This window comes from Aphelocoma coerulescens, unplaced genomic scaffold, assembly GCF_041296385.1.
Source record: "Aphelocoma coerulescens isolate FSJ_1873_10779 unplaced genomic scaffold, UR_Acoe_1.0 HiC_scaffold_255, whole genome shotgun sequence".
In the NCBI taxonomy this organism is placed as follows: Eukaryota; Metazoa; Chordata; class Aves; order Passeriformes; family Corvidae; genus Aphelocoma; species Aphelocoma coerulescens.
In genome coordinates, this window is record NW_027183599.1 from 112,655 (window position 1) to 184,593 (window position 71,939).

At 47.5% G+C, this 71,939-nt stretch overlaps 2 long non-coding RNA genes and 1 pseudogene across 3 annotated transcripts; 1 reads left to right on the forward strand and 2 right to left on the reverse strand.

Moving 5' to 3' along the window:
* Positions 1 to 6,861: 6,861 nt before the first annotated feature.
* LOC138101367 (uncharacterized) lies at positions 6,862 to 22,054 on the reverse strand. Of its 2 annotated transcripts, XR_011147114.1 has the most exons (5): positions 21,987 to 22,054; positions 15,335 to 15,397; positions 13,570 to 13,689; positions 11,998 to 12,106; positions 6,862 to 9,191 (listed from the first exon to the last, which is right to left on the reverse strand). It is a non-coding gene; the product is annotated as an uncharacterized lncRNA (long non-coding RNA). The 2 variants fall into 2 exon arrangements; XR_011147115.1 differs by lacking the exons at positions 13,570 to 13,689; positions 15,335 to 15,397; positions 21,987 to 22,054 and adding an exon at positions 13,263 to 13,561.
* A 32,843-nt stretch (positions 22,055 to 54,897) lies between these two features.
* On the reverse strand, positions 54,898 to 56,679 carry LOC138101363 (uncharacterized). Its single transcript, XR_011147110.1, has 4 exons — positions 56,562 to 56,679; positions 56,397 to 56,438; positions 55,955 to 56,296; positions 54,898 to 55,874 (listed from the first exon to the last, which is right to left on the reverse strand). It is a non-coding gene; the product is annotated as an uncharacterized lncRNA (long non-coding RNA).
* Positions 56,680 to 60,280: 3,601 nt separating this feature from the next.
* Positions 60,281 to 65,737, forward strand: LOC138101370 (thyroid hormone receptor alpha-like; annotated as a pseudogene).
* The last annotated feature ends 6,202 nt before the right edge of the window (positions 65,738 to 71,939 follow it).

Sequence of the window (71,939 nt, forward strand, 5' to 3'; positions counted from 1 at the left end):
AGCTCCCATAGAATGTGACTGACTTACTGGGTTTGCAATTCCTGGCTTAAAAGTCAGGTGGTGGAATATCCTCTCCTGGGAATATCCAGAAGACCAGAAGGCTCCCTGGAAGCCACAGGTCAGGGACAGAGTCAGATGAACGATCCTGAACTGGTTTTCAGGGGATGCATCCCCAGCCTGTGGCTGCAAAAACTCCAGAGCTGTTCCTTCCCCTTGGGACAGCCAGGGAAAACATCCCCAGCATGGATTTCTGACAGGAAAAACCTCACTGCTCCAGGCTACTTGGCTCCTCCCAAATCCAGGCCAGCACTCCAACAGGCTCTAAGGACAAAACAACAGGAAAGACCATCTCAGGGCACACGCCACAAGCTGGGCATCACATTCCTCACTGGAACTGGGCTGTTCCCACATCCCTGTGACAGTTGGGAGCATCTCCCATTCCTCGCTCTTCCATTCAGGACAAAGAGACAACAGAGCTGTCAAACAGCCAGTGTGTAACCCCAACAATCCAGGGAAAACCACCTTGCTCTGGGGAGAAACATCATGCCCAGTTATGGAAAAAACCAAAGAGCGGTACTGGAAACACTCCCAGGCATGGAGGCTCCCAGCTCCGGAAATGCAGCTCACAGGCTTCTTCCCATGGGAACCCCAGTATTGCCCGGGATTGGGCTCAGGGAAAAAGTCCTGCCCATTCCACCACTCTGGCACAGACACCCCAGGAAGGTGTCCCTGACCATGGCAAGGGGCTGAACAGGATGGTCTGTAAGGTTCTTCCCAGCACAGACCACTCCAGGAGTTTAAGGTGGATTCGAGCAGCTCCTGAGGACATGAACACCACCCACACCTCCCACCTGGCTCAGCCCAGAGTCCATCCAGCACTCACAGAGAGCTGCTGGGAGCTGAAATTCTCCCTGCTCCCCCTGCCTGGGAAACCCTGCCTCCAGCTCCTGGGAAAGAGGAGCTGCATCCTGCTGGGTGCTCCCGGCTCTGGGCAGCTGCCGCCGCAGAGGGATGGCTCGGGCAGCTCCGGTGACTGTTCCACCTCGATGATTTTGTGTTTTCCTGCATTTCCCTGGGCTGGAGGGGAGCAGGGGGTGCGGTGGGAGTGCGGGAAGGCAGCGGCAGGGAGGGCAAGGAGTGCGGCCGGGCACCGCACAGCGCAGGGGGGCTTCTGCTGGGAGTGGAGGGGCGCGACCCGGACGGAGACGTCCCCGCCGCTGCCGGCCACTGCCCATGGGGCTCCTGCCTGCCCCCGGCGCCACTGACCCCACACCCCGTGTCCCCACACTGGGAACCACCATGGAAAATCATGCTGAAACCTCTAATCCTGAGCCTGAGCCTTGACCTTTTACTCCCCCTGACCTTTGACCCCTCGACCCATTCCTTGACAACCTGACCTTTGATCCCTGACCCCTGACCATCCACCTTTACACCTTGAGCTCTGCCCTTTGACCCCCCCAACCTGAGCCCTTTGACCCTTGCCTTTTGACCCATGACACCTGACCCCAGGACCTTTGACCCCCCTGAGCCCTGTGACCTTTGCCCCAACCTTCTACATGTGACCTCTGTGCTTTGACATTGACCACCTTGACCTTCGACCCCTGGACTTTCACCTTTGATTCCCTGACCCCCCAACCTATGCCCTGACTTTTGTCCCTTTATCCCCTAACCTTTAACCCCCTCTACTTTATACCCCTCACTGCTATTGCTGCCTGGAACCCCTCACTCCTGCTCTACACGCCCCAGCCCTCAACCCGTACCTGTCACTCTCCAGCCTGCAGCTGTCATCCCTAACTTTTTGGTGTGGGGCTTGTCCTCCTCTGAGGGTTCCAGGGTTATCCCAGCACCAGGGTTACTGAGCTCTGCTGCAGTGAGGGTTCCAGGGTTGCTGCACTGTGCTGCTGGTGGGGGGAAAATGGTGCTGTCAGGGGTGGTGTGAGGGCTGGTGCACCTTTTCCCTGTATTCCTAACCTCCACTGGGTACTCTCCACCCTGTTAGGGAGGCTGTTTGTTTGGCTGCACCCAAACCTTGGCGATGAACATCACCTCGCAGACAGGACGGGACCAAGGAAAAACAAAACCCAGATGGGGGAAAAAAAACCTCACAGCTGGCTGTTTTCTTATTATAAAGTTAAAAATCAGTTGAAAAAACTGAAAGGCAAAAATCCCACACACAAGGTTAGAACCAGTCACACACGCTCTCACAGACTGACACACGCAGACACAGACAGACACACACTCTCACAGACAGACACCCTTCTTCAGCTTACACACTGACTGCAGCCCTTACTCACAACACTCCACCAATGAAGACGCTTCAACACATCTTCCAACTGCTGCTCCCTGACGTGGAAGGGTAGATTCTGGGAAAAGCGGTAGCATCGGTGACTGCAGGGATCAGAATCGGCCTCGGGGACCTGCAAGACAACATGAGACAGTCTACAAGTAGCTGACAGCTCGGAGTTATCCCCATACACCAGGCCCATAAGTTTTCTACACAAAACCCCACAGCCAAGAGATGAACCACAAAGTTTTACAACTGTTCAACCCAGCCATGACTCTACGTGCCAGGGCAGGGCAGCTCCAAGTGTAAGCACACCAAATAGAAGCAAAGATGACACGAGGACTTGAGATAACTCTCCAGAAGATAAATTCTAGACCCGATATGCTTTGAGGCAATGGAACCTATGGAACTACCACAGTGAGGAGGGTCTAATACACTTCATAGAGAAGTCCATGGCCCATGAAAGAAAAGATACTACCAAAAGTGAGAAGGAAGATGGAGGAGAACATCTTGTGTACTTCTCCTGGTCTCCAAAAGCAAAACTGTAAAGATGCCGGAATGAGCCCGATCTGGGAAAGCACGCGAGCAGAGACCCCCGCTGCCGCTACGGCCCAGAGCGAGGCCCATAAAGCACCGAGATGTAACAAAGGCCTGTGACACAGGAGAGGATGGACACAAACTACAGAACACAGACACCCATGACATAGCACAGACACGAGCTGAAACTGCCCAGCAACGGGCACAAGATTGCTAGTGATGCCATGAGGATTTTTGCCTTTTCTTTTATACCCCTGTTGTACCTTTTTACAAATTCTGTATTCCTAGTGCTTTTTGCCTACATTCTTGGACTTGTTTGTCAAGCTGAGAGACTCAACATTTTAGAAGCTTCGTAGCTAGGGATCAGTGTGCCCCAGACCCCACGGTCCTCTCCAGAACACATTCTGTAAACCAAGATAGAACCATCCAGGGGAAGGTTCCTTGGGGAGGGGGGCTCACTTGAGCCTCTCATTGGGGAATCTTTGATAGATATGCTAATTAGTAACACCTATAATGTTACACCTAATGTTGGGGGAGAGGGGGGGACACAGAGACTCGGCGGGGTGCATCTCGATGCATATGACCTGGACGTGTGCACCTAAGGATCCTTAAAATAAATACCAAGGTAAAATCCCTTTTCCCCTTCGAACCGTGTATGACTCTTGATTTTAAGGCCAGGAAAAGGCATCATTTAATCACGTTTCCCTCATTAGAGGAGACAATTAAATGACCACTCAGGTGCACAACCACTCCTGCAGAGCACTTCACTAGACCCCGTTTTGCAATAACTCCCCCAGGCTGCAAAGCCCCGTTTGCCAGGGACCTGAGAGAAGAATTCGGTAGTTTTAAAGGAATGTCAGCAACTAGGAATACACCTGAGAGGAGTTCAGTAGCTGGGAGGGAGCCCAGGTGACAAATAAACACACAGGCCCCAGCAGAACCAGCTCATTCCAAAGAGTGGCACTGAGGAAGGGCCTGGGCAGTCCCACAGGGGCAGGTGGGTGCCTGGCTGCCAGCACTGGGAACGTGGGAATGCTTCAAAGCACCGGCACTCCTGAGAAAATGACCAAACAAGGCCGTCATAAGGCAAGAGATGAGCCGGGGGGACAGTGGGTCCCACACCTGCCCCTTTTCCCTTTCCACTGTACAGCATCTGCCCAGGCTGTGAGCGAGCTTTGGGCAGAAGCACTCAGTTCTCCCCCAGAATCCAGTGAACCACTTGCTCATCTCCAGAAGAGAATCACAGGCACAGCACTGAATGCACCGATACCCGGCTTACACCTCTCAACACTTTCTCGCTTTGGTTTGTTCATTGAAAAATGGCAAAAAAGGAAAAAAGTCAGCCCAGAGCCCAGGAACGTTAAGCGACTGCTCTTTTACAAAGTCCAACACAACCCCCCCCAAGGATGAGGCTTTACGTAAGAGCCACCCACTCAGTCCGGACGGGATTGTGTCCGGACCCGCGACTCTTCCCTCGCTGACCTTCGGCAGCAGCCGGCGGAAGCCAATTCCCCGAGCACGGCAGCCCCGCGGAGCCGCCCAGAGCCGCCGGCCGCCCCCAGAGCCCCGCAGCCCGTGCCGGTGCTGGCCCGCTCCATCCCGGAGCGGCTCCGGCCGCAAACCGGGAGAGCAAAGGGGAAGGAACAAAGCCCTGACAAAGCCAATGAGCGGAACACCATTCAACCCATCAGCGGGGAGGGCAGCGCAGCGGCCCCGCCGGCCCCGAGCCCGCCCCGAGTCCCCGTTCCAGGGAATGCCCCGGGTTGCGCTGCCCGGGGAGGGACCCCCGCCCTCCCGGGGTGTCCCCCACAGCGGGGCGCGAGCGCGGGGAAAGCCGCGGGTCCCGGCGGGAGCTGCGCCTGGAGCGGCCGATGCCGCCCTCGGGCCCGCCGGTGCCGCCCAGGGGGTGCCGGGATGTGCCGGGAGTGCCCGGGGCGGGGACGGCGCGGCCCCGGCGCTGCCCCGGTGCCGGCGGGAGGCCAGGCCCGGCCGCGCTCACCTGCGCTGGTCGCTCCGCTGGGCCCGCACCATCTCTTGGCTGCCGCCACCGGCGAACGACGGAGGAGCCGCGGAGCCGCCGGCGAGTCACGGAGCGCCGGGGGGGGCGCGGGGCGGGCCCGGCGGAGGGAGGGGGGGGGCGGCTGCCAAGCGGGCGGCCGATCCGGAAAGGTCCCGGCGGTCCATGGCGGGCTGGCGGCTCGCAGGGCTCGGGCAGGGCCGCGGCTGCGCTGGGCCCGATCCCGGCCCGGTCCCGCCTGGCGCTTCCCGGCGGCTCCCGCGCCGCCGCCCCGATCACGTGACGCGCGGGGAACCACGTGACCCCGGCGGAGCGCGCGCGCGCAGGGGGCGTGGCGTGGGTCAGGCCCCCCCTCCCCGCGGGGCGGTGGGAGAGTCACGTGGCGCAGCGCGCGCGGAGCGACACGGGGAACAGCGGGACAGACCGGGAAACACCGGGACACCCCGGGACAGACCGGGACGCACCGGGACACACAGGGACACACAGGGACACACCGGACACCCCGGGACAGGCCGGCAGAGGAGCAGCTTCGGGGTGACCCAGCGGGGGCCGCCCAGTGCCTGAAGGGGCCGCAGGAAAAGATAGAGAAAGGATTTCCAAGGGACGGAGGGACAGGACACAGGGAATGGCTTCCCAGTGCCAGAGGGCAGCGATGGATGGGAGATTGGGAATTGGGAATTCCTGGCTGGGAGGTGGGGGAGACCCCAGCAGAGTTCGCCCAGAGCAGCTGTGGCTGCCCCTGGATCCCTGGCAGTGCTCAGGGCCAGGCTGGACATTGGGGCTGGAGCAGCCTGGGACAGTGGGAAGTGTCCCTGCCCGTGGCAGCGGTGGCACTGGATGAGCTTTAAGGTCCTTCCAAGCCCAAATCGTTCTGTGAGTCTTAGAGCCCTGAAATTCTCATGACAGAGGTGGAACTGCAAGAGCTTAAGGTCGCTTCCCAAAAAAACCCCATTGCACGACTCTGCAGCTTCTGGAGCCCTCGGTCCATTGAAATGCAGTTTCAGAGGAGCTCCGAGGAAATGGTGCTTTGGGGAGAGCAGAGCGGCTGGAACAGAGGAACAGGAACAGTCTCCTGGAGCGAGCCCTTGTGTCTCAGAGAGCGGGATCGGCTCGTTCCTAACGCACCTGGTGACTCCCAGAGCGGAGGATGGAAACGCAGCCCTGGTCCGAAAGAAACCCTGCCCGGGAGCGCGGGCTGGGATTGGGAGCCGGCAGAGGGAGCTCGGTGTTAAAGAGGCTCTTTTGGCTGTAAAGGTGCGCCTTTGTCTCTCTGCGAAGCACCCGGCCGTAGCGGCGTTTTTGCTGCTGTCTCCTGATTTTATTAAACTTTTATTAAACTGTCCCTTTTCTTCAACTTTCCTTCAAATTCTACAAAGAGTGAAGCTCGTTTTTCACGGCCGCGCGGTTGGAGCGGCACCAGCGCTGATCCCTCCGCGGGCAGGACCGCATCACAAATAGTCCCTCCTGGCGGATCACTCCGCGTGGGGCTGCATCACCGGTGATCCCTCCGCGGGCAGGACCGCATCACAAATAGTCCCTCCTGGCGGATCACTCCGCGGGCGGGCGCCATCACCGCTAATACGAGTATTTATAAATTCAAAAGAACTCGTTAACGCAGAAGAAAGCAAGTACGCTTCATGCTGGGTGGGAAACACAGGGTCTAAGGGATAAGAATTTTAAAGCTGTCAGAGACCCAAGGAAAGGAGCAAAGGGGAAACAAGAAAGAGAAGGGCTGGGACCCCTGGAAGCATCGCCCCCTCCATTGCCGCCTGCCCCCCCCAAGCCCAGGCTCCTGTGGCGCCGCTCGCAGCTGCAGCGCCGCTCCTGAGCCCGAGGTCCCGCCTGTCCCGGCCCTCAGGCACCGCCCGCGGCTCCACCGCTTGTCCCAGCGGGGCGGCTCCGCCGGTAGCCCCGGTGTTCCCGCCGCCCCCTCCAGCCCCTGCGGGCCCAGCGGTAGCCCAGCCCCCCCTTACGTTGTCCCTGTGCCCGTCCCTAGCCCAGGGTTTTAAAAATCCTCAGGATATTAACTGTGAATTTACGTTTTGTATTAAGAAGACTAAACATCATGGAAACAGCTGAATTTAGGACAAACAATAGGCCAATAAATACAATACTAGTGCTTTAAAATAATTAAATAACCATTTGTTCTTGCATCTATGTTGCTTCCAAATACTGGCAGAATTCCTTCAAATAAACAAACTGCTAGTTTTTTTGTTTTGTTTTGAATTTTTAAAGATTGCATTTTGGCAGTCATTCAGGCAAATCTGGACATTTGTTCCATTCGTCTGAAGTGAAAAAAAGCGATACATCTATCACATTGCACTTTCTCTCTTAGGAAGCCAAAACTAGGGCCCTCCAGGGAACAAGAAGTTTAATTACAAACTATCACTGTACAACAAGACAGATTATTGGGCAACAGTGCGTTCTGAAAGGTATTTGTCATAATGAGGAATGGGCAGGGTAATTGGTGTTTGCCAACTGACAGGCACTCGGTGATCGATGCATCTGAAGGGCCAACAGAAATTCTCCATCCTTGCTTAGGCTCTGCTGACAAGGCACTTTCAGCACTTCTCTCAGTGTTTGGTATCTCTCATTCCAAGTTCCTGCTACGTCCTGAACAGTTTTGGTGAGTGGTAATTTGTAATAGAGGATGGATGATCAGCAGGTGATTCTTCAGTCAAAAGGACTAGTTTTTCCAATTTATCTGTGGGATTTACTTGAAGTGATATGTCATGTAGTACTCAGATGACCTATTTCTACAAAGAATGAAAATTACTCAGCTGCATTAACTTACATATATGAGTGAAAATACAGTTAGATATTACTTAGCTCATAAATGTATAACTGAATAAAAAGTGTTCTCTGAAGGATACAAGTAATCTTTACTGCCATTTGGCGGTAGACAGAGAGAAGTGACACACCAAGGTTACTCTGCTCATCAGTGGCAGAGATGGGAAATGATCTCACCTGAGCTCCAGGGCAGCATCTTATGCATGAACTGTACTGCTCTCCTCGTTCATTTGGGAATAAGGTTAGCATCCAAAGATAGAGCAGAAACACATTCTCTGGTCAGGCCTGTAACTCTTTACAGTGCTCCTTGTACATTATTGTGAAGCACTTGACACCAGGCACAATCAAAAAAGGGATACTAGAATACCCTGACCCTTAATTTTATCTAGAGCAAAAAATTGTTACGTAGCAAAGTTCATGTCTTAGGTAGCTAAAGGAGAGCAGCTTCTTCATTTCACAAGATTTAATAGAACAGTCAAAGCACTAGAATGCTACTGAAATTAGGAAATGCTGCAATAAATCACAGAGTTCTACTGCTTGCATTAAAAAAAAAAAAAAGTTAAAGTTTCTGGATTCCCATTTTAAAAATAGACTTCACAGTCATTAAAGAGTACTAGGGGTCTCTGAGAAGAATAAGCACAGGCTTTAATCTATTGTTTTTAATAAAGGAAGTCCTGCCCCATCTGTAGGGTCAGAATCACAAATCATCTATCTTATTATCTGAGAATAAAGACTGAACATTAGTCATATTCTTTTTATAACACAGAGTGACCGATACTTCAAAGCATTGTCATCACTGCTCTCTGGCTGTAAATGAAAACGTCATGGTGCTTCACTCTCATCTTGTATTCATATGCTTGACAGACAAGTTAAATGAGAATTGTCCAAAGCTATGAACCAAACCATGACAAAAGTAGCTCTTAGAGTGGTTTTAAATCACTCAAGCTGACATTCCTCGGCCCCAAATGTCAGACCACACAGCGCTGCGATGCACGCAGCAGGCAGAGCGCACTGTCCTGTTCCTCGGCTCCCAGCTTCAGAAGTGGCTACTCGAGTAAATAGAAACCTCAGAAACGTAGTTATGGAAATAGTGCATGTCAGCAGACTTCAAAGGGCAGAACATATTGATAATTGCAGAAAGAGGCCCAAAAGGGCTTCAATCACTCCCTGTCCCTGCAGGTTTTTTTGTTGTCCTCTTAAAGGAGCAATGACTGGGTGAGGATGAAACTGCCTTCCTGTCCAGCTGACAGAGGCTTTACAGGCATTCTAATGCTTCTGTTTGCACGGCTGCCCTTCCAGCTCTGTGCTGTCTGCAGCCTGAAGGCTTCCCCAGCTCTGAGAGCACAGACCAGCACTGGAAACACGACCAGCGCCAGAGGAGCTCCAGCGGTGACATCTGCTGAGCCCCCGGGCTCGCATCCTGAGCCATCGCAGGTCCGAGGGAAGCACCCGGCTCTGGTGGCTCCTTACCTGCCAGCACTGAAGCAAACGGCTGCTGGGGATCGAACGGCATTTCAACCTGCCAGACTCCAGGTTCTGGGTATCCAAACGGAATACCATTTCCTGAGAATAAACACAAATTCATTATCCTGGTGTGGCTACAGAGAAAAACTCACTTAGACAGCCTGTTCTGCTAATGTACAAAGTAAAGATGTGTTAGATCGTGCAGCTGTCATCACAGCATTGATGTTTACAGTCTGTGTCTGTTTTACATCTGTATATTTTCATTCAGTGTTTTACTGTATCCTGGTCACTCTATAGGGAAACACAAATCTTAAAAAAATACAATTATTTTCAAAAAAAAGGAGATGCATTGTTCATTTCTACTCCAGTGAAAAGCTGGATTGTACTTAAAAGGCATTGGCTTCTATTTGGGAAAGTGCTGATAGACTGTGTTGCAACAGGAGACCCTGAAGGGATTCTGGCTGACTCAGAAATTTCTCCAGGGACTGCTGAATAATGTTCACAGCAGACACAGTTCAGACTCTTTTAAAATGAAAGAGCATATGCTCTCTCTTATTATTTTTAACAAGGCTAACGATACAAGAGATATCAGAATAGATTTTTCCTTGTCGTTTCCAAATACCGTGTGATTAATTCCTGGGCCACAGAACAAGGGCATAGAGGAAGATAAAGAAAATAAATTATTTAAAAATTATTCCCTATGTTTTCAGTGGGTAATCAACAAGTCGATTCCTGTAAGCATCCATTTGAAGCTTTATTATAGTTCAGAATTGCCAACAAGGGCTCTTTTACTTGCCCCTTTCAGTGGTTTCCTGAAAGCACACTTAAGCTGAAATCCACTGTGAGTCCTGCTGAAGGCAAATTGATAGCTCAGAGGAGTAAAGTGAACTCTCTGCAGGTATAGAGACTTGATCTTCAGAATTGTCCTGCCATTAAGAGAAGGGAGATTGCCTAGAGAATGGCTTTTAACATATTTTCATTCACCATGCTTTCCTATCTACTGTGATACTTAAAATCCCTCTAGTACTCAAAAACCCATTCAATGTGGATTTAATGTCTATTGTAGAGAAAAAACTTTAGAAGCTAGTTTAAAAAAAAAATCAAAACACCTCCATGGTTTAAACGATTAAAAATATGTGAAGTGATTTTAATTATTTGTTTCCATACCTCTGACTTGCAAGACGCCTGGAGAGTACAAATGACAAGCAAGTATGTCCAAAGATGGCCACATAGGATTAGACTTCACAACACATTAATTCAATTCATCCTTAATGGACATCAGATTATAAATGACCAAACCTTTCTATGTTATTGAGGTGCCTCCTAAACTCTCTAGGCTCAGAAGACAAAAGCCCAGGATATTGAATAATTAAGCTCCTTAAGAGAAAAGAAAAATCAATTCCAATCCGTGAACATAAATTCAATTTCCTCCAGCCGTCCTAGCTCATACAAAGCAGAATTCAACCAGCAAAAAACTCGTTACCTTCCCAAACCTGTGGAATATCCAGCAAACCAAATTCTCAGGCTCCTACAGTGAGCAGAGCAAGGACAGAACTAAACTGATTTTTTTTTTTTTTTCTTACAATGCTACGCTGGTGTCCAATTGTCCTTAGTTCTAGGATGTGCAACCCTGAGCTGCTCAGGGAACCCTTGCCTTATCACATGCGAAGAGGCTGTCTGCAAGTCCAGCAATACTCAGGGGACCAAGGGAGTTACAGATCAACATCAAGTATTTCAGGCTTCACCCCGACAAACTAATGGACACTACCAAGCATTCACACAGAATTAACCTCCTGCTTTCACTTCGGGCAAAGCTTTCAAAGAAAAGAGCATCCCTTGGAGAGCTGTGGCTAACAGCACCAACCGGGCCAAGCCTCTTCTTCACCAGCCAAGAGAAGTTTTGGCAGCGACTCGAGCAATAACAAGACAAGGACTTTAATCCCCTTTAATTGTGTGATTCTGTTGGGGATTTGTGCTGCTTCAAAAGCAGTGTCTGCTGTGGTTTTGAGTCACCTGATCCACACTGTTTTCCTCTCTGTTTTCACAGCTCTGGCATTGGCCAGGAGAGCACTGTGCAGATCCACGAGCAGCTTTCAAAGGTCAGCAGAGCACTGCCTGGTTTCACAGCCTCCGTGAGGCTATCTCAGGGCCTGGCTCTCCCAAGCATCCCACAGCTTCCTGGAGAGGTTGCTAATTACCAGACATTCATTATCTGTTCTTATAACCCAGAGATTTAAATTGAAATAAAAAAACCAAATTAAAAAGGGGAGGGACGGAAGAATGAAAAAATACTAAGAGAATGGATCTGCACTAAAAGTGCTTTGACTTATCCTGTAGGACTCCTGGCTTCAGTTCCTACAAGGAGACATTTTCAACTGCCTGTCAAATTCACATCACTGGGCCTATCCTCAGCACCCTCCAGCCTTGTCACATTTATATGGAGAGGTGGTGGAAGGATGGTGGCTGAAGGGTGTTTGGGGCTCCAAGAAGGAAAGGGAAAATATGCCTGATGCCATTCAAGACTGATAACTCAGTAGGAGGCTGTAGAAGAGCTTCTCTGTCAGAAGAGGCAGGAGCAGTGCTGAACACTGCCCAACCTACCACTGCAGCTGAGCAAGCAGGAGGAATGTGGGAGAGGCAGGACTGGGAAACAGTGAGGGGATTAGGAAACACGATGCCAGGATTCTTCTTCCATTTCCTTTCTAAGGTAATTGGTCCTGTCTAACTGAGACAGACCCCTTGTCTAGACTGGCTGCCGGACTGAACAGTCAGACCAAATCCATAATTTCATAAGGTCTGGTGAAAACAACCTTCACAAATGAAGTAGTTGAAATGAAGTAGGGCAATGGTAGAGTGAATAAGGAATCTTGCTAATGAGCCAGAGGTAAACCAGAGCCTTACTTACACTCTTGCTGAGAGCTGTTCTGTTCCATTCAGCTGTGTATTTGATCATTCAGCTAAGAAACCAGCATGATACAAGGGATCTAAAATTTCAGTTGCTTCAACCGGAATATCTAAAGTAGCAAAGCAAAGAAGCCAACAAATTATTTCATTGTAAGCCAAATTATACAGGATATACCAGACAATACCAGGAGCATTAATGGTTTATTAGGGAAAGAACACCACCAAGTAGATCTCTCATAGCTTCAGTTTTCTGTTGCATAGGCAGCCCCTCTGGGTTGGTCATCCAACACACAGATTGTGGGGTACATAATTATGGGTCTCAGTCTGGGCAAGCTTAATCACTTTTTTTTCCATGAGGACCTTCCCTCGATTCCATGTGTCAGTGATAGAACAAGGGGGACTGGCTTTTAATGAAATATGGTAGGTTTAGATAAGATAGCAGGAAGAAAATTGTTTCCTTTGAAGGTGGTGAGGCCCCGGCACAGATTGCCCAAAGAAGCTGTGGATGCCCCATCCCTGGAAGCGTTCAAGGCCAGGCTAGATGGGGCTTTGAGTAACCTGGTCTAGTGGAAGGCATCCCTGTCCATGGTAGGGAGGTTGAAACGAGATAATTTTTAAGGGCCCTTTCAACCCAAACCATTCTATAATTCTATTATTCTGTTTCAGGTTATTGCATTTATTAACTTTAAACCTCATTTCCTATATTCCTATAGAATTTCACCAAGCCCTGAAGAAAAGAGAAAGCTATTTCTATAGCAGCATAGGAAGCCTGCACCACAGGCAAGCAGAGGGACAGGTCACACACATCTCAACATTGTCTGAGAACAGTATCAGTGGGATAAATACAGCCAAGGTGTGATACATATAGGAGTTAAAAAGAGACTTGTGTACTAAGTGGCTGCTTGACACAACACTAAAATTCTTCTGTTGTGGGGGTTAGGTCTCAAACATTTACCACTTAGGATAGTGATTTCTTTGTCACCAGTAAATGAAGACCAGTCAGCTGCTAACTTCAGCTCAGGAATATGCCACTAGTGATGGAGGACATCCAAGACCTGCTTGGTGACCAGACTGCAACACACTGCAAAGTCCTGAGATGCTGTCTCTGGACTCAGGCTTAGAGAACCTTTTCAAAGTGTTTATTACTCTCACGCACAAGGCACAGGAAACCCTCTGCGGTATATGTACATTAAAGACAGAACCACAAGTTTCATCTTGAACTCTGAATGTGTGTGCGCAAGGAAAGTATGTGCAGAAATGACTTACTAGAAAGGAAGACATCTGGGTCAGATGTTCTCTTCACTTAGTTAATCACATGGAAGTGTCATTCTGAAGAACTTTGTGTATTAAGCCTGAGGAAAAGTGCTTTGTTCAAAAGCGATATGCACATAGCAAATGTGAGAACAAGAGTTCCCGTCTGACCCACAGAATCCACCACTTACCCTGTTATTTATGCAAGCTGCTGTCAGGTCATTTTTTACACACTCACATAGTATTTTCCAATCTATGATGAATGCTACACAAGATGAGGGCTATTCCTTGACATGTCAGACTAGTGAGAAAGTTAAATTACCTCTTTGTGAGTTCCAAGCTCAATGTATCCACAGAGAGGGTGAAATGCTCCTGTGCCACAGACATAAACATGGGTCCAGTTGTACGGCTGAAGAACTCGGATAAAATTGGCACACTCTGTCTGTTGGGAAAAGAAAGATAAAGGTTACTTTTCATGTTTATTCTTCTCTTTCACATTATACATAGAATATAAGTTACAGCCATATAAGCTTATATAAGTTACAGCCATAGCATTGGTGTATTTAAACTCAGAACTACTGTAGCAGAAACTGTTTACAAGTAGTTCAAACCTGTTAGGACTATAACTTGACAGTGGCTATCTACCAGGCAGTTCATCAATCAGACTTGCAAACCTAATTCTGCTGTATGCTTACAGCCACGAGAAACTGTCTGCTCACACCACGGTTCGGAGGGAATCTGTTCAGCCAGTGTTGTAGCAAACACCACCCGTCAACAATTGGGCAGAGGTCGCAGAGCCACTGGGTTTGTCTGGCTACCAGTCTTCCTGCCTTTGCTCCCAGCTCAGGGTACTGCACATGCTTTAATACCAAAGATCACATGATTAAAGCGACTGCGGTGGGCTGAAAGGCTTCAACACACTTCCAAGGGCATGCTTTGTCTCTGCACCAACCACATCTTACTGGTGACTTTTATTTGGTCATTTCTGAGTCCAGTGGGACATCCTGGCTCTAGCTGGGCTTGCTCCATGTTGTTGTTGTTGGTAAGTAGCACAGGCATGCTTGCAAGGATGATACATGGGGCTGGGGGAAAAGCCTTGATTTAGCCTTGCCCAGAACGAAATGAACACAAAAACACATAACAGATACTTCAGAGGGAACACACAGGATTTGTTCATATGTTCAAGCCATCACCCTGCATCTAAGTGAGAGTCCGAAACAACTATTTCCCTCTCAGGACCTTCTCCTTTTTCTCTTAGTGTAGAAATAGACCAGCACAAATCTTCCACATGCACCAGTATCAGAATATTTCCAATGCTCAGCATTGTTTAGGTTCTGACTGCTGTAAAGGTAAGGGTAGTAACAAGTTAGAATAAAAAGCTAAACTCTTCAGGCAGAGAGCTGAGAGCATTTTGAGCTGGAAGATACCTTGGTAACCGACATGCTGGAGATTTTTTTTGGAGAGAAAAGGAAGAAATTTTATTTTACAGCCAGGAAATGTTTACATTTAGAGTGGGCTCTAGACACATGACGTAATCTGTGCTGCACAAAACATATAAAAGTTGTATTGTGTACACGTATGTACCTTAAATATACTTCCTAAAGAAGATTTGTGGTTTCTGGCAAAAGCCATTGAGTCTGAGATTTTTTTTTAAACCCCAACTGCAGCTGTCTGCAAATTAAGTTGATTTGTACACTGCTCTACTACTGTTTCTTTAATGAATTATAATGAAGTTAAATTCAGGATACACCCAAGAAAAAAGAAGCATTTTAATGTGAGAAAAGAGGATTCCAGGGAAATACTGCCTGGTATACATTTTTGAGGAAACGCCATTCATCTCTCAGCTGCATTTATTACACAAAAGAACAACATATCATGATTGATGCCTGCAAGATTGAATTTTTTTAAGTATTAATATTTAAAAACCAACAGAAATGTAACTTTGTTTTTCAATTAAGAAAAAACACTTAGGACATTAGTTCAGAAGAAGTGTAACAAGAGCTTACTAAAGCATTTTTTGCATTTAATAAAAAATACATAGATATGCATAATCCTCAGCCATAATAAAAAACATACATCATACTTACATGGGCATCTTTCCCAGCTAATTTGCATAATTCTACCTTTTCTTTTGCTGCAGGCCAGTAAATCTGTAATAGAGTTAAAACAAGACAAAGATGATGAAGATTATACACTGTCCTGTGACTGTAGATTATTCCAGGAATAAACAGTTAAAACAGATTTATGCATGTTGAAGGACCTTGCATGTAAATTGAAATGAACATGACTTCAAGTACAAGATCCCATTACAAAAAGTTAAGAGGCTTTAAATCAACCCCCCTGATTCTTGTTTATTTCTTCATTGGCTACATGTACTTTTAAAAAGCATTCAGTTAATCTGGCCGGGGCACCTTGTCACCATTATGTGTTTCTCTCAAAGTTATGATGAGCCAAATCATCTGGAAACTAAACTGATTGCAAAGCCAGGCAAATTACATTTGTAAGAATTTGGTCCAGTGGACTTGGCAGAACTGTTATAAAAAAAAACACTTAGCTCTTTCTGCCAATTTTCAAATGAAAATAATTAGGTTCAAAAAACTAAGGACAGCTGGAGGGAAATTTGTAGAACAAAAAGTACATTTGGCAGGAATCAACAGTGCATGGTTTAAAAACATCAACATTAACTGAGTTTACTGAGAAAATGACACAGAAGTTTAGAGAAGAACTGTGGACCTTAGATAATTGCCAGTATATATTGATACTGTTTCTCTTTCTTTTTTAATCTGCCCTGCAGAATTCTACAAAATAGGTTTTGATGTAGATAAATCCAGATGACAACATACTATCAGTTACTGTAATCCAAATTGTGATGGTGAAGAAATGTCAGTGAACAACAGTGCAGGTTCTGCCTCACTGATTTCAATTAAGCAGTCAAAACTGGATATGATTGAGTACATCTGATTCTATTAAATTTAAAATAGAAGCTAAATACAGATTCTTCTCGAATCACTGTGTTAAATATGGATATTTTGTACTTCTAATTTTGACAAGAAAAAGCAATTGTTATTTCTCATGACTAGTAATAAAAACACCACAAATCACACTACTTTTTAAGCAAATATTGATTAGTAAATTGCCTGAAGTCCCAGGCACCAGTCAGCAGGTCATTAGTAGTCACAAATGCTTTATAGTAGTCTCCAGTCATGCTTTACAAAATCTTAAATAGCAAATGTATAGGAATGAAGAATTATTATAATATGCACTAGAAATAAAAACAACATCAAGGAAGGACGCACAACTCAGTGGCATGCAAGAGGAGTTGACTGCTGTCATATTCCCCTTCACCCAGCTGTTGGCACCTTACTGGAAGTGGCTTGACATACCCAGGCTCAGTCCCACACAGGTAAGGAAAGCAAAAAGCAAGTGGCCTCCCTCAAGTACCTTTATCACTTTCCAAAACCTACAGTCACTGTTTCTCTCAATCTGGAAACAGTCTGGATTTTACTTCTTTCTCTTTCCTTCCCAGTGAAAATGGATGTATTGGATTTCTGCAAGGAAATTAATTTCCTCTCAAGTGAACTCCGTTACCTTCCTGATAAAAAACCTCTTAGCAGAGACAATGTAGTTTAAGTTACTTAAACCTTAACCCTCTGCAACAATATTTACATGGAGTCAGAGATAAGACAGTGTAACAGCATTGCAGCACTGGAGCACAAATTTGCTTTCCCAGAGCATTTTCTCGGAAAGATCTGGTCAAAGCACCCAGGTATGGAAATGCAATCAGCCATCCCAGGGATGTGTGGATGGCACAGAGCACAGTGCCAGGAAGCACAGAGGAAAGTACTGGAAACATCATGAAGGGCTGAAGGTAGGTCCAGTCTGGTCTCCACTGCAACACAGAGAAGTTTAAGAAGAAAAGCTGATGAAAAGCGACCCGTGAAGAAAAGCTGATGAAAAGGAACAGATAGAGGAACGTAAGATCATGGATCTCCAAATACATTTGGCCACGGAGATTTGTCTGAGATCTGATCCTCAGTTTTCTTGTACATAAACTTTATGCCCAAGATCCCTGAATCACTTACAGGAAAGCCTCGAGGTCTTCAAGGGGTTTGGGAGATTTTTGGCCAAAGTTTAGTTATCCAATGAGGTAGACAAGATGCCCCTTTGTAGGCTTTTGAAAATGCCCACCTGTCCTTGCCAACTACACAGAAGAACTGCAGGAGTTAAAAACAAGAGACATCTGCTTCAAGGCTTCAGAAGTGTTAATGGACTTGAGTTACCCTCAAATCTTCTACAGATTCGTTCATGGGAATCAGTGTTTGTCCTACAAGGCTGAAATACACACATCCCCCCTTCTATGATAATTGACCACAGACAATTATTATTTAAAAAATCAATTGTTTTACTCTCTAGTTACTCAACAGCCTCAGTATTTAGCATTATATAAGGCCACATTAGACAATGAAAAGTGAAGCTAAGTGATCTAACTTGAAAATCAATTTGCAATTATATATGGGGGAGTAAAAGTGATATTTATTAGCTTACCATATGAGAAATGAGAGATTCCCAGAAACTGTCAGTTCTAAATCGTAATAGATCAAGAAAATTGCATCATTTGATGAGTTGCATCATAAAAATTGCATAAAATAATGAGCTGATGTGCTGAGCAAAAAAGCATGAACTTCATTTTTTATTACAGGACATGCTGTGTAACAGTGCCACAAGCCTGGTTCCCTCAAACACTGGCACAAGCAACATTATACATGTGTACTGACTTTTCTGTAGGGGGTGAAATTAAATTGTACCATTATATTTTATTCCAATGTGTTACTTAGTTTCACAATATGCCAAAAAAGTAAGACTGGAGGCTCCTGTAGTTTCTTTCAGATTTAAAATCATTTAGCTTGTAAATGGTTTGAAGCTTTGAAGTTGGTCTTTTTTTTTTTTTTTTTTTTTTCTATTTATATGCTTTATTCACAATGGTAACATCTTATTAACAAATTCTCTTTTATTCCCAAATTTCTCAATAAGTAAAAACCTCAAGGAATGGAAAAAAACCCCCAGATAGCCAGGCCTTATATATTAAAGGTGACAACAACATTGACTTGTAAAGTTACAATAATTTTGTGTTACAATCAGTACAAATTATATACTTAATATACTTTATAGTTGTATGTATCTGAAATGTCTGGAGAAATCTTAGAATAGCTAAGTGGAGTTACTGAATTTAAGGCAAGAATGCAACTAGTTGGAATATGTGAACTGTATACTTAAACAGGATTCTTTTCTTTTCTTAATCTTCGGTTTATTTTCCTTTTAAAATAACCATATCAAAATTCCAAAGGTCAGCTACTGTCATGATTTCTAGATTTTATCTTCTATTGCCCAATTAAAAGAAAAAAAACAACCTCACCATTAATTTTAAATCATTCTTCAAATATTTTCTTAAATTTAGGAATGGGAAAGAAATTAAATTCTCCTAATAAATGGAAGTTAATAAACTCTTTTCTATCAGAGAGAAAGAAAACCTCCCAGGAGTACAAAATTAAGCAGTACATAAGTGTAGGACAGATAAGGTATCACTTTAAAGGGTAGCTGGAAATTGATTTCTGATTAAAACAAAACATTTAAAACCACAGAGGTCTTTTCCAGATCAGGAGCAGTGAATTTCTAAAAGTAACATTTTCCCTTCCTCCAAATATGCATTTTACTATAAGAAAGGAATGAAAAAGGAAGTAATTTTTTTTAATACATTATTTATATATAAATAAATTGGTATGTGAATGCTATATATATATATATATATATATATATGTATGTATGTATGTATATATAAAAATAATATCTGGATCCACCACTAAGAGCCAAATTTCAGCTGCCATCTGTCATGAATTAATAATACTGGTATTTTACTCATTTTCATGTATGCATCTTTCTCTATCAGATTTTGTTCCTAGCCTAACACTTAAGATTATAAATCTTCAGGAGAAGGGGTGCTCAAAGATAAAACAGTGAAATCTGATTACAAAAAAATGTGTGAAAGTACAGCTTTTTCAAGAATCACTTCTAATTAGGCTACTAAATCTAGGATGGTGCAGAACTTTACAAAATGAGTGGAAAATGCTATCTATTGTCACAATACAAAAGAGGAAGATCACAAGCTATCTAAACAATTTAGAAGCCCACTGGGTCTTTTTTCATCTGTTTTTAAGGTTTCAGAACAAGTTTTTAGTTAGGGAAGAAATAATACAAGTTTCCAATGAAAACGGAGTGTGGCAGAGAAGACAACAGAACTTGGTAAACAGCCACTATCCCACTCTAATATTGTACTTTTCTTAAATAACCTAGCTGAATTACATTAAGGTGGTAGAGCTGCTCTTCATCAGGGCTCCATTTAAGTATTCACTACATTGTCACACGGAAACTGATTAGCTCAGCTGCCAAAAACAGGCATTAGTACAAGAAAAAAAAATGGTCTGATAAGTAAAGAACTTGAGGTACAAAGTTACTCGTGCAGTTCCCCAAGAAACAGTGTCAGAGCTCATCCTATTTCATGCACCCTTCAGTAGCTTTGGTAAAAACCCAGAACTCTCCAACAACCCCTGCAGATGACACAAGGTTGGGAAGCATCACTAAAACAAAAGAAGTTAAATTATGCAGGAATAATCAAAGGGCTCTGAAGACCAGAATTATCAACAGCCAGAGGAAATGGGTATAAACTGCTAATAAATAAATATAAATAATAGATTGTAGATTTGAACAAAAATCAAATCTGAAACATCGGCGTAACAAGGATCTGTTCCACAGCAACAACATTCCTAAAGAAGTTGCATGAAGTATCCCAAAGGGCCGCTTACAACAGATGATGATTTGGGACCCTGAGCCAGTGCACGCTGGGACAGATGAAAACAACTTGTTCCAAAGCTGCTGCTGGGGATCTGACATGTTTATCTATTTGGCCCACATGGGGCTGTGTCTTCTAGCACCGACAGCTCCTGCAGGTTGGCAGCTTTTCAAAAGCTTGTCAGGCCTTGACAGCATTCCTATTCCTGCGGAGCTGGGCGGGTCGCGCTGCAGATCACACCGTGATGATCGCGCTGACGTGTAACCCCGCGGGCACTGTTAGCACAGCCACAGAAAGGGGCACCATTGCTTTGCAGCTATTTACCCACTGTTTACCCAGCTGACAACATTTTGTATTTCGTATTTATTTAGCGCAAGGAGTAAAATAGAAAAGGCTTTTGCAAACTCACAAGAAACTTCGATGTACTGACGTCATGTTTCCAGCAGGATCCCAGAGGTTGGTGCTCCTATAGAATTTCTTTGCCAGCTTTCCAGCCTCTCATGCTATTAAACATCTCTCCGTTTTACACTGCACTTCTGGTGGTAATGGCACAGAGGCCTTCAGTAGAACTACTTTCCTTTGCTGACCATCTTTATTTTACTCACAGGAAGAAATCACAATTTTTCCAGTTTGCAAATAGCTTGCAGAATTTGTCAGGGACACTTCATAATGCCATTCCTGCAACAGGAGCTAATGGCTTCTGTACAGGAAAACTTCAGAGAAAATACATCCCTGTTACAGAAAGAAGATTATCCATTGCTATATTTTATATATTTATTGACTATAATCACTTTCGCTTTCTGCATTCATCTGTCATTCTGGAGGACTTGCTCATTACACTGTGGTACTTGCTGTTGTTTTATAATGAGGTTTACAAGCACTGGAAACCAGACAGATTTTTTTTCAAGCTGCCAGCTAAGGAAATTTTCAACCTATTACACAATACATTTCATAAAAACTACAATGATTTAAGAAATTCTGACTCCAGCAGAACTACTGATTTATTTCATCAGGAAAAATACACCAGGAAATAAAGCTATAACTTAATATATGGAAGTCAAATTAACTCATTTAGGTAAATTAATAGGTTTTAAAAAGGAAGTTATTAAATTATATATATGTATACATTAGAGAAGGGAGCAGGATACAATGCTTTGGATCCTTCTTTGCCAGAAATGTCTTAATATAGAGCATTAGACTCTAAAATATAATCTTGCCAAGTAATTATATCTACACATGAGAATAAATTGTTGGGGATCCTGACTTAGCTTTTGGAGGTATCAGTAGCTCCTAACAAAACAAATATCTGAAATTGAGAGCTTTATCAAAGTAAGAAGTTCATGTTCAGCTTTGTTTTAAAGAACGGAAACCCCAAACTATGCACAATCTTGCACTGCAGTCTCAAAGCTGTTATGCCTCTCTCGCCCCATCAGCGTGCTTTTAACACTCCTTCCACAAAGTCCACAAATGAACACATCATTTATCGGCAGAAACTTAATATTCTAATCAATTTCTACTCGTTTTAGTAGCTGTATGTAAGCAGATCATTTTTTCCAGATGACTCGTACTCCAGAGGAGTACAAAGGACACACTTCAGACCCTTGTAGTCCCAACATGTGTGGTTTCCCCACACTGGGAAGGCCTGGAAGTGAGCCGCCTGGCTCAGTGCCAACCCAGACCACGCTCAGTCTAAACACAGCACCGGCAAGTGCTACTTTCTGACACTTCACTGCTACTGTAGAGTATCCTTTAGCTTCCTCCTCAGGGGCTGAGATTTTATACACAGCTCCTCACGCAACTTCCTTCATCTCATCCCTTCCCTCCACTGCAAGATTCAACCAGCCAAGCACAGTGGAATTAAAGAGAAACACTCATGTGACATTGCCTTGTGTTACCTGGGCATTTAAGCAAGAAGATACATTTATAAAGTTGTTGAATGCCCATGGAGACCTGGGAAATCAGCACACCAGGACGTTCTGCAAGGCTTCTCACTCAGTTCTACCCATTTAAATATATTTTGCCTCAGTGCTTTTTTGTGAAAAGTTAAATATTATCTGAATAGTTAAACTATTATTTTACTACTAAAAGAAGTATTTGAACCTGCACACATATTTAGTCCAGATACGCAAGTGGTTAGGAATTTTATTCCCTCCTTTCTGGTTACCACAGATACGTAAGCATGCATTCTCTATTCATCTTAGGAAATCCAAATTTTCTTTCCAATACAAAGTAAGTCTTTTCTCTACCACATCTATACCAAATGGCACTGTCTGACTGCACATTAGTGCTCCTGGCTCCATCTGTGTTCTGCTCTTCTTGGAAAGCACAAGGTCCGTAATGAACAGCGCTGGTTTGGCCAAAGGGAAAATGTCACCAGCTTGGACTGAGGGGTGGCTCGCACAGAGTGCTGCCACCTCCAGAAAGGTCTGGGCTCAGAAAGCCCCACTGAACATAATGGGAGGTGACAGCACTCAGCATCTCTCAGGAGGCAAGCAGAAGCCCACAGAAACAGAAGTCTGCTTTTCACACAAACAAAATCTGTCTTCTACAGAAAGCCTACACCAAAAATCAATTTGTGGTCTGAAAATTTGCAGTTGTGAGTAGTGCTGTTATTAATGCAATATCCTGGGAGGGGTAGTGGATTTTGAATCAATTACTGAGATGACAGAAGCAAGGTAAGTGCTTGATAAAGCATGCCAGGAAGAAATTTCCTGAAATACCCAGAATCTGAGTTTTACAGAAACTGCCATGTGCAGCATTGCTGAAGTCCAGATAAGGAACAAGATATTCAGACTGGTACTGTATCTCTTCTATACAATGACAGCAAGCGTTGCTCTCAAACGTGAGGGCAAAATAGTCTCTTGTTCCACCTGTTCAGCTCCTGCCTGCAATCACATTAATTCAGGGTCAGTTACCTCTTCAGAGCTGGCAGCAGTACGTAGTAATTTAAAACCACCCTCTGGTGCCTAAAGAAAATACCAAACACAGCTGAGAATTCAGATTTTCTTCCTATCTGGGACAAGCAGGAAACCAGTTTTCATGTGTTCCTGTTGCAAGCATCTGGTTTCCACTCATAGCAGTCAACTGTGCTTACAAAAGCTCCAGTTCACCATGTCTGCTAGAAATATCGAAGGCTAAATTGTCATCTTATTATCTCAAGTTAACACACTGTCACCGGGCACAGGCAAGGGACTACAGCAGATCCCAGTGGAAGCTTTTCCTAAAACTAGTCATTCTAGATATTAACCAAAATGTTAAAATTGCCACTTATATTTTACTATGATTTAAACCATCCAAATTGCCTCTGCTCTGTTCAGTATTAGAGTAAAGTAATCCCAGGGATGCCAGGAAGCAATGAAAGAGCTGTCTTCAGTTATTTCCTTCCAAATGCTTTGAAATGAGGAGGGTAACCATGACCAGAGGAATTGAGAAGTGAACACTCTGAGCTGCATTTTTCCTGTCTGCTGATATTTTGATGCTATTTTCATGCACTGCAGGGCTCTTCCACACAGCTGATCTCTTGCAGGTCATCAGTCACAAAGGACATCAATCAGCACAAGAAACTCAATTGATTAAAGATAATCTGTATAACTACGGCAGGTGAGATGATCAAATCTTGGTAAATTTCATTGCACAACGAATCTGCAGTTACCCAGAGAAGAAAGAAAGAAAGAAAAACACAAAACCAACCAAACAAAAAGAATTTAACAAAATTTAACTTAGGAGATAAACTCCGTGGAAAAGGCACTGACCTTTTTTACATTTTTGTTTACATCAACCAAGTTGAGCAGGAAGATGTGGTCCTTTGCCCCGACTAGTAGCCGGCCCCTCTCCTCATCCGGCAGCAAGGTTCGAAAATCAAGCCCCTCTGCTGAGCCCAGGAATGGGATGCAGCTGTTTGAAAGCAGCAAGTCTGTGGGAAAACGAAGAAAATCTTTATAATCAAAATGTTTATATATGACTCATCAGTGTCTTTTATAAATACATGCAACCAGCATGGAGTGTACCAGGGAAATGAGTGCAGTCTTGGAGCATGTCTTTCCAGAGTCATAATACAATTCCTGTTAACTTCGGGTTCTCTGGGGTTTTTCTTACTTCCAAATTGGGCAATATTTACTTGCACAAAATATTTTTCTACATAAAATTTTCTTAACAAATTATCTGTAAGGCATAAAGGAATGAGAAATTCAACAGAAATTAGAAACCAAGAAAGACATATCTTTGCAAGATGTGTGCTATATCTTTCCTTCATCCCAAGAAAACGAATTCTGTTTATATCACCATACTCATGGATACACATGATCAAGGATCAATACCTCACCGTATTTGGTGCTCCAGATATAAAGCAGCGAAGAAGGTCAATGCCAGCCAAGAATAATTAGGAGCAGGAAACAGTGGGTAGGAACATTTGAAGATCATCCAGTTCAACTCCCTCACTATGAGGAGGAACATCTTTCACTGGACCAGCTCGCTCAAAGTCCCACCTAACACAGCCTTGAACGCTTCCAGGGATGGGGCATCTGCAACTTCTCCGGGCAACCTGTACCAGTTTCTCACCATTCTCATCATAAAAAATGTCTTTCTTCTATCCAGTTTCTATCCACTCTCTTTTAGTTCAAAACTATTGCCCCTTGTCCTGTCCCTAAAGGCTTTGGTTAAAAAGTCCTTTTTTCCTTTTTTACATCTTTTTCACAAGCCCCTTTTATATATTGAAAAGTTGCAATAAGGTCTCCTCAGAGCTTTCTTTTCTCCAGGCTGAACAACCCCAAACCTCTCAGCCTGTCTTCATACGGAAGGTGTTACAGCCCTCTGATCATTTTCAGGGCTCTTCCTTCCAAGGTCCATGTCTTTCTTGAACTGGGTGCCCCAGAACTGCATGTAGGACTGTAGGTAATTAAGAAAAAAAAAAAATGCTCTATGAAACTAATGAAAGAACCTATACTGTTGCAAAAAAGCTAAAAAAGCTGTAAAATAAAAATTCTGTAGCATTTTGCCTAATGAATACTCTGCGGACGTAATTCTGGACGAGGACACAAACAACATATAGAAAAGAGCACAAGAATATTTAAGTCTTGTTGGGTAGTCATTACTTTGGGGAAAAGAAAATAAACATGTGAATCAGTTCTTCCACAAGCAAACTCTCCAAGCTAAACTATTTGGAAATCTTCAGACAGAAAGGCAAATCCTGTATTTAACGGGAAGATAAAATTAAGGGTATTTCCACCTTCCTGGCACTGGATGGACAATGTAACATTCCTGCTAGAAAACCCAGACTTACCGCACAAGTTATTGGCATATCCTGATCATGATGAAAATTTGGGCCAGTGTTTTGGAGAAAAAAGTCCTGAATTAAATAAAGGGAAAAAAACCCCACCCAAACATTTTTCTCCAAGGTCTTACACAAACCAAGTGACAGGCAAGAAAAGATTAAGTTCTAGTCCTGGCTAATGAACAGAACCATGGGAGAAAAATATTTTATCATTATTAATCTGACTACCTGGTATATAATTATGACAATTATTTTTTGGCTCAGTCACTTCTACTTAAGTTTGTGTACTTTTGTCTGGCTCAGTGCAGGATGTTGTTATGGTACAATCTGAAAACAAATTGTCATGCATTGCAGCTCCTATTCCCCTAGGTGAGATTTATTTGGCAGTACTTTGGGAAAAAATCTTGCTTCACACTGAAAAATTTTATCTGATGCTGAGCATTACATTACTATACACCAGCACTGTCCTTTCCCACATACCTTTCGTGAAGGCAAAGATGTCAGGATTTGTTTTCTAAACCAGTAACACTTTAAAAGATGTTTATTAATTGCCAGCAAGACCACTTTGGAAGCAGCTTATGGTTAACATGGTACTATAAAAACCTCAGTCCTCACCTGCAGAACACAAGTAACTAGCATACAGAATATGAGGAAAAATTCCTTCTCATCTGCAGTCACAGGAATTTGATCTAAGGATAAATTACATGCTTGTGCAAATGCTCTAAAGCACTTTCAGCACTTAAAGCCATGCAAAGCATGGGCCTCTGCAAGAGTGTCAATTGCAAAAATATGTGGATTTGATTCTTCTCCACATACATGAAGGACGATGACTGAGACTGCTGTCTACTTCCAGTTTCCTTATTTGAAAGGAATGATCTCTGAAGAGACCATCCCAAATGGACATTTGTCATCTGTTAATTAACAGTTCTAGAATTTCTCAGTAAAAAAAAACCCACCTAGAACAGCTACAACAGTGAGGGAAAATGCTGCCTCATGACTGAAATGCCCAAGTGGGAATGAACCCTGCCTGATGCCTTGTACAATCATTTATTTCACTGCATCGTAAGGAAAACATCTGTAGAATATTCCAGATTGAAATGACAACACTGCACACTCCTTTCTTACTGGTGCAAATGACAACACAAGCTGCAAAGTGGTGAAGAATCAGGTTTGGTACCTACTATTGAAAACAGCTTGGAAATAAGACTCTGAGCATGGCCACTGATAAGATTATAACTGTAATATGATCTAATAAAACTTTACCAGTAAATATTAACAGAGGGTTGATTAAATTTCAGCTAGATTAATAATTGTTCTCAGTCTATAAAACAACGCATTTTATTCTTACGCATTGAAATTTCCCTTCACAGCGAGACATATTTACTATCACCAAGGATATTGCACTGGAAAAATTTACTGTGAAAAGCACATTTCCCAATGATTCTCAAGCTTAGAGCAAGCTGTTGATTTGAATCACTGCATCTCTGCAGCCTGGCTAACACAGAACCAGCATTCTCACAAGGTACAGTAACAAAGTTACAGGGATGGTCTTTCATGAGTACGCGTTCAGCACTCAGTTTATGGTCTCTATTTGCTGTTTTCCTCAAAATTAAATACTTTTTTCCAGCCCGGTGATTAACTAAGTATCCAGCTAACTCCCCTTCTGGGTTAATATTTCACTGCTGACTGATAGAAGCTGGAATAGTGACTGGGTTTTATTCATTTCACACAGTATCTCGGTGGACTTGGCTCAAAACAGCATGATCATTGCTTACTTATAAAATCTCCAGCAGCAGAGCCACAGCAAAGAGACTTCAAAAGTAAAAATCTCATTCTGTTCTGATCATATGTATTTGCATTTATAAAACATATTTACACTTGTTAGCATCAAGTCACATGTGTGGTGACCATGTTGCCATTCCTCAACTCCAGCATGCTGTCACAATGCAGCAATGTAGAACCACTTGGTTCAGAATCAGAATGCCCTTTGTGACTAGGTACAGATTTTTTTTAGTGACAAGCCATGCCTAAATTAGCAGAAAGGGAACATCTCAGCCACTTTCAAAACAGTTACAGACAACTTTGAAGGACTCTGAAACTAAAGGCTGTATAACTTTCATATACAGGAAAGAACAAAGGTTGCATCACTTGCCTTTAGGGAGGAGCAAGTCCTTTCTCATGTTGGAGAGTACATGTGAAGGTTTACATGGGCATTGTAGAAACTCAAGCAAATTTCTGGGATAAAGAAAAGTATTTCTAGCATGACTGCAGCAATTTATCCAATTCCTAAGGTATGCTGAGTTTAAAGTTGACCAGTTGACCCCAGATGTATTGGTAGGAAGGCAAAGAGAATAAATACTTCCGGACTACTACCAATCTCTACAATGTAGTGCAAGAAGTAAATTACATTTTGTTTAGCTGCATGTCACCATGGACAAAGCTGTGCATGTGAAGTGGCTCTCATTGATATACAATACTATTAGGCCTGGTGAAAAACGTAATATTCATAGAACAGTAGGGCCTCTCCAAAAGGATACAGACAACTGGGAATAGAGAAAACATGACTTTCTGTGTTCACAGTTTTGTGTTAAAACCTTGGTTATGAGAAGCCCAAAAAAGAGCTGTGTACTAAACCACATGTTTTGCAGTTAGGGACTTCTCTGTTCATCTTTCAGGACGGAATTGTTCCCCAGGAGGGTATTACAGTCATAAAAGTGACTGTGAAAAGAACACTTTTCCAAAGATTCCTAAAAAATTCAGGAGTACTCTGCTGTAGAATTTCAGGCATTTCAGGGCATTTTCACATCAACCTTCAAGCATCTCTATGGGTTTGCTCAAGAGAGAGCACACGCAACATATCCAACATCTCTGTTTGCAAAATGGCATTATTTCAGGCAGGTATATAGGAACGATGTTCTCTAAGATACAGAGGCTTAAACATAAAGAATGTCACGTTTCAGGCAATTTGAGACACTTCTCTCCTTTTATTAATTTTCCAAACATAGCTATCCAGATATTACTGAAAAGGAGACAATCTACTATAGTAGGGTAGCTCAATTTCCTAAACTAAGACCAACTTTGCAAAATAGTTGTACACTGATAATAATAAAGGACCTCTGGAAGCAATGCTAATAAAGAATTCCTATTAGAAAAATTTGGACTACCTATTCTCCTATGGTAAAGTGAGCTACAGGTCACTGAACAACTACATCAAGTCCCTAACAAGCCAGTTTCATGTCTTTGAGGTGTGCCAAGCAACCTCTCTCAGTCCGTAGTCTTCTGTAAGGATGTGCAGGTGGAGCCAGTTTCTGCCTCGTAGACGTAGGAACATCACAACAGCACCGTGGTAAACTGGAAGGTGAAGGGCAGGGCAATGCAGAGATGTGTGTCTGCACAGTGAATCCGTGTGCCGCAGCATCTTCCATCCACGGGAGCAGGAAAGCAGCTTCAGGATTGCCAGTGAAAAAAGGAAGAATTATGCAGTGCTCACGTGGCTGCCATCGGGTGTGAGCCCCCCCAGCACAGCTCTGTGCAGGGAATTCCTCTCAGTGGCCGGAGAGCAGCATCCAGAGGCGAAATCGCAGCTGACCGTAAGCTCGCATCGCCTCTGCGTGGGCGGCCGGATCTTGGGCCAGGTGCTCAAAGAGGTTGAGCGGCTCGACCGCTCGCATTGCCGGCGGCAAGCTGATCTCTGCAGGAAGCCTCTGGTTGCCTAGGACAAAGTGCTCCAGGCGTTTCAACTGCAGGCAGCGGCGCAGGTATGCCATGATGTCCCACAGCCGCCGTGCAAATTCCCTCCTGCGCCACTGGGACAGCGGTACGGTGGTCAGCACGTGCATGACCACAGTCTTCCAGGTCGAGCTGGAAAAACCTGTGCCCCTCAGGATGCAGGTGAAGAGCTGCAGGCATTTCAGGTGCAAGCTCTCACACGGCACCTGCCTGGCGACGTGCTGGAAGAATTTTGCCTCTGCCACAGCGTATGTCTCAGGCCACGCTGTGCTTGCGATGGAGTCGGCCTCGGCGGGCTGGCTGCTCACAAAGATGCTGGAGCCGCCTGTCTGGGCCTCTGTGGGCTGGCTGACCGCAAAGATGTCGGAGTCCCCGTGGCGCACCCCAAACAACATCTCCACCACCAGGCTCTTCTTGCCTTTGCTCAGCCAGAATTGGCAGGACCGGCTGCGGGGCTGAAACACCAAGTGCCATGAGTACGACTGAGGCAAATGCAGCCACGAGCATCTCACCAGCTGGTAGAACCAGTGGGAGGTTTTCTCCACGTCCAGGTAGGAGCCGGTGCAGAGTGTCTCTAGGAGGCTGGGCTTCTGCTTCCACCGCAGCTCCTCCTGCGAGTGGTGCAGGAAGCACAACAGCTTCTCGCCCAGCTGCTCCCTCTCGCACGTGCACACCAGCTCCACACGGACGCAGAAGGTCCTTGCTGCCATCTGCCCTGCACTGTTCAGCTCCAGGTGGAAGGCGTGTCCCGGTGGGGGATTCAGTGGGACCAGCACGCGGTACACCCCATCCTGCTCACGGGGACTCCAACCCTCAAAGGCACTGCCCACCCCGATGGCTTCTTGAGGCACCGGATAGAAACTATTGCTCACGCTGTCAATAAAGACACGCGTGAAGCTCTCCATCAGCTCAGCTGCCACTGAGCGACCTTTCTCCACGTCCTCGACGGGACACTGTATGCGATCCACTAATAGGATCCCTCGCTTATTCCCAGCGTCACGGGCGTCTTCTTCAATTCCACCACGGCTGCCTTTGCCCTTGCCAGCATAGCCTTCTTTTTCACTGGTAGCCACATGACCTTGTTCTCCTTCTTTTGCATCTTCATTCTTCTCTCCATTCGCATTTGCATCACCCTGTTTCTCATCTCTGTTTGCAACACTGGTCTCTTCATTTCCAAGGTGAGTGGTTTTTTCCTCAGTTGCAGCAAACCCACTGTGGTCTATTGCCTTCCCACCATCACTGGTGTCTTCCTGCCCAATCCAATCACTGCTTTGTTGTTCACTGGCATCACTGCTTTCCTGCACCTTCACATCTGCTTTTTCTTCCTTTCCATCTACCTCGTATACTCCTTTATTTACATCATCACTGTTGCCTGCCTTCATATACGCATCATCGGTTTTTTCTTCATTTCCATCTCCGTCTTCCTTTCCAGCATCCTTGTCTGGCTCCACCTTCACATCCTTGTTTTCTCCTTCATTTACTTCATCTAGGTCTTCCACACCTCCAGTAACATTGCCAGGTTCTTGTTCATTTCCTTCGGCAGTATCGTATCCTGGCATATTCCCATCACTCCAGCCTTCATCTTTCTTTGCATCATGGCCATCGTCACTTTTAACATCACTGTCTTTCTTCAACTTCACATCTTCATCTCGTTCATTGGCATCATCATCGTCTCCTTCATTTGCAGCCACAGGACTGCCTTCTCCTTCATTTCCACTGCCGCTGTCATCTGCCTCCACAGTCACATCTATGGTTTCTCCATCTCCCTTGGAATCCAAACTGTCTTCTTCCTTTTCTTTTTCCTTCTCCTCTCCCAAGGTCTTGCAGGAGCTCTGGTCCTTGCCGCTGCTGTTGGTTTCGCTGGCTTCAGGACTCCTCCTGCAGCTAAACCACAGGCCCAAGAGGAGCAGGAGTCCAGCAAGAGCCCAGAATGGCCACTGCTGCAGGGCACCAAAGAGCAGGGCTCCCCAGCCCTCGTCCTGCTGCTCCAGGGGCCCTTGCTCCAGCTCCTGCAGCAGCCGAGCCATCTCGCGGTCAAGCAGCTCCTCACGCTCCTGCATTCGCCGGTGCGTGGCCTCATCCAGCCCATCCCCAGCTGGCTGGGGGTACTGGATCAGGCTTTGCACGAGCACGAAGAGCAATGACAATAAAGCCATGGTCTGCAAGAGGACACACAGAAGGGGTTCAGTAGGGCCAGCATGGAGGCAGCCAGTGGGGGGCAGGAGCCACAGGGACGTGGCAGCAGGAAGGAGAGGGCCCCCGGCAGCTGGCAGGAGGCAAGGCCTGCACCGCTGCCCCAGCAAGCACCGAGCCTGAGCAAGGCACTCCCAACCAGGGGCTGGGCCCTGGATGCAGGGACAGAACACACGCCCCGGGTGCCGGCGCTTCTGCCCCAGCCCTCCCCCAGCCCTGCCTCCCCACCGCCTGTGTGCACTCACCGCTTGCCCAGGCTCTACTGGGGCAGCGGCAACCCATGGGGCCTTTAATAGCTGCCCCCATTGTGACACGGCCCCTGTGCTGTCACAGGCCCCAGAGCGCATCACAGGCCAGCCCCACCCGCCATCCCCAGCCTGGGAACTCATCATGGCCCTGGGCACCCAAAGCCTCAAGAGACACAAAGTGCAGACCCATCAGTCGTGAACCTGGGAACCCCAGAGCTTCCCTGTACAAAGCAGGCACAAGTGCCCTCCCACACAAACCCTTGTCAAATATAAATATGGGTGACATGATCCATGGATGCTCTTGGTATATAGGTGTAAGCTTTTATTTAATCTTGGAGGGGGACATTTTTTATTAATAATATTTATATTGATTACTTTTGGGGCAGTATGTCATATAGGCTAATGTTTTGTTACAGATTTAGTGAGAAATCTTTCTGAAAGAAATCCAGGCTGCTTGAATGATGCACAGGAAGATCTAACACCCTCCTTTAAGAGGCTCAGTAAGTTAATTACAAAATTTTGGTGTCTTCAGCAACCTCTCAGCTCTTAAAACTCTATGGTTCAACACAGTGCAAAATTCTGGGATAGCCAGGATTTTGTTCAGAAAGTAGAATGTCTCCTTTTTCAAATTTGTAGCAAAGATGTACATCTGTCACTCCCACCATCTTCAAAATTGTCTGCCTTAAACAGAGTTAACCAATCTCTCTGACTTGTTTGATGTTGCGCTGGTTAAATAAAGGAAATTCTGACTCTTTCTGCTATCTCTGTGTATTTATCTCCAAAGGACTGTGAGTACGGAAGAGTCATCCCCTATATTCCTCAGCTCTTCTTTGGGGAACTCACCTAGAAATGGAACTGCAGAAATGGGGAGGGAGGAAAAAGAAACAGGATGTGAATCGAGCACCTGCATAGTGACCACAGATGTCCACTGCTAGACAGACACTGACGTCAGGCAGATCGTGCCCTCCAAATAGTGCTCAGAAAGAGAACAAGTTTGGGATTTCTGAAACTGCTCTGAATTGGATTTGCTTAAACAGATGTCATTAGTAAAAGTAATCAAAGAAAGAGTTTTGATCCCTCTTCCAAGCTGATGCCACTTATCATGTCTCTTCCCTGCATTCTTCTAGGGAAGCTGTTTTTGATGTTGTCCCGTCCTTCTTTTTATAAGAGAGCAAAAATCCTTTGTTAAGTATTACTCTTTCAGTTTTGTTTCCTCTCATCTTCTGAGATACAGTAAAGTGAACATTCAGCAGAATAGTTTTGTATTTTTTGAATACAATTCTTCTTTTATCCAATTGAGGCCCTTCTGTGATCATGAAAAAACAGCCTCCAGTCAGTGACATCAACAGTTTACACTCATAAGAGCTTGACATGGGTCAGTTCTCCAAGGTTATTCTTAGTTCAACTGCTATGTAAGCTGTTGATGTCACTGACTGGAGGCTGCTCTTCAGGACATGATATATATGATAATTATATGACAGAAAATGCAACATAGAGTTGAATCTGACCTTCAAGTTCACTAGCTTAAAAAAGGAAAAAAAATGTCTGCAAGAAATTTGCTGCTTTTCCCATTACTAAGATGTAATAAATGCCTTCAAGTTTATACTCAGTCGACGGCATATACACATGGACAGCAGCACCCATCCATCTTCAAGCTAGGGTACATTTTAAGTCTCAATGATCACTGCCTCCAGAAAGCATTTTTGAGACAAAACAGGCAAAGTCTTTTGCATATCTAGACAATCATCCAATACTAGGATCTTCACTCTCACATAAACACTTCATGTTTTTCCATAGAGGAATCTGAGATAGATTTTTCTGACAAATAACAGACCACCAAAAATTAATTAAACGACAAACAAGGGAAAAGCACCACTTCCTCACTCAGCACATTTTCCTTGATTTTCATTAAGCATTCAGATTTACAGACGCTGATATTGCCACAAGAGCAGTTTTTTTCTGGTTTTACTTCCTCTTCTAGTAGAGCAAGCACAGCTGCAAAATGCAAGCTCATTTCTAGGCTCTCTTACACATCACCAGTTTACCACATTCCAACCAGTCATAGCTGTGCAACACCCCGTCAGGGTACTGGGATTACTGCAGTGTCACAGACAGCTTAAGTGAGCTGTACAGTTTTAACTACGTTTTATATGTATAATTAAATGATGCATGACATGGAAATAAGCCAGCTGTACTGAAACTGAACAAACTAACTGCTGTGATGCAACAGTTAAGCATCTCATCAGTTATAAAATGAAACAGGTTTAAAGCAAAAGCAATATAGAGAACAGAATGCTTGACACTGTTAAATAGCATGTTCAAAGGATAATTTTTGAACATTAAGGAAATGTACTCACCCAGTCAAATTTTCAAAAGAATTCCTGGCACCAAAATGTTCTCTGTTTGCTTTTTCACCATGTTTTAAGAATGGATCACTCTTAGGGGGAAGAAAATCCTGTGTGCAAAACACTGCGGGAAACTAAACAATCCTTAAACATGGCTAATTGCCACGTGGAGCTGATGGTTTAGCACGGTCATCCTTCAGCAGAGGAGAAAGAACTGCCTGTCTTTAGTTTACTTAGGTAAGATGAAAAAAGTGAGGAGTGTGAATTTGATCTCGCTTCAATTTACTTCAGTGGAAAAACTCTTGCCATGACTTCAGTGAGAGTGAGACTGCACCTTAATTCATTCTATATGGAGAAAAACAAACCAGCTGAGAATAATGCTTTTGTTTATTAGATTTAAATTACTACCATAGTCGTTTTGAACAGTGCTAAGTAAATCCTGCTTTAAAAGCCAAACCTTGCCTTCAGTCGTGCTTATTCCTCTGTACTGTGTCACAGTGCAGGATTCCTGGTCCTCTGACCAAGTCACGGCTGTCAAAGTAAGCATGGTTTGCTCTGGGGAATGGCCACATTCCCACACGGGAATGATACATGTTTGTGGATATCACTGGTGACAATGCCCAAATCTGGCCTGGTGCATGCCCCCCAGCCAAGAAACTAGGGTGCACGCTTTGGTAATATAAATGCATTCACTGAGAACACAGACTACACTTACTGAAATGTCCATGAAAAGCAGCCAAGTAAATCAAATCAATAGGGTTAAATTTGCAATTTCTCTCTTTCTGCAGGAAAATTTTAGGATAGCCACAAATTGAGAAAAATTTGATTTTTTTTCTTCTTTTTCTCAGAAGGCAATCAACATTCTGGGTCTGGCTATTCTTTACTTCTCCCTATGAAGTAAAATCTAAAAAGACACACACGATATTTATGGAAGGACCTCCCAATGAATTAGGAAAAATTATTACTCAGAAGATAAAACAGAAACAAGACTGTCTACACTGTATGAATTAAACATACGAGAATTAGGACACAGAGCCTTCCATTCTTTAGTAACAGAACTGATGCTGTCCTGAAAATGACATGAATGAATTAGACTGGTGTATGAAAACCTTCTGCATCTGCTCTAGAGGTTGGAATGAGGATGTTAAATGAGGCAGCAGACAACAAGGATGTGCTGCTTAGGGAAGCTGTGGTTGTGGAGTTCTGCAGTTTGGATGAAGGTCACAGGTTATCTCCATCTACATGAAAATGAGTGATAAATACACACTGTCGGTCTTAAGACTGAAAGAGTACTAGGCAAAGAGAGTTAAAATATGGAATATTACTCAAAATCATCCCCTGGTTTTCTAAAGATCCTAATCTTCTATTAGAAGACAGTTTGTTACCTTCTCCTAATATTAAAACTACAGTAATAAAAGCACCTCAATCTTGTAGAAGTATCTAAGATACACAGATTAAGTAAGGTATATGCACTGAGAGCACCCTAAAAACATCACAAGAGGAGTGACAATTTCTGGGATAGTAATGACATGAACAAGTATCTAACTTAAGTCTGAGTGAATAAGAGTATTTTTCAACTAATGGATATGGGAAAATGTGAAAAGATGAGATACGTGATTAAAGATCATAGTGGATTTGATTAACACAGGTGGAGAATATATGACTTTGACTCTGTACTACAACGTATTTTAATTGATTTGTGTGTAGTTTTAGTTTTATACATGCACAGTTTTTTAGAACACATCTTTAGACTGGGACAAACAATAAAGGAAATCCATTGTACGACTTTACATTGATCCCGACATCACTCACTGGAATATCTTAACATTTCCTGCACAGATTCCCATTCGTTAAGATGACGACCTTGAGAAGAAGGAAACCTATAGCTGCCATTCAGAGAAGGTCTAAAATTTTAATTGCTGTTTGAACACAAAGGAGCTTTGACATGCTGTGGTTTATTGAAGCACTCCTGCAGTTATAGACACATCTTTAACCACCCTACCCTCTCCCTCTTCCTCCATCCACCACTGATTGATGCAACTGGAAAATTCAGTAACTGCAAAGTCCTGCTTACTTCCAGCTCTCCTGCCCCAGCAAATGCTCAGCTCTTCTGGGAAGATGGAGCTATGCCATAAACTCATTGCACATGAAAGGAGACGAAACCTTCCCTTCAAAGACACGTGTGACCAGGTTTTTGGAACTGCCTGACGTGGCCAGTTCTCATCTGTTTTCCATAAAGAAGGAGAAGAGCCCTGTATTCTCCTCTTCATGATAGTTCAAGTATTAATTCCAAAGAACAGAGATGCCAGGACTTGTCAGTGACATGACTAACAATTTTATGACAACTGGCAAAACAGTTCATTTCTCCTACATCTTATTCTCAGAAACCTTGGAATTGTTTTGTCTGAAAGATTTGGGGGGAGGAAGGTAGACTTAATTCTCACAACTATATTAAATACTCAGTATATGTGATATCCTGTTGTCAACACACAAATATATAGTTTGATTATGATAAGCCATACTGGAATCATTTACAGTACATAAGTGTGAAAAAACAGCATTAAATTGTTTCTTGTTCCATGTGGAAAAATATACACCTTCCAACCCCCCAAGAAAGTAAGACAAAGCACAATAAATTCTGGTAATTCTCTTTCTTCCGACTTTTCAGTTCCATCACAGCTCTCAAAATTAAGATTTATGTGCTATTTTGCATCTGCATCTGTTGTTGATTTTCCCCCCCTACGGGGATATAGGTGAATAAGTTTGGACAGGAAACGGTATCCCTCAAGCCAAACTGAAAGGTTTATAAAGTTGCTAATAAAAGTTTGGGTCAGGGCCTAAATATCAATCATCTGCTCATCATCTTTTTAAACGAGCTCAGGCATTTCCCCAACTGTTCCCAGCAGGTCTCTGCCACTATTTTAAACTAAGATTTCAGCCATTTTTTTTCCCCTGTGTTGACCTCAATAATTTTTCTTTCTCCCCCTCTTTACCTGCCAAAGGCATCCATCAGGATTTTGCCAAAGGCTATCTGCTTTTGAAGTTGAGAGGAATTCACTAATCGTGAGTGTCAAATCCACAATAAATGCCGTCGCCATGTGGTACATGCTGCTTTTGGGAATTATCTCAAAAGGCCTGGCTGTGAGAAGGCCGGCTGTATGTTAGGAGGGTTTTACTGCTAACTTTCGTAACTCACGTCAGGTCTTTCAGTTTCTCTATTCATTGGCTTCAGTGAGTGCAACTGTTTCCCAAAGTAATAAAAATGTTGTCAAGATCCCTTGATCTTGCTTCCTCTGTCTCTCTCACACAAACACATCCAAACACATTTATATACACAGTGGAATAGCATGCCCAGTGGCACGCAAATCTAGCAAAAGAGAAGCTTGTAAATAAATAGCAAGTCATTCTGCTTACTCAATAAATTTCTCTGGGTGTTAAACTCATGATAAACATATCATAAGCCCCAATGAAGGCTTTACAGCCTGTCCCATCACACCATCCTGAGTGTAACTCTGCAATGCATAGGAAGACATAAGTTTGAAAAACAGAGCAGAAATAGCTCCCATAAGGGCAAGGTGCTGACACAGCTGAAACATAACTAATGGGAGAGCATTTGTTTTCACTAAAGAAGAAAGTATCAGTGACACACCTCTGTGCCTGTGCAGGTGTGCTGTACATTCAAAGCAAAAAGAAATCTACCTTCTTTAAAAACTTGTCCATTAATACATAAATATGTCTGTGTTGAAATCCCTCGGTACCATTCTTAACAAGAACTACACACAAGACTAAGAAATTCTGCAGAGAAACACGCTTTTGTGATCCAAAGAGGCAAGGAGAAAGAAAACCACCTATGAAGAGTTTAACATACCCACTTAGTGATAGAAAAAGAATTATTACAAAAATAAATGTCAGTCCCCTTGAAACACTTGAGTCAGCTCTCTCAACTTCCTCTGATGCTGTAGGAAGGTGTGAACGTCCTCCATGTCTCACATCATCCCCACCAGCCACATAGGAATGTCTCCAATGCACCTCAGAGTGTTTCAAGTACCACTCCCCTCTAATTTATGTAGAGTCTGTTAACATCCTCTTGGAGCAAACAGAAATAATACTTTTAAAAGACAGTTATACTTCAGAAACATGTGCCCCGACACAACAAAAAGCCCAGATTTTAATACTGCCCCGAGGCAGAATTCATCCATCTTTAAGGCTTCTATTATGTATTTCCTGGTTAGTAATACAAAAGAACTGCTGGCAGTATCACATCAAAACGAAAGTGGCAGAATCAGAAAAACTTCTGAAAAGTTTACCTTTATAGGAAAGCTTCAGTCTTGGGATATTTTGTTTTGACATTCCAGTGACTGGAAGGAACAGCATCACTAAAGACAGCAGGCTGCAGGCACGTGGCACTTGCAAAGCTCTCATTCTGCTCTCCTCTTCTGTATCTTCTTTTGTACTATGGTGAAGTATCTCCCCACTTTTCAAACAATCCAAGTTTTATCTGGAAGAAAAAAAGAAAACATCTGCAGATCTGCTTTACTGCATAAGTAACAATTCTGTAAGCAAGCCAGACCTATCTTTAAGGAGCACCTCAGTTAATTTCTTTGCTACAAAAGTATTTTTCCTCTAGTACAAGTAAATATGTTTTGTTTCCTTAATACTAAACTTACACATTTTGACATTGGAAAAATATGTAAACTTTTCAGACACCAGTGTCTAGCCTAGCTAAAGTTTAAGCACAAATTAAATTAATGCAGTATCCATAAAAAGAACATCTGACATTCAAAAGTGACCATGCAACTTGATAGTTAATACCAGTCCATTGGATATCTTATATGTTTTATAGCTCTTTTTGTCTCAGTACAACAGCTATTGTGTGTTTATGCTATGACTAGAATGAACTGTAATGTCTCAGATGCCATGGGGGTACAAGCTGAGTTAACAGTGAGTACATATCCATATCCATCAAAAACTTTTCATAAATAAACTAAGAAAACTGGACAGAGCAAGCAGTTGTGTTTAGTTTTAATAGAGAAAAAAGTCAAAGCGGATGATGGATTTAAAAGTGCTTTCAGTATGATATTTCCAGCAGAATAACTGCCTCAACTCATCCACCAAAATGTCCTATAAACTTTAATGAGTGTTTCAGGCTGGGGTCAATAGGCTGATATGGGATTTTGTTAGCACAGTGTGCAACTAAGCCAGCTTTGCAACACTTTTCACTTAGTAAGAATCATTCGTAGTCCATAAATCTTAAAGTGTTTTACAAACGAAAGCAATTATCACTGCCCTTATTTTCCCTATGCAAAAACGGAACCATAAAGCTGCAATGAACCTATTTCCTCAAGGTCACACAGCCAGCACAGGAGTTGAAAAGAAAACAGCAACAGCAGTCCTGCTGTCCTTTGTACCCAGCTATCAAGGATCCCTTTTGCCCAATAACTCGACTTTTGCACGTGAAATTATTTGAAACGGCATCTTGAGTTCTGAAGGCAAAACTTCACGGTTAATAAATCACAGAGATCAGAGTATGAAAATATTTGTGAGACCAGATCCTTCCCCCTGCAAGTGCCTGATGCTAGAGGTCAAGGGAGATGGCTGGTGAAATGACAAATGTCAGTGTTTGAGTAATGCTGGAAAACCAAGGAGTAAGGAAATGTTATGGTTAGTCGAGAGATTAATGGCTCATGATGTGCCATGAAAATTCTTTTCTGAAAGGTACTGGAGCTGCCTGATTAAAAGAGCAATCCTAGTGCCCACAGCAGCCAGCACTTGCACAGACACCAAAGGAGAGGTTCCTCGCAAGTCCATGAGAGATGCAGCACAGCTTGTGGCCCCTGAGCCTTTCCACTGGTCTGTTATTTGAACTCCTGCAGCACTAGGTCTTGCAATTCTGTGAGCTACAGCAGCACCCAGAACCAATTCAGCACCTCCTGATACAGGCAGTTCATCCTTCCTGGCATGAAAGGATGGAAACAGAATCCCTTCAGTTCTCTCTGACACAGGAAATCTTGCTCAGATGGGCTTTCTGAGCCTCCAGACTTTCGCTCAGTAGCAAAAGACAAGGAAGTGTGCAAGAAAAGCATGATGGTGAAAAAGAGGGAAACAATCCGTAAAATCCCCAAAGCATAATTCCTATTGCAGAACACTAAGCTTCTTTCTTCTCAGTCCCCTCTTCAACACTCATATTCAGTGTCTGAATGCACTACTCTTGGCCAAGCGTGAGTACACGTTCATGAAATGACATGGAGAGAAAACAGACAAACATGAAATGCCTGTTTCATCTTTCTCTTCCCTTTATTACAGTATCAGATCCTAAGAGAACACCCTTAACTTCTTCTGTGCCAACACATCTATTTGAGGGTGGACCACGAAGGACGGAAGTGGATTAGACCATCCCAGGGTTAAATCGCCTTTAAGAAATTTATTTAGAGGTGAAAAAGGGGAAAAGAAGGAGAGGGGAGGAGGGGGAAGAATATGTGAAAATGAGACACCAGCCCTGTTCATCTTCAGCAGGATGATAGTGACAAACCATACTTCAAAAAGAAGCAATTAAGAGGGAGCCAGTCTCACTGCAAGTATGTTGAGAAGTCATGGCCTGAAGGTCTGGGCCTCAGCCAACAGGGAACTCACCAAAGGATATGGGGCTCATTTTCTTGAGGCAAATTACTGTGAAGAATCAGGACTAAATTTGACTAAAAAACCAGTTGTGTCAATGCACTGTCATTTGCTGAATTGATTGAGAATCAGCACCAAACTCGGGCCTTCGGCCATAGCTCACAACCTCACTTTTTCATGTAGGCTTTTTTTGCTAATGGGAACCTTCCTTTGTTTTGGTTGGGTTTTTTTTTCCTTTTCCCCTTTTATTTGAATAAAGTCTGTGAAAAACCATTTGCTTTCACAAGGCAGTTAGTTTACACTCGAGGCAGCTGCTCTGTGAGCTCGAGCCAACCCTGTCCTGTCTTTAGATTCATTGCAATCTGGCCAGATTGTCACATATATTTTTAGTTTATGATGATCCTCTAATACAATTCCACACAGAGTCCTTCCAACAGTCTAGCTCAGGTTAATGAACTTCAGGCCAACTAACTTGCCATTAATCGTCAGGAAATGCCCTTCCTCTCTGTAACACATGCAATGTCAATCAGTGTCCTGTGCTGAAAAGACCCACGGTCACGCAGCTCAGTAGCAAACAGTTCCACGGGCAGAAATAAAACATAAAACCTAAACGCAAATTTGACTCCCCCATTCCTTCCTCCCCTCAAAAGTAAGAAGAATTTGGTCAGAGAAGGAAAAATTACTGGTTTGTTCAGTTCTTCGATACTTCAGCTAAGGACCAACACATTGTAAAACCTCCTCACCATGAACAGATCCAAAATAACTGAGGAAAAAGAGTCTGAAATGAAAAATGCTGAGGCTAAAGCTGGTTTCCCACCTTGGCTTCAGCTAGGAAATAGCACCGCACTGTGTTCATTATCACCTGCAAGACCGACCAGGGAAGGAAGCCAGGCATACACCTCGCTGAAACAGGGGCATTTCCAATGGAATAAAGAAGCTTTTATTTGCCCCATGTAGGGGTGGGAGGCACAAGGCTGAGGAGGGGCTGAGCAGCCTGGCTCCATCCTGCTAGGACCTCCCTGCGGGGCCCATAAATTGGGAACAGGCCGTAGGTTAAATGCCAAAAGACAGAAAGCTGAACTGCTGGTGCCCGGCCATCCTGACAGAGAGAGGGGCTGGACCTGACTGGCACATGTGGGATGCCACATCTCTGAAATGAGGTGTCACCTCCCTGCAATTGGTCAGATTTAGTGGAGCCTATAAAACAGATTGCTCTGAAGCTACTGTCTGAAACAAGAAAACCTGGGGCCAATTTACTAAACATAATTTATTCCAGGCCCTTTGTGGCAATAAACAGAGCTCTTCAGCCTTCTCAAACACACAGACAGTAAGGAGTTCTGTGCTTATGGGAGCTTTTTCAGATCGTTCAGCTCAAACCTATCTAAATGCAAAGTCTTGCATTCACAAATACTGTGTAGTTTCCGACTTCTCCTGGCATCATGAAGTCCAGAGCTGAAAGGACTGTGACCCATCTGCAAACACACGCTTTATAAACTGTATTCGTGTAACTCTTGGTTAGTTCTGTAAAATAAAAACCTTTATGGAATTGGAGGATAATTTAAAACCTGTTTCCAACACTAGGTTTCCGAGGTCATTTTGAAATTCAGAATTTTACATTCAAATAAAGAGTTACGGCTCAGTTTTAGTGAACCTAACAGCAATGCTGCAAATTGTGACAGCTGAAAATCTAGAGCAACCCAGTCATCATAAGCTTATAAATTCATTATAAACTTAATGAGTAAGTTGCCTAGGCCACGTAGCCTCAATATCTAATTTACTATCACTGATGCTAGAGTTTTTCTTTCTTTTCCTCATCTATCCTTGTTTGAGATGATCTCGAGGTTTTATTTTGTCTATGGAGTCAGAAGCCAGCAAAAGATGTCCCTTCTAGACATCAATAAAATAGCATGAGTGGCCTGTCAGACAAACATACTGCTTTAAAAGATTTAAAACTAATCACCTACAAGAAGAAACAAAAATTACCCCGCCTACAATTCAAATTGATTGAAAGGTACCTTATCTCTTTATGATCTCTTCCTTAAGTATATGTACTTTATATACATGCACACAAATTTAAAGCATGTTACTTTAACTGCAAATATACAAATACGTGTCCAATGCATTATGTAGATGTCTCACCTTGAAATTATCACACATATTCCAAAAGAAAAATTACTATTGAGTGGTTCAAAACTATACTATAATCATGAACTGGATATTGAATTGTCTTTGTTAATAAGAGAGAAAACTATAAGCATACATGACTCAGATTAGTAACTTATAAAATCAAATAGACTAAAAATAAAATTGCATCATTAGACTTAATATTCTTAACTTAGTTCTGCAATAACAAAGATGACATTCATCCAGAGCACAATGAAACTATGTTCTTGTACCACTTAGATAGATGGTCTGTTGATATATTATTTGGCAGAAGATGCTTTTCACTTTACCGTGTTCTATTTTATTTCATTGGCACCTCGCGCGTTGCGCCGGGCGGCTCATTCGGGGACATGCGCCGGCTCCCACAGCGCCCCGCCCGCCGCCGCTCCCCGCTGCTCTCGGGAGATCGCACACCGCAGGCGGCCCAAGCCCCGTCTCGCCGACGGCCCTCGCCACCCGCCGCCCGCCGCCGCGTTCTCCCGCTCCCTACCGGCACGAAGCGGCGCCGGAATCCCTCCTGTCCTGGAAAAGGTGCGCTAAAGAAAAAAGAAATGAACTCCGAACTTTCCACAAACGTCCCAAAAAACGAAGCCGCTGTGAGGGGCTTCGAGCTGGGCCTGGTCCCTCAGGGAACGGCGCTTTCCATTGGCTGCCGGAGTAGCCAGGGCTCCTATTGGCTGCCGCACGCTGCGACGCTTCCGATTGGCTGCTGCCCGACCCGCCGCCCCCGGGCCGCTGCTGCTGGGGGTCTCGCCAGGCGGGCTGCAGCCAGAGCAGGACACAGCGCAGCGCCAGCAGGCGTCCGGCGGTGCTCCGTGTCTGTCGGCGTCTGCACTTCAGACAGACAAATTGCATCCAAATTGCCGGCGATTTCCACCACCTGCTATTTCTCCTCTCTTTTCCTGGATGGATTTGACAGCGCTTTCTTTCCCCCCACAGAGTGGGAAAGCAAAATGCTCAGCTGCCCCTTGGCCATCTCCGCTTCCTTCCCAGCTCCAGCCTTGTCCCTCTTTCTCTCCCCTTTCCTTTGCACTAGGTTCTCCCTCCTCCTTTCCCAGGCAGCTCGCAGCAGAGACATTTCACCCACCGGCAGCACCTGCTTCCTCTCACTCCGTCCCAATTTGCCCACTTTGAACTACTGGAGCCGCCTGCCCGCGGAGCCGGACCCGCCGCGCGCCTGGGTAATGGTGGCGTGAATGATCGCAGGGATTATTGGGGTGGGCTGGGCCTGGCCAGGTGCCTGGTGCCAGCAAAACCGCTCTGTCCCTCTCCTCCTCACCCTGGGCAGGGAACAGAATACATCAGGAAAGGCCCGAGGATCGGGAGAAGGGCACAGAGAGATCACTCACCGGTCACTGGAATAAGAGACACGACTGGGGGGAATAAATTGAATTTATTGTCAAACAAATCAGAGCAAGAGAATGAGAGGTAAACCTGCAGGGCTTTAAGCCTAGGAACGAGGACTTTTTCCTCAGCAGCTCGCAGCTGCACGAGGGGGATAAAGGATCCCCCGAGCAGCGGCTCTGCCCCCCCCTCAATGGGGATGTGTCCAGACCCGCCGGTCCATGCCGGGCTTCTTTTTCAATTTCTTAATGAATTAAGGGAAAACTCCCTTTAGTCACCATTTCAAAGCCTTGAATCAAGGGGAAAACGGAGCTTCCCTCTCAATTTAGACCCGTAATTGATGCATAAGGAGGGTCTCCCCTAAATATAAACCCAAAGAAAAAGTGAATCAAGGGGGACTTTTGCTCAAATTAGCCTCCTAAAATGAGGGAAAATGCAGCGTCCTCTTCACTTTCCCTCAAGAAACACCATTTTGGGGGCTTTTGGACACGTTTTTCCTCTATGAAGGTCCCTTCAAATGAGGGTCCCCCTCGATGGAACTCTTATAATGGCACATAAAGGGCTTCCCTTTAAAACCAGGGACGGTGGTGTTTTGCCCTCAGTTTTAACCTTAAGATTATGAAAATGGGGCGGTTTCCCTCAATTCAAATCCATCAAACAGCACCATAAAGGCTTTCTTCTTCCAATTAGACAGGAAAATTAATGCAAAACAGTGATTCCCAGCCAACTGAGATACAAAATCATGAAAATGTTGTGTCAATTGAGACCCTCCAAACAGTAGATGAAGTGGGATCCTCCTAAGTTCAAGCACAATTAAAGAAATGGAGTGTTTTCCCCTCAATTAAAATCCTTTTTCTTCTCGTAACCCCCCCCGCCCCCCTTTTTTTTGGGGGGGGGGGGGCGAGGCACTGGGAGCACTTCCTCCTCCTCACTGGTCGCACTTGGGGCTGCTGCACGTTGGAGAGTGGTGGGAAGTTTCCTCCCAGTTCCCTCCCAGCGTTCCCAGTATCTCTTCCAGTGCTCCCACTGGCAAAACACTGGGGGGCACTGCATGGTCTGATGATGGAGGGGTGCATTGTCGAGGATCACAGAGGGGCCCGGGGGGTCCCAGGCATCCCTGGGGGGGTTCCAGATTCAGCAGTAGGATTTTTCAGACTATGAGTGAGCTATGTGGCCTTTGGAGGTGTCCCTTCCTCTCCTGCTCACAAGAGAGCAGCTCAGAGGTGATTTGGCTCCTGAGCGTTTCAATTTAGGCCCCCAAAGAGAGGAGGAGCTGCTGCCCACATTACACCTTACAGCTCTGCCAAGGGGCATCTAACCCCATGTGTGCTCAGGAGGTGGGGATGTAAACCCCAAATCCCATCTCTGCCTCCCGCTGCAGTCCTTCAAGGGGTTCCTCTAGTCTGGAAAACCAGTTCCATAGCTATAGTAAACCCAGAGTCTCCTGAGTGAGAAACCACGTACTTGTAATTCCTCTGCAATAGCCTCATCCCACCTCCAGCAGCCCCTGGGAAGTTGCAGGCAAGAACACCTAACCTGGTAAGCAACTCCAATTCTTGGCAGATTTCCAGGACAATGCAAAAACATTTCAAAGTATTTTTTCAAAACATCTGCTTATTGTCCTTTAATGCAAAATAGTGATTCCATACCAGTCCTAAGAAGAGCAGGCCCAGAGAAGACCTTGCTCTCTACAACTCCCTGACAGGAGGGTGTAGCCAGGTGAGGACTGGCTGCTTCTCCCAGGCAACCAGTAACAGGACAAGAGGAAAGGGCCTCAAGCCGCACCAGGGTTGGGCATCAAGAGGACTTTCTTCCTGGAAAGGGTGGTCAGGCCTTGGCAGGGGCTGCCCAGGGAGGTTTGGAGTCCCCCCGTTCCTGAAGGTGTCCGAGGAACACCTGGACATGGCACTCAGTGCTCTGGGCTGGGTGACAAGGTAGGGATTGGGCACATGTTGGACTCGATGACCTTAGAGGGCTTTTCCAACCTCAGTGGTTCTGTGATTCTCATGATTCCAAATTCATTTGCAAAAGTTCTCACACCTCTAGTCACACCTTAGCAGGTGTGTAGGCCCAAGCTCATACATTTGAGAGATTTACTGCCTCCAGTGGGATCTACACCGCAATTTCAGGAAGAGGCAGGACTTGAGCCGTTACGAGAGAAAACTTTGCAAAAGCATTCCCTGGAGAGACATCCTGAAGGAAGGTGTCTCCCCCTCTTCTGACCATAGAGGGAGCTGAGTCTCCAGCGTTAATTCTAAAACTTTCGAGCTCCAAGTCTGACTCCCAGAAATTTTATTGGCCCCGCTTCCCAGCACAATACTCAGGCCTCACATGTCGAGGAAAAAAGCAGTGCAGATTAAACAATTAATGCTTCTGGGTACTGTTCTCCCTCTAAACTACACACAATCCCAAAGGAACAAAACCCTTAAAGAAGATGGATTGCTCTCACTAGCACAAGAAGGAGAAATCTGACAGGGATCTACTTCATCATTCTGCCAAGGCTTTGTCAAACACCTCAGCTCCTGCACTTCAGGGAATAAGAAGTGGCTTATAAGAAGTGACTTTTATGTCAGTGAGCATGTTATTATGGATTAATCTCGCACTGGAGAACAGTCTTCATACCCTACTGCATCACCCAAAGAGTCTGGAGGCTGCTGCCTAGTGAGCTCCTGAGTTGTATCTTCCTTGTCAATCTTATCAGCCCCTTGTTTGATTGTAAAAACGTAAACAAAATGCAGCAAGCATTGGCCCAACGGCTCAGGACTTGCATATCTCTTCCAAAGAGAGGGAGAAAAAAGAGTGTTTCTCCCAAATCACAGAGTTTAAAAGTTCATGTTATCTACATATATTTTTAAAAGAAAAAGAGGAACAGTAAAATATCAGGTAATATGCCAGTGGTGCTCCACTCTATTTCTGTTCTCTTCTTCCACTTGTAGCATCTCTAAGAATACTTTAAAACCAGCCAACCAACCAAAACAACAAAAAAACGACGTTGAAATGAAGCTGAACAAGAAGCAACCGGGCTGCTGGCTTGTGGGCACTCCACTGCCTGAGTTCCAGTAAGGGAGTTTATCCTCTCCGAAGTTTTGAGCCAGATCCCAAAGTACTGAGCATCAGCTTCTAGCTTTTTTAAGAATTTAACTGTAAGAAAAGCTGCTGGGGAGGGCCATGCTCCAGGCATATTCATGGGATTTCACCCGTGCAGCTCTCTAAGCTGAACTTGTGTCTGTCTTTTCCTCTACCTTGCTGGGCTTGGCTCATGCGTTTCTTGAGGGGAAGGCCCTGCACTGATCAAAGCATGTACTGACCTCAGATAAACAGCTTCTGTCAGTGTAGATCTATCCTAAATGGACCATTTCCCAAAGTAATTCAAGTACCTGAATTTCACTTACTCAAAACTGCTTTTAAAGAAACCTGGTTTAACACATTCCGTTTCTAAGCAACTACTGGGCAGCGCTCCTTCACTCCCTGTCAGTGTTATTCTCTGACCCTTGGAGAAAGGCTTTAAAGCAACAAAGGGCTTCTTAAGCACCAATAACTTACTCAGTCAAGAATTCAAATCAATAGCAAGGGCAGAGCCTGACTTCAAAACCTATTTTAAAACAGAATTTAAAAGCAGTTGCATTGCCAATTGACAAGATTAGAAAGGTTTCCTTAGCAGTTGTGATTACAAAGGAATGAACTGTGCAGGGAGAGGACCGAGCATGGAGCAGGTGGGGGGTAGGGGGGAAGAAGGGGGAAACCTTCCTTTGCACTGTGGGTTTTTAACCATCATGGTCATATCTCAACCAGTCTAATCTCAAAAAAGGAAAAGCTTCCTGGACATTTTTCATTTCAGCAAGAGCCTAAGGAAGCCCTCAGCAGCAGGAGATTGGAATAACTGCAATCCCTTGAGCAAAGGGAGCAGGGCGTGCTCCTCAAAGCCAGACCTTCATCCACAGCACCCAGAAGGTAGCAAAACAAGGCTACAACAAAGCCTTAAGTGGGGAATGGGTTATCAAGGGTTTTATAAGGAAAGGTCTGAAAAACAGGACCTGGACGGTGAGAGAGGAAAGAAATAGCAAGATAGCTGAGGCCTCTTGGAAAAAAAAAAGGGGGGAAAGGTCGGGATTAAATTCTAACTCAGCTGGAGCTGATCTTAAATGTAATAGGGGGAAATTGCAGCAAGAGGAGACTTCTTTATAGCAGCCAAGTACTGGGATAAATTCACTATAGAAACAGAGAAATCTACATCAGCAGCAGCTCTCTGCAAAGAGGTCAGGCATCCATTCCTCATGGCAAAGCAGGGCATAGGGAATTGTGCCAGACAACCTCCTCCCCAGGTTGATCCCAGCCCTAATTTCAAAAAATTGCACAAAAATGCAATTGTGCATTAACACAGCAAAGTCTTCTTTCCAGCTTATCAGGCTTTGAGATGCCTTAGATTGAGATGCAAACCCAGCTCCTACCACTGTGCTGTGCTCGGACTCTCCCCCCCTTTCCCCAACCCCATCTCCTGAGCAACCAACAGCTCGCAAGGAGCCGGCACTCCTGGAATTTCACACTCGGCATCTCTTCCAAGCTCAACAGGTGAACAAACAGGTACTCCAACACCTCCTTCCTTTGTACTTCGGGCAGCACAGACCCACTGGGAGAAACTGGAATCCAAGGGCAGATGTAAACATGGGACTCCTGCTTGCCACTGTCTCCACCCGTTCTCCAGCTCAGCCCTGGGCTGGGAAACAAAAGACAAGAAACATTTAAAAAACATCCTTGAGGTGTCTTGAGAATGCCCAGGCCTGGAAGAAAGACCTTCCCATCCCTCTCTTGGCCTTTTCCCACTCTGAGGAACTGTGCAAATGCACAGCCACACCCAAGCTGAACAGCCTGGGATGTTTTCTGCACACCAAACGCCACGTCCCAAGCACCAGGAGCCTGAAGATGCCCTGGATTGCAATTCACAGCATCAGTGAACCCTGCACAGGACAGCCAAGTCTGACAGGAAAAACCTCACTGCTCCAGGCTACTTGGCTCCTCCCAAATCCAGGCCAGCACTCCAACAGGCTCTAAGAACAAAACAAGAAAGAAGGGAAATGATGCTTTTTGTTTCAGTTGAGCTGCACATTTATCTTTTCCCTTTTTGCATTTCCAGGATGCAGGAAGTGAGAAGGAACTTGAGGAGATGTGCTCGGTCCGAGAAAAATAATTTTGAAAAAACTGTGCCTGCCTGGGCAGCTGCAGTTATTGCACAGGCATTCAGGGCTGACAGTTCCCTGCGGGGAGAGCTCAGCACATGTCCACAGAGGCAATCCCAGCATCTGAAAGAAAGAAAGAAGCAGCAAAAGGTGATTGCTTCTCTTTCCAAGTTATTTCAAGTGCTCACACCCAAACCAACCTTTGCTCTTGATGTGAATTATGCTTTCTGGGGGAAATCAGCTGATTTCCAAAGTTCCCTTCCTGCCCCGTGCCTGATGTGCACAGGAGAAAACCCCTTCCCTGAAGGGACTGTGCTCCCTCTAATCCCATTTGCCCAGTCTGTTCCATGGGGATATTGCCAGCCTGGGGCAGCAGAGGCACCCGCAGCTCTCAGCACTCTCTGCTCCAAGCACAGCTCTGGGCTCCTTTGCAGACTGCCTCTGCCATGGGGTTTTCTCCAGGAGAAGCCAAGGAATTGCTCATGGAAGGGTGGAGATTAAGTTAGCCCAAAGGGAAGTAGAGAATAAATATCTCATTTTTCCATCAAAATGCTCATGCTCTGCCCTACAGATTATTTCAAGTTTTTCCCACAAGCTTTGCCCTACCCATCACCTCATTTTTACCCCAAAAAGTAATTTTCTATATCCTCAAGAATGTCTCAGTGTCTATCCCCAAAATTTTCACTGTGTCTCTGCAAATGACTGCCTCAGTTTACCTCATTATGTTCATTCTCTTCCCTGGGGATTGCTTCAGATTTTCCTTCCGAGCTGTCCCTGTCTGTCCACTTCTGATTTCTTCTTTTTTACAAGAAAGTATTCATTCACTACCTCTGGAGATTATCTCCAGTTTTACCCCCCAAACTTTCCCTAACATTCACTCTTCATTGCCTGATTTTTACCTCAGTATGTTCATTCTCTCCCCTAGAGATAACCTCCGATTTTACCCCCAGTATTTTCCCTACCTGCCCGCTAACTATTTACTCTTTTTGACCTATAAATATTCTCTTTCTGCCCTGGAGATTTCATCAAGTTTTACTATGAAATATTTCACTATCTTTCCAGTACTGTCTCACTTTACCTCACGATGGACACTCTCCCTGCCACACATCCCCCCAGATTTCACCTCCAAAATTATTGCTACTTGTCCACTACTTATTACCTGATTTTCACCTCCGTATGTCTATTCTCTGCCCAACAGGTCATTTTAATTTCTACGCCCAAAACTTTTCCAACCTGTCACCTAGTGACTGCCTCAGTTTAGCTCAAAAATGTTGTCTCCCCTAGACATTAACCTCAGACTTTACCCCCAAATTTTTTCCCTGTCTACAAGTTACTACCTCCCTTTAACTTCAGTATGTTCATTCTCTGCACTACAGACTCAAATTTACTCTCAAAATCTCCCTGCCTCTCCAACACTGATGACTTCCTTTTTACCTCAAAACACTTATTTATTTTCTACCATGGAGGTTACATCAAGTTTCACCCCCAGAATTTACTAATACTCCCACAACTGATTCACTCAGTTTACCTCAAAAAGTGTTCATTCCCTCACCTAGAGATGACCTTGTATTTTACCCCCAGAAGTTTCCCTACCTGTGCACAACTGATTGCTATAGTTTACTTCAAAATCTTCATGCTCTCCACTACAGGTCACCTCAAGTTTACTTCAAACATTTTCCATACCTATCCATTACTGATTATCTCAATTTTTACCTCAAATAAGTCATTCTCTACCTACAGACACTGGATAGTAAATCATACAAAGATCTAAAAGTCTGCACAAGAAACAGCAGAAGGTTTTCCATGAATAACACAAGTTCCTTTTTTCCTCTCCTCCACCTAGGACTGCTACCAAGAGACAAGAGAGTTGTTATCAACACTCGAACCTCCCAAGCGTTGTTACTGCTCAGAGAGCTGCGCCGGCACTGAGCTACTCCCATGCGCCTGCAGGGCTTTGGGGAGGGGCAAGACCGTCCCACTCCTGCCTGGAGAAATTTCAACGCCCTAAAAAGTCATTTCCCTTCTCTCGCTCTGACCCAGGGCCAAAGCAGCTGTGTAGAACAACATGGACTATTCATGGAAAGGATGAGTCAGTTGTGGGAAAAACACTAGAGAAAGACTATCACCCCAAATTTCAGGGTGAAAACACACTGCTTGTTAACAGGAGCACACAAACTCATTTAAACCAGAGAGGAAACTGCACACCAGGAAAAGAGCTGAAAGATATGCTCTGCCTTGGTTGATAATTCCAAAGGAAATTCCCCACCGATCATAGGCAATTACCTATAATTTTACCTCCATTATCACTGGATTTCTGACTTGGGTTTCTGTGGAAGTGTTTCACAGATGCCTTGAGGGGTCAGGGGCTTGGTTGGATTCTTTGTGGTTAGTCCTGACAGGTCCAAGCCAAACCCACCCACCTACATCAACGCTCCACCCCAAATTTGCATGAAATACTGGTAACAATTTATAAATACTCCCCTTCCCTGTCCTTCCTTACACATCCATAGAGCAAATGTATTCTATCCATTGTTCCCAAGAGCACCTCTCCAGCCCAAATCCCAGTTTTCACAAACACAAACCAAATAGACCTAAGACAATTATTCCATCAGTGCCTGCAATTCTGAGCTCCCTGTTCCCTGCCACTCACACAGCAATCTCACCTCAGCCCAGAGACTCCCTGTCCCCAAAGGGAAACACAACCTGACGGGGCACAGCTCTGGCACCACATTTCCCCTTGTTCCTAGAAAGCCCCAGGTAAATCCAGTCCCTCAGACCTTGCATCCCTGAACACCAGGAGAGCTGGAGTTTTACCCAGATCCCAGTGCCCTGCACAGCTGCACTGACACGAGCACAGGCTGATCTCTCCACCCAGCACCATCCCTCATTTTCCTCCCATTGCTCCCCAAGCGTCCCCAAACCACCCCGTGTCTGTGCCGGGGCCAGTGCCTGCCCCGAGCCCAACCAGAGGCTGTCACCCAGCCCTGCACCAGCTCCCACCCCTGGGAGAGCTGGGAATGCACTGAGAGCTCAGCTCCCTGGGCTCCCCAACACCCAAACCAGTCCTCAGACACACAAATAATGCCCAACCTGCCCCTCCGGGCACAGCCAAACACCACAACTCCATCATCCCCAAGGAACTCTGGCAGTTACCTCTTCACCTCTGCCCTTTTCCAAAAGACACAAGTAGGACTGGGCTGTCAGAAATGGTATTCCCTAGGCAGTTCATCCCAGCAGAGAGGAGAAGAGGAACCCTGTGTCCCTCTGACTAACCCCACAGCATGGGCAGGACCGGCTGGGCTTTTTGTATTCAAAATTTTAAAATGAACTGAAGAACCTGAAAGGCAAAAAACACCACACACATAAGGTTAGAGCCAGTCAACACACACACAGACAGACACACTCTCAGACACCCCTTCTTCAGCTTACACTCTGACTGCAGCCCTTACTAGAAACATCCCTCCCAAAGAAGATGTTAAAGCATCTTCCGTCTGCTTCTCCTTGATGTGGAACAGTAGACCCTGGGAAAATTGGTAACATCAGTGACCATAGGGATCAAAATCTGCCTCGGGGACCTGCAAGACAGCATGAGGCAGTCTACAAGTAGCTGACAGCTAGGAGTTATCCCCACACCAGGCCCATAAGCTTTCTACCCAAAAGCCCACAGACAAGTGAGGAGAGTTTTAAAACTGTTCAAATGAGCCACGACTGAATGTGCCAGGGCAGGGCAGCTCCAAGCATAAGTGGCACATGGACACACAGTGCATCAAATATAAGCAAAGATGACACGAAGACTTGAGAGAACGCTTCAGAAGATAAATTCTTGAGACCAGGATGCTTTGAGACGACGGAAGCTATGGAACTACTGCAGTGAGGAGGGTCTAGTACACTGCATATAGAAGTCCAAGGGAATGGCACATGAAAAAAGATACTACCAAAACTGAGAAGGAAGACGGATAGGAACATCTTGTGTACTTCTGGTCTCAAAAAGCAAAACCATAAAGATGCCAGAATAAGCCCAATCCAGAAAAGTATGCAAGTACTCCCGCTGCCGATATGGCCCAGAACGATGCCTGTAAAGAACTGAGACATCACAAAGCCCTGTGACACTGAAGACAACGGACACAAACCACATCACATAGACACAAATTGAAACTGCCCAGCAGTTTCACCTGATGGGCCCAAGATTCCTAGTGCAAGATGAGCCAGAGGCCCACGATGCCGAAGGAAAGAAGGCTCTACGGCAGTAGTATGTGACAGTGAAATGTAAACTCCCTATGAGAAGTTAGTGCCAAAGCTGGTAAGAGGATGCTCAAGAAGTGCAGCAGGCCTAGAGAAGGAGGCAACGACTGCCAGGTGATACAAAGGGTTCCCTAGAGAAGGATTCTGCCGCCAAAGGCTGAAGTGACATCACAAAACATGACCGACCGACAAATGGCCAAGATGCAAGATGCCCACGTGTTATGCTCAAGAGTGTGGCTACACTGAAGAGTAGGCAAAATTTAGACCATGGCAATCATGCCAGACCCGAAGGCAGGCTCCTCGGGTGAAAAGACGGACAATGACATCAAGACTCAAAATCCAGTGATGCGAAGCTCACGAGAACATGGAGATGGGTTGGAACTGCCCGGCCCGGCAAAGGCTCGAGTGATGCTGAAGAAAAACTCCCTTAACCTCCAAGGGGCCCGGCCCAATACAGCCCTCTCCTCTCAGCTAACTTCAAATTGCCTCCTGTGATTCCAAAGGTGTTTGCCTTCTCCCAACCAACAGTCCCCACACTTAGCTCTCTGAAGACCAGCAGACGAAATCCATCCTCGACAGAAAACATTGCTTCAGCACCGTGGACGTCAATACATGGCCCACAGTCCACTTCGGCGGCTGCAAAAGACAGAACAATGACAAAATTCAGACTGTGATGACACGTCCCAGAAGTGACCCCTTGCACAACGCCCCTCTCCCTCATAACTGCCGAGGCTCATCGCTTACCGGCCGTTTCCAAACTTAGGCTCTGCACCTACTTGTGGTACCTAAGACAACAAAACAAACTGTGACTATCGCCCTCCAGAAGAATAATGCGCGGGCTCCCTCTGCACCGCTGGCCCAGGCTCACCTCAAATCTTCATCCGACTCCGGAGGTGGCCCGGACGATGCCTGCAAAGCAAAAAGGGACACGCTTCACATGCTGCCACGTACCTCTCACCTATCAGTCGCCCCACCTAAATGCCAACTCACCTGCTCGCCTCTGTCCCTTGGCATGCCTAGGGCAGCAGCAGCAGCACCTGCAGAGAAGCAAAGCAGAAAAACATGCTGAGAGACTGAAACCACAGCCTCCCCGCTCCAACTGAAGTACACCACACCCACACCCATACCTTAAGCTTGCACGCACCTGGCCTCCAGCATCCCCAGGGCCAGGACACCTTCCCAGTGGACCACCTAAAATGCACAAACAAAAACGGATGCTTAGAGCTGCACCAGAAACTGATACCCAAGCAGTAACAACTCATTCTGTCCACCAGTCACCGCTCACCTCGCTCCATCGACCTTGACCACTGCTATTCAGCATTACTTCCTACAAATAAAGATGAAGAACAAAGCTGTAACACGGTCACCATTTACACTTGCCCTGCAAAGACAAACGGTGACTGACCTTCCTGTGGGAACCACCTCACCTGGTATGGGGCACTCTGTCACAGGTTCAATCCCTCTGCAGCTGAAAGAGGGTTACGACAAAAGTCAAAGTACTGCATGAGAACTTACCAGCTCCAGACATCTTGTGTCAATCTAGAAATACCATCTTGAGTCCAACTAATCCCTACATTACAAATGTCAAGTCCCTAGGACTTATCCTATTACACCTACACCCAGACCATGTAGCAGGGCAAAGCAGCCCCGGCCCAAACACACAGACACCTGTGACACAGGAGATGACAAACAAGGGGATGCAACAAGGAGAGGAAACTCTCAGCAAGAAGAATTACCAATGAGATGACCTAGATGAGGCCGATGAGGCTCAAAGAACTCCGGCAGAAAAAGACCCTAACAGAAGGACTTATGCCAAGAACCGCAAAGATGGATGCCCGAGAACCATACGGTTGGAATCCTCCACCTATCCTCGCATTCTCACAAGTCCTAATCTGTTATAATGGATCGTTGTGGTGCACAGCTGTCAATACAGCTCAGAACAAGACTGTAAAAGGTGTCTGACTCGATATTGCTAAAGAGAGATGCGATTCCGATGCATGTCCAAGCTTGCAAGTCAAAGGTTCAAGAGTACCAGCGTCGGGCCAAGGAATGCAAAGGAGACGCTAAGGATGATGCCCAGCATTTCTGATAAGCCCCTCAAAGGGGTAAGGCAGAAGACATGTGACACGATGCCCAAAAGACACAGAACACACAATAGACAAGTGACACAACACGCACCGGGACTGCTCTGCCCTGTACACCTCAGCATTGTGATCAAAAGTGAGACTTTCCCTTTACACGGCCTAAGGGGCCCTCTCGTGGACATCCCCATCTCCAAAGCTAATTCAAAAATCCCTCCCACCAAGTCCTGACCCAGCACACCACTCTCATCCCCCTCCCTGAGGTGTAGCCCTCGACTTAGCTCTCGGATATCCAGGGATGCAAATCCTCATCAGGTGCAAAAGAAGGCCGCCTCGTCCTCTGGGGAGTTCCTGCCCTCAGTGAGCTGTTCTCTCTTAGTCTACTACAAGAAAGAAAACCAAACATCAGTGCCTGAACTCAGCAGCACATCAGCCAAAACCCAACAATTCCACTACTCACCGTCTCCTGAGAACGCCCCGGTCCTCGGCTCATACACCGTGGCCGCACTCCAAGGCTGCCGGCGCAGGGTATACCTGGGTTAAAAGGAGACAAGGTGATGGGGCATTGCTGAAACTTGAGTGGACCCTCGCTCCTCCCTCCCTCCCCGAGTCGCTGCAACTCCTCAACCATTGCCAAAGGCTGCCCAGATGGCACCTTCAAACAGAAAAGGTACAGGCTTCATCGCAGAGTCCTGTAATAGTTCTGGAAGGCTCACAGGGGCAGCTCAAGGGTGATAAACTGGCTCCATCAGCTGGTCCATGAGGGGGTTCAGCCCCTGTAGGCATAATACGAGTGGGCCACCTAAAACACACAAATGGATGCTTAGACAATGCATGCTTTGAGCTGCCCCAGAATTTGGCACCCAAGCAATAACTGGTTGTGTCCACTGGTCACTGCTTACCTCACTCACTTGACCTTGACTGCTGATATCCAGGTTTACTTCCTAAAAATAAGGACAAAGAACAGCCCTGCAACATAACCACCATGAAACACCACCCCTGAAAAGCTGAATGATGACCAACCTTCCCAAGGGAGAAGGGGCAAAACAAAATGGAAAGGCACATACCGATGTAGTGTCCAAAAGTGCTGCATTGCCGAGGCAGGTTCCACCTGAAAGTGCTCGACTGTGACCTCTGTCTGGAAGGGTGTCTCTCATGTTGGAGTAGCAATTTGAATGCTGCAGACCACCTGTAAAACACAAAAAATCAAAGGCTACTTATAGTTTCATCACTAATACAACAACTCCAGTAACATCCAGTTCTGTGCTGGAATCAATACTCATCCAGCTCATGGTCCCCCCGGTGCCAATACCCTGCTGCTTCAAGCACTTCACCTCTTCAAAATGAAAGTCCCAACAGTGAGGTAAACGTAGAGCCCAAAGTCAGGCCATAGCTTGGACTTCAGGCACCGACCCACCTCGTTGCTGTGCTCCTCTGGCCTCCTCTGTTCATATCAGGTTTACATCCTATCCATCTGCAAAAGAATTATTTGTCAAAGTTACCCAGACAGACAGGGAAAGCTTAGCCTTTCCCAAGTTCTCATTCCTCAAAGCAAACTGCCTAGGATCCCACAACAGTGGGCCTTAGGACAAACTACTATAAAACTGCAAGACACCACTGCACCACTCCCACATCTCCACTGAACACCACACAGACTGGCCACAGTCACTCTGTCCGAGGCATGGCTCAGGTGGCTAAGCAAAGCAAAAGGTTCCCTCTAAAGTCTCCTTTCTTCTCCACCTACCCCCCCTCAGGACTACTCTACAGGGCAGAGCAATTCCAGGCGAGACACAAACTCAACACATTATACTACAAACAGTAGGACACAAGGATGATAAAAAAAGCTCTCGGCAAGAAGAACGATGGCAAGAAGAAGAGACGACGCCAAAAGAGACAACCGAGGGTGTGGCAATGGTGGATGAAGGAGGCTCTAAGGAGCAGAAGAAAAGACTGTAACAGTGACCTCTTCTAAGAACTGTCAGTCACAGTGATCAAGATGGCTGTGAGAGACAATGCCACATTTAGAATGCTCCCATCTCCTGACAATCTTACAAGCCCCAGGACATTACAGCTCACGGCTGGAAAGGATGGATGGCAGTACAGCCGGGAACAAGGCCTCAAAAGACATCTGACTCAATGCTTCCAAGATGTGATTCCAAGATGCGGCCAAGCCCACTGGTAAAAGAACAAGTGACATTGGCATCCTACCAAGAAGCACGAAAGTTCAAGAACCTAGAGATGATGGCCAATGCTTATGATAAGCCCCTTAAGGATAAAAGGCACAGAGATCTGATCCGAGGGATGCCAGAAACACAAAACACACACGGGACGAGACAACACACACTGGAACTGCTCTGCGCTGCACACCCTACAGTTGCAATCAAAAGTAGGGCTACTCCCTTTAGCTTACCTAACAAGCCCCTTGGAGAGCATCCCTTTCCCCTACACTAATTTTTACATCTCTCCCAGGAATTTCCAACCCACTACCCTGCTATCATCCCATCTCTAGGTCCTGGCCCCCAACTTAGCTTTTAGGTGACCAACAATGTGAATCCACACTGGATGCAAAAGGAGTCCACCTCAGCCCTCTCCAAAGGCACTGTGATCACCAGGTTGGCATCTTAGTCAGCTATGACAAAGAAAACCAAAATCAATGCACCCGTGGAGTGGCATACAAGCCAAATCCCAACAAGTCAGCTACTAACTGGGACCCTGCTCCCACTCCCACTCATACTTACAGTCCTTAGCTTACCTATCAGAAGCCTCCATCTCCAATGTCATCTTGGACCCAGGGTAGCTTCCTCTTGCAGCAAAATGAATCTGCTGAAAAAACTGAAGTATCATACCTGACACAATCTGGAATTTCAGGAAGTTGCCATGAACCATGCACTTAATGCTATCTTCTTCACAGAGTCTTCAAAGCCTCTATTACTTCAGATACCAAAAGTACCTGCTGAAAAAAAGCTGAGAAAACCCAAAAGACCCCCTTCACAGAAAGAAGAAGACACCCTTACCCCAACTAACCCCACAGAGGAAATAGGCCTCTTTTACCCAGGACTGGGGTTAATATACCCCTGGCCAGGCCCGCCTCTCGTTCCCACAATGCCCGGGAAAAGGGAGGAGGCAATTTTACCATCAGGGATAAAAGCACTGGGAGGAGTTGTAGCTGTTTGGCTGCTCTGACTTAAATTCCAGGGGAGTAAGGGGCTCTGTAGGTGCCTTCTTTTTTTACTACAGCCACACCTGCCAAAAGAGTAGATAACAGGTAAGAGAAGAAGCTTCTTGTCTCAGCAGCATAGGCAGGTGAGTTGGGTAATTCCTTGTTAACATGTGTAATTGTTCATTAGTCATTCCTGGGTAGTATGCTGTAGGCAACTAAGTAGGCAAGAGAAGAATAGTAGTAGTATAAATGGTGTAGCTCCTGCTGGGGCTTCTAGTTAGGGCCATAAGTGTCATGAATAAGAACAAGAAAAGTAATGGACTCTTGGGCAGCATTAGGTTATATATGTACTGGGCTCGCTCCCTTGTGAGAGATTTGATGCCAGGGCATGGGTAGAAGTGTGGATTTAAACCCTTAAAATGCTGAAAAAGGGGAGTTTGCTTCAACTGAACCCCTTAAAATGAGGGAATAGGAGATGTTTGCCTTTACTAATGCTATTGTAACTAATGGGTTCTCCCTTCTGAATCACCTGAAATACTGCAGCCTTTGGTACTTCTTTACCTCTCTATCCTGCCCTTCAATCCTGTTGCAAACGCGGGGAAAACCCAAAACTCTGGGTTTTTTCCCCCCCTTTCCTTTTCATTTTGCCTCCTCTTTTCCTGCAGGTTTTGGACTATCCAGGCTTGCATGTGGATTAGACACCTTGGAAGCTCAGCTCCAGGTGGGGTTGCAGCAGTGTTGGAAGCACCAGGGATTCCCCCGAGGTTTGGTGTGAGGAGCTGCAGCTTGGGAGGGGCTGGGATTTTGTGCAGTCTCTCACAGACTTAGAAAATAGCAAGAAAATCCTTCCTAGCAGCATTTCTCTATCTACAGAGTCCTGAGAGCAGGTTGGTACGGCCAGTGCTGGGACTCCGAAACAGTGACTAAATCCTGTTTTCAGGGCTTGAGGAAGAGAGCCAGTCCTGTGTGTTTGGGCTCACAAAGAGAAACTGAAGTGCTGCATTTTGCTGGACCTGAATTAAAGCACAAGGGCTGTGTTTTGATGCTCAAAGCGGGCTTTTCGGGCTAGGGCGAGTCTGTGTCTCTGAGCTCCGAGTCCTGCCTTAGGCACAGCCCGAAGCCGGGCTCCCCGGCCTCACGCAGAGCTCGGGAGCAGCGACTCAGCGCCGCGTCCGGGGCTGGCGGCAGAGCCCGGGGCCGCGTCGTGGGGCCCAAGGCGGGCTCCGGGAGGGGCTCAGGGCTGAGCGGAGCCCGGCCCGGCGCGTCGGGCCCGGCTCGGGATCCCGGGGCTGCCCGGGCGCTGGCACAGCCCCGGCTCCCCGCGGAGAGCCGGCCGGAGCAGGAGCGGCAGCGCCGGGCTCGGCCCCAGCGCCCGTCCCGGAGCGGCTCCTCCCGGTCCCGATGCCAGCCCCAATCCCGCCGGGGAAGAGGCGGCGCCGCCCGGGACCCGCAGTGGCCGCCGGCAGGACCCGGAGCCCCGGTCCCGGGAGCGGCCCCGGTGCGCGGGGCGGGCCCGGCCCGGGAGAGAGGGGCGGGGCCCCGAGCGATGGAGCCGCCCCCGTGCCGGGCAGGGTGGGCCCCGGGGCCGGGCGGGGCCGGGGCTCTGGGGCGGTCCCGGGCCCGGCTCAGGTGCGTGGGGCCGAGGTGTTTGAAGCCCCGGAATTCGCCCCCTGCCGCCATTTGCTCCCTTAGAGCCTGGGGAGGTTGCGGCCGGGCCGGCCTCCCCGGGCGTGGCCCAGGTGAGGCCCCCGCTCCCCCTCTTTCTCCTGCCCTTATACTCCTCCTTCCCTCCCTTCTTGCATGCTCACACCCAGTCCTCCCCGGTGGCCACAGCTCCTGGGGGTCCCTTATGGCTTCACACCCCTCCCTGGGTGTCCCCTCTGTGTCCCCCACGGCTGGTCTGGGCTGACCCCCCTGTCCCGCAGGATCCAGCCCGGGATGCTGCGCGGTGCTGAGCACTGAGGGGCACCATGGGGTGCGCGGCGTGGCCCCCCAGCCGTGGCCCCCCGCGTGGCGCCGGAGCCCCCTCGGTCGGTGCTGAGCGCTCCTTGATGGAATTGCAGTGAATGGAACAGAAGCCCAGCACCCTGGACCCGCTGTTGGAGCCAGAGGACACCCGGTGAGCTCCCACCCCAGCACGGGGACATGCGGCGGACACGTGTGGCACCACGCCTGGCGTGTCCCAGCACATCCCTGTGTGGCCCATACCTGGCTGTGCCCTCTGTGTCCGAATGCCGTGTGTGTCCCCAAGTGTCTCCATGTCCCAGTGCCCACTGTGTCTCTTGCGTCGTCGTGCCCAGTGTGCCTTCATGCATCCCTGCGTGGTCACGTATGTGTCCGTGCCCTGGGTACCCCCTGTGTCCCCATGTGTCCCTGTGTGGTTGTGTATATGTCCATGCCTCGTGTGTCCCTGTGTCCTGGGTGCCCTTTTTGTCCCTGTGCCCATATCCCCGTCCACCCCATGTGTCCCCACTCATGTTCCGAACCTGGGTGTCCCCATGTCCTGTACATCCCCGTACCCCAGGTGTCCCCCAGCCCCGCTGTACCCCACATGTCCGCAAGTGTCCCTATGTCACGTTCTGGGTATCCCCACACGTGCCCATGTCCTGCGTGTCCCCCTGCCCCCCACATGTCACCGGCTAGGTCCATCCCCTGGTGTCCCTGTGTCCCCACGCCCACATGCCCCCACTCGTGCCCCGCCATGGTGTCCCCCCACTCGTGCCTCTCCCAGCCGCCCCCTCCCCTCACCCTCCACCCCCCCCCGGGACTATTTCGGGCCCCCGGTGGGGGGTGGCGGCCCGGGGTCCCCTTGGGCTGGAGCGGCCCCGGGGGATGCGGGGTCCCCGGGGCTCCCCCCCCGCAGGTGCCGATCCCCGCGGCCCCGGGCCCCCCCCGCGGGGACGGGCGCGCGCGGACCCCCGCCGCCCGCCATTGGCTGAGCCCCGATGACGTCACTTCTCCGCTCAGCCAAAAGGACATTTTGTCTTTGACTGGGAAGGAGCCCCTCCCCCACCCTTTTCCTTCCCTTCCCTTCCCTTCCCTTCCCTTCCCTTCCCTTCCCTTCCCTTCCCTTCCCTTCCCTTCCCTTCCCTTCCCTTCCCCCGCTCGGTCCCAGCCCCCCCAGGGCGGTGTCGTGTCCCGGAGGGGGGGGTCCCGACAGGGGTGTTCTGGGTGGGGGGGGTCCCCAGGGCCCTCTCCTACCCCCCCCATCCCGCACTCCCGGGCTGGACCCCACCTGTGACATCGCTGCACTGGGACCCCCGGGTGGGGGCTGCCCATTTCCCAGCAGAGAAGGGGGTTCGAGGGGGGTTTTGGGGGAGCTGTTGGAAGTTTGGGGGGGTGCAGCGGGAATCCATGGGCACCCTCTCAGCCTGTCACCCCCCTCCCGTAGGTGGCTGGATGGGAAGCGCAAAAGAAAGAGCAGCCAATGTTTGGTGAAGAGCAGCATGTCAGGTACGGGGACCCACGGCACCCCCCGAACCCCCCCGGGCACCCCATGGCCCTGCTGGGCACCCCCGGGTCCCCCGAGTACCTCATGTGCTCGCCGGGTTCTGCAGGCACTCCGTGTGAGCACTGTAGGGGCCTCGAGTCCTTACCAGGGACCCCTGGATACCCTTCGTGTTCCTTGTGGACATCTTGGGGTCCCCAAGTCTCTTCAGGCAAGTCAGGGTGCCACGGACACCCCATGTCCCTGGCAGGCACCCTGGGGGCCCCAAGTCCTTGCCAGGGTCCCCTGGCCACCCCATGTATGACCTGGGTCCCCCAAAGTCAATGGACATCCCTTGTCCCCCATGGTCACCCCAAGATTCCTGTGTCCATGCAGGTACCCCAGGGTCCCACGGACGCCTCATGTCTCGACCGGGTCCCCTGGAGTTCCACGGACACCCCTTATCCCCTGTGAGCACCCCAGGAACGCCAGGGTCCCGTGGACACCCCATGTCCCTGGCAGACACCCCAAGGTCCCCATGTCCCCCAGGCACCCCAGAGTCCCATGGATACCCCACTCCCATGTCCCCCCCTGCACCCCACATCCCTGCAGGGTCTGCTGGGGTCCCAGTCCCCCACATCCCCCTCGGCGCCTCGTGGGTCGGGGTGCCGCCATTGGGGCGGCAGCGCCCTGGGGTGGGCGATAAGGGGGGCCCTGCGGGCACTGCCCCCCGCCCTGCCCCATTCCCGGCGGGGAGCAGCCGGCGCCGGCGGGACCCGATGGGGGGCCAGGGGGGAACCCAAGCGTCCGGCTCCCGCCCATCCCCTGCACCCGCCCCGCTCCCGGAGGGAGGGAGCACCCAGGGACCCCCGCATCCGGCACCTGCAGAGCGCCAGAGTGGGCTCGAGGGGTGCCCACGCCTGGGTTTGTGGGATCCCGGGTGGGTGCGGCGGTCCTGGGGTGCTGGGGACACTCCCCTGAGTTACAGGTGCTCCATGCAGGGGGGACCCAGGCATCCGGTCCCTTTCCCATCCCTCTCACCCTTCGGGGATCCCCAATTCCAGCCCCCCCAAAACACAAGGGTGGGCTCCCGGGAGGGACATGAGGGGCCCAGGGTGCTGGGGACCGCCCCATGCATCATGGGCAATCTGTGCCTCAGTTTCCCTGAACAGTCGGTGGTGGGGAGGCTGGGGGGACTCTGGTGGGGGGCTGGTTCCTGGCCTGCCAGGCGGGGGGACCACGGACAATGACAGGGACAGTGGGTCTCTGTGTGCCAGGGGGACAGGGACCCCCCCCGCTGCCGGTTCCCGGCCAGATAATGGGATAATGGGGGCTTTATTGGCGTGGGGGGCTCAGGCACCCCCCCCCCACCCCCAGTGTTAACCCTTCCCGTGCCAGGGCAGGGGTAGTGGTGGGGCAGACAGTGGGTGCAGACAGAGGGGAAACTGAGGCACAGGGAGGGGAGGGCTTACTGGGGGTCCCTGGCATGGGGTGTGTGGGGTGTCCCTGATGTGAGGCATGCAAGGGGGTCCCTGACTCAGGATTCCTGGAGGATCCCTGATGTGGGGTGTGTGGGAAGGTCCCTGCTACAGGGTGTTCCAGGGGTCCTTGACTTGGGGTGCCCTGAGGGTCCCTGTCATGGGAATCCCTGTCATGGAGCACCCCATGAGTCCCCGCTGCGGGGGTCCCTGCTCTGGGGTGCCCTGGGGGTCCCTGACCTGGGGGTCCCCGCAGGGTACATCCCTAGTTACCTGGACAAAGATGAACAGTGCGTGGTGTGCGGGGACAAGGCCGCCAGCTACCACTACCGCTGCATCGCCTGTGAGGGCTGCAAGGTGACTTGGGGCAGGGGGCTAGGGGGGCTCAGCAGTGCTCACTGGGTCACTCCCCCATGCCCTCCCCAGGGATTTTTCCGTCGGACCATCCAGAAGAACCTGCACCCCACCTACTCCTGTGTCATCGACAAGATCACCCGCAACTAGTGCCAGCTCTGCTGCTTCAAGAAGTGCATCTCCGTGGGCATGGCCATGGACCGTGAGTTGGGGGGCGTGGGGGGGCTCGGCTGGGGGGCAGGTTGGGGTCCCGACACCCTGGGGCACATTGGGGTACCCGGAGCAGCTGCAGGACCGGGCTGGTATGTGATGCAGCAGTGGGGTAGAATGCATGAATGGGGGGTCCTAGCTGACTGGGGGGCATCCCAGATGATAGTGGGGGGCTTTTGGGAGGTGGGTTGGGGTCCTGGTGCTATGGGGCAATTTGGGATGCCCAGAGCAGCCACAGGAGGAGGCTGGGGGGGGTCACCATGGGGTGCTATGCTGCAGCTGTGGGATGCATGGATGGGGGGTCCTGGCTGATGTGGGGGGATCCTGGCTGATGCTGGGGGTCCGGCAGTGGTGCTGGATGACTCGAAGCGGGTAGCCAAGCGGAAGCTGATCGAGGAGAACCGGGAGTGGCAGCAGAAGGAGGAGATGATCAAGTCCCTGCAGCATCGCCCCAGCGCCGAGGAGTGGGAGCTGATCCGCCTTGTGACAGAAGCCCACCGCAGCACCAATGCCCAGGGCAGCCACTGGAAGCAGAAGCGGAAATTCCTGGTGAGGGGATGCAGTGGAGGGACTCTGTCACCATCTCGGTCCCCCACCCTGGCCCCCAGCCCTAGCCAGGATCTGCTGAGCACTCACACACTCAGCACACACATGGTGGCAGTGCCAGGGTTTGGGATGTCACCGGTGTCCTTGGGCAGTCGAGGGGGGTTGGGACATTGCCCAGCGTCCTTGAGCTGGTCACCCCTAAAGGGTTCAGGGGTGAGCAGTGACCGAAGGGGACAGCTGTGCCCGCGGGTGGCCCCGGCCCTGCCATTGGCCCTGTCACTGGCCCTGTCACGCAGCTTCCTCTTCTGGCTGCTGCACTGGCCCTGCCACGAGTGTTCCCCGGTGACATGGAGGCCCCAGAGGGGGGGCAGGGTCACATCACACCCCCCGGGGTGTCTCAGGGAGGGGGGACAGGGTCACACTGCACCCCCTGCCACTGTCCACCGTGGGGGTCCCAGAGTGGGACACGGTCACACTGCACCCCCAAACCCCACTGTCCATTACGGGGGACACAGTCACACCACACCCCCCCAATGACCCATCTGCTGTGGGGGTCCCAGGGGTGACACGGCCACACCACGTTCCCCAATGCCACCGTGGCAAGTCCCTCTCTGCCTTCAACCTGGATGACACCGAGGTGGCCCTGCTCCAGGCTGTGCTGCTCATGTCCTCAGGTGTGCGTGCACACCAGTAGTGGGGGAATGGGGTGGGTACCCCATGCCAGAGGAATCAGGGTTGGGTGTTGGGTGGGCACCCCAATGCCCAGAGTTCTCACTGTCCTGGGGAGGTGTTGGGTGGGCGCCCTGATGCCAGAGATCCCCAGCAGCTTCAGGGGGAATTGGGAGGGCACCCCATGCCCAGAGGCTGTGCACGGGGATTGTTGTGTTGGCACCCCCTTGCCCACAACCCCCAGCACGTGGAAGTGCACTGGGTGTGCACCCTAATGCCCAGAGTCCTGACTGTCTTGGGGGTGTGTTGGGTGGGCACCCTGATGCCAGAGCCTCACAACATCTTCAGGGTGTGTTGGGTGGGAAACCGTGCCCCCCCTGGATTTTGGGGGGGTTTGGAGTGGGCACCCCAATTCCCAGAGCTTCAGGCAGCTGTGCCAGGCTGGGAGGGGTCCCAGGAGCGTGAGGTGGGCACCCCAATCCCTGGTACCCAGGAGCACAGGTCCCCTTGGTGCCCTGGGGCCCCCTGCCAGGCTGACGTGGGTCTGTGGGGTGGGCACCCCAACACCCAGGGGGTGCATGGGACACTCAGCCCTGTGGGAGGGAGAATCCCTGCAGGTGTGGGATTGGGAGAGGGACTCTTCCATGGGCAATGAGTGCCAGGACAAGGAGAGGTTTAAACTGAAAAGGGGAGATTGTGATGGGGTATTGGGAAGAAATTCCTCCCTGCGAGGGTGCTGAGGCCCTGGCACAGGCTGCCCAGAGAAGTTGTGGCTGCTCCATCCCTGGAAGTGTCCAAGGCCAGGTTGGACAGGGCTTGGAGCACCCTGGAATAGTGGAAGGTGTCCCCGCCATGGCAGGGGGGTGGAACTGAGTGAGCTTTAAGGTCCCTTCCCACCCAAACCATTCCATGATTCCACAATCCCCTGATGATTCCCTGATTCCCGCAGACCTGACGGGGCTGATCTGTGTCGAGAAGATTGAGAAGTGCCAGGAGATGTATCTGCTGGCCTTTGAGCACTACATCAACTACCGCAAACACAACATTCCCCGCTTCTGGCCCAAGCTGCTGATGAAGGTGATGGATCTGCGGGGGGGTAGGAAAGCAGAGACCCCCCCAGTTTCTTTCTCTCTCCCCCACACTCTCCCTTTCTCTCCCAGCCTCCCTCCTACCCTCTCCCCAGTGCCTCCCACCCTCTCTCCCAGCTCCCCTGTGCATCCCCGATCCCCCCAGCCCTCCTTTCTCCCTGCTCCCCAACCCGACTCCCCTCTCTTCCCCCTCTCCCCCTCATCTGTCCATCATCCTTTCCCCCCCTCGTTCTCCCCTGTTATCCATAGGAAGGAAAGCCCGGTGCCCCAGTGTGTCAGGTGCAGAGGATGAGCTGTCCAGGTGCCGGGGGCGGGCGGGGCTCTCCCGGCGCGGGGCCGCCCCCGGGCACCGAGTGCCGCCGGTGCCGTGGGTCGCGTGGCTTCTCCGGTCCCCTCGCACCGTGGAACGGCGCCAGCCCGGAGCGAGTCCCGGTAATGGGCGCTGGGGAACACGTGTGGCTTGAATGGAAAAAAACCCAACCCCGACCTCCCAGGCTTTTTGCCTCGGGGCTTTGTTGCTATTGCCTGAGCCACGCCTTTAAATACCGACGAGGGCGCCTGCTGGAAGCGGTGTTCCGTGGTTTTTGTACTCTCTATTTGTGGTGTTCATTTTTATCTGGATGCACAGTTGGGCTTTTTGGGCAGAAGGTGCCCCTCAAACCACAAGGCTCGTTTCAACCTTGTATTCTATTGTTTGGACGATCCAGGGTGGGTGAGGACTTTGTCTTGTTACCGTACTAGGGAATGGAATGCAGGAGGTTCTTACAATTTTGGTATTGAAGTTGGAGTGTTGAAGGATATCGGTCTGATGGTAGTCTTAACCTATGAGCTACAGGCATTTGTAAAAAAACTTCAGCCTTTCCTTCCAGCAGCCCTATACATCTAAAAGCACGTGCATTTCTTAACAAGTCTCTGTGTCATAGTGACTTTAAAAATTAAAACACGTGTGTTCTGCCTTACCTAGGACTGGGGCTTTTTTCTACAAGTTCAGTTTGAGCAGATGTTCTTGTCTGTGCTTTTAACGTGAATGGCCTTGATTTTGCAGCCAAGTCAGTGAGATGGCACCTGAATGCAAGGGTTTGGGTTTGTGAAGCTTTGCAGAATGATGGCCTATATTTATATTTCTTTCAGAAACTCTCCGTATGCTGCACACAAACCTAATTTAGAGAGTTTTACTGAGACAGCAGATTCAAGCCCTCATTGTTAGGGGACGTCTGTAATGCCATTGTCTGCTTGACATTAATTCTTCCAGCTGTGCATCTATGTATTGTAATTGCCCTGACTTTTTTGGTCACAGTTTGTTTTCTGCAGTGCCCTCGTGCCTGCGCAGCACTCGCGATGCTGCCGTTGAACCTGGGCTGTGTGACAGATGGGGCTGTCCTGTATCAGAAAATTACGGGAATGTATGTAGACGTCAGATGGAATGCTGGTCTCTCTGCTCACCCTTGGCTCTGTAATTTCGTCATCCAGCCATGGAGGACCTGTGCAGCCATAACTGGCCAAGGTAGTGGGGGAGCACAAGCTGCAGCTCTGCAGGAGATAAGGGACCTCTTGCCCACAGCAGAAACAGCAAGTAAGTGCAATTCTCAGAACTCTTTACTGCGCCCTTAACTGCAGTATTTCCCTGCTCTATAATCTGGCCAAAGTTAGGTAGGTTTTAATAGGGATAGACACATTTCTACCACAAAGGTCACCTCTCTGCCAGATTTCAAAATTTCCCTTCTGAAGCTAGAGATCCTCATATAAAAGGTTGCCTGAATTTATGTAACATGTGCCAAGCAGTCTATTTTTCCTTTAATAATATTCCTGGAAATAGTGGAACTGTTTTGGCTAAAGCAGATGCTGAACTGTTCAGAATGAAATTCTCAGAGCTAAAATCTGGCCAAGTAGAGTAACGTGCCATTTTGTTAACACTGGGGAAGGCTGAGCTCCATGGCAGCAGGGAGGGGAGGTGGCACTGCTGGTCGGCAAACCAAGGAAAGCAACAAGCGCTGCTTTTAGGAAACTGCCAGCTTGAAGCCAGTGAGGAACATCCTTGGGCTCCTGCACTCTGTGTTTTTATGTTCACCTTAAATAACGAACAGAGAAACCCAGAGGCACCAGCGCTACTTCCAGTTACCTTGAACTGCTTAAACACGTAGTTTAAATCACCCAGGCTCCGTTCTCCCCACCTGTATTGCTTCTGGGCTTAAGGCTGGATGTATCTATGGAATCTATAGTTATGTATTGGAGTTTGGCCTGAAGTAATTTGTGTTGCCGACTTGGTACTCTTTCCCTGCCCTGGAAGTCTATCTGCAGAACCCCTCTGTGCCAGACAAGAGAGTCCCCCATAGATGTTTCACTATACAGTTATATCTTTTGGTCAAAGCCTTACAGGGCTATGATGTGAATGAGGACAAAGCTCTGTTTTTCTTCTTTGCTCTCTGCCCTGTCTTCTTTCTCTGTATTTTAGGACCCAAGTAACAGGGCCATAAAGCTCCTGTTCTGCTTCCTGGTTGTGTCACCGAAACTGCAGGAAAAACAAAAAAGCCTCCAGCAACATTTTTAATGTTAGAGAGTCAAGGCACTACTTTATTCTCTGGCCAGGATGTAGCACAGAAATCATCTCATCCACACATAGCCCGGGTGTGCCGAGAGAATCATTCCATGACACATGACCTTTACTAGAATTTTCAGATCTTTTTTACAGTCAAAACTCATAGAAACGAATTGGGTCAGTGTTCATTGGTCTCAAGTTGTGTAGTTCCTAGTATCTGGTCTCCTATTAGATCTGTGTTTCTTCGCTTCTGATGTTAATTAGATCTTCAGGGGTAGATGTTCTTAGATGGCCGCTGACATCTGTTCTGGTGATGTTCCCTCAATGGCTTTATCTTATTGGGGCTACTCCTAGTCTTTTGAAATGCTAAACCCATCAGGCCTCACCTAGAGAAACAATGCCCTGGAAAGAAGCTTCAGTTCCCTTTCCCTGAGGCAAAGATGAGCAAACCTGGCCAAAGTCATATATAAAAAATTTTTAAACTGGTATGTTTTCCAACAGTTGTATATAATGCTTTATTACATAAATGGGCTGGGAAAAGCTCTGGTACCCCTTACCAAGTTGGCTTTGTCTCAGACAATGCTGTTATTTTGGGGCTAGACATGAAGCTCCTGTCTCTGGAATTGAAAATGAATATAGGAATGACTGAACAAACAAACCTGGTACACTCTTAAAAAATTGTGTGCCCATTGACCTCAGCACCCCAAGCTGGATTCCCATGCTCTTTCCAAATTCTTGCCGTTCAAGTCCTTTCCATGCGCTCACTTGCTACTCAAACTTTTTTTTTTGTTTTGTTTTAAATGATACTGGTACCAGAGCACGGGCACAGCACTTCTATGAGCTGCAGAGCTGTGAATATCTCTTTTTATGGATACAGTGTGTGCATGCTGTGGCTTTGGGCACAGGGTATGTCAGTGCTAGTGCAAGGCTAATAACAGCCTCTAAAGATAATTTGAGAAGTTGCTTACCTTTCCCCAGGGAACAGGACATGTCTTTGTATTTCCACCTTCAGATACACAACCCACTTGTGGGCTTGACTGCATAGCAAATAGAGTGTGAGAGTCATCCTTGTTTATATGGATTTTTTTTTCCCCCTCTCTCCTTTATGTTTTGCTTTGCCCTCTCGTTTGCTTTCTGCCTGTTTTCTCTGAGGCTAGTGATTTCTTGGCAAGTTATTGTTCATAATCAAAGAAAGGTAGTGGGCAAGCAGCAACTGCTGTCTTAGGTAGCCCAAGCTGATCCTGCCGCTGCTTCGGCAGGAGAAAGCAGCTGTTTGAGAAGAGCACAGCTGTCCTGGGCTTTGTGCACACAAGGGCTGCTCAGAGCAGCCCCTTGACCCCATGCTGGCTCTGTGACCTCTGCCACTCTGACTGGTAACAGTGATGGCAGTTTGTGTTGAGGCTTTGTTCTCTGCTCCACAGAGAGAAACATTAAAGTGCAGAGTAACTAAGTGGCTTTTCAAAGGCTACAGAATGAATCAGTGAATGAACAACAACCCCCAGCGGCTCCAGGCCCCCTTCTCTCTGCAGACCAATGCCTTTCTCCCTGTGTGAAGATGTGCACGTAGGATAGGTTGCATACAGAATTATGTATTTCAAAAGAAATTTGAATATTAATATTTATATTGTAGTGATGCCACTGTCCTCTAGGCTCTGTAAATAGCAGCACCACAACAATGTGAATTATTCCTTTTATGCAAAACCCTGGCCAGTGAAATAGCTTGCCAATACAAAATAAAATTGCTGCACAAAAGTTTGACAGCTACATTCATTATATATGTCAATCAAAGGATCCTAAAAGCTTTATTGTCCCTGTACAGAGTCTGAACAATCTGCTAGCCCAATATGCTGCAAAGCTATTTTCTCTCTACTCCTTTCATTTAAAAAATAGCCACCAATAACTTTTGACAAACAGTCTGAGAAAACTGCATGAGCAGCAAGGAAATCTTAGATTTTCTTGGCTATCTGTGGGCTGGAGCCTTCCACTCACTGGGCTCTTTCACATGTCACAGTAGATGAGATCTGGTCAGAAACACGGAGCCCTAAAATTACTCTACAAAACCCAGGCTGGCTGGGGTCGTGGGGAGGGCATGGGGAGGTAGGGAGGAGAACTTAATGCTGAATATAAACGAATTAAATAATTTTTGGTTAAGGCTTTTTGTTGCTTTCCCAGGTATGGGACATTCAAGCTCCTCCGTCCCAGGTCTCCCCCAGGTTAGGCTGGGCCTGTCTTGATGAGCTCTTGCTCTCATCAGACCACCCTACAGCTTGGGAGTGTGAGGCCACGTGTATTTCGGCTGGATTCCCTTTTTCCATCGCGCTCGGTCCTGCGAAGCCCAGCTGTCACTTATGGCTCGAGGTGTTGTAAGCGGGGCAGGGGTCGGGCGGGAGCGGGGCTGTGTCCCGGGAGGCGGGTCTGGCGGCCGGTGCTCCCGCACGGGCGGTGGGGCCCAGGCCGGGCCCTGCCGGGAGCGAGGGCCCGGCAGCCGCAGCGCTGCGAGCCCAGCGCGGCCCCGCGAGGGAGCAGCCGGCGCGCCCCGCTCCTGCCCGGCCCTCACGCAGGCCGCCGGAGCCTCCCCGGGAGGGACGGACCCCACACCTTCGCTTGGCCCTGGGGAGGCCACATCTGGAGTGCTGTGTGCAGTTCTGGGCTCCTCAGGACAGGCGAGACATGGAGCCTCTGGAGAGGGTCCAGCTTAGAGTAACAAAGATGATTAAGGTGAATCTCATGTATGAGGAAAGGCTGAGGGTGCTGTCCCCGGTCAGCCTCAAGAAGAGACGCCAGAGAGGGGAACCTCATCAAAGTCTATCAGTATCTGAAGGGAGAGTGCCAAGAGGATGGAGCCAGGCTCTGGTTGGGTTTTGCCCAACAATAGTACAAAAGGCAGCGGGCAGAAACTGATGTACATGAGCAAGAACTTTACTGTGTGGATGACCAAGCACTGGAACAGATTGCCTAGAGAAGTTGTGGAGTCTCC